Source organism: Bidens hawaiensis, unplaced genomic scaffold, assembly GCF_021521415.1.
Source record: "Bidens hawaiensis isolate Kalapana, Puna unplaced genomic scaffold, B.hawaiensis_p1.1 tig00012182_1, whole genome shotgun sequence".
In the NCBI taxonomy this organism is placed as follows: domain Eukaryota; kingdom Viridiplantae; phylum Streptophyta; class Magnoliopsida; order Asterales; family Asteraceae; genus Bidens; species Bidens hawaiensis.
In genome coordinates, this window is record NW_027491980.1 from 133,247 (window position 1) to 204,656 (window position 71,410).

Below are 71,410 nucleotides of genomic sequence, written 5' to 3' on the forward strand. Positions count from 1 at the left end.
AAGATCAACTCAGTCGTCTACTCTATCGTGTACCGGGCAAGCATCCCGATTTTGGAGGTGTTAAGAGAAAGTGAGAAGATTTCGAGTTGAACTGGAACAAACGAAGCATATTTTTTGAACATGAGTATTGGTCCTCTTTCCGGCTGAAGCACAACTTAGATGTAATACAAATCGAAAAAAATGTGTGCGATAGTTTACTGGGTACTCTTCTATTGAACGATAAAACCAAAGACACGGCAAATGCACGAGTCGACTTGAAAAATCTATATATTCGAAGAACACAATGGTTGGAACGAAAGGGTAACAAGTTTTATAGGCCCCACCCAAAATACTCATTAAAGGTCGGTGATCGAAAGCTTTTCTATCAATTTATAAAAGATGTTAAACTGCCGGATGGGTTTGGATCTAATATCAGCAAGAGAGTCACAGATAACAACTCTAACATTACTGGCTTGAAATCTCATGATTGTCATATTCTCACGCAACGCTTGTTACCGATTGGTGTTCGAGGGTTTTTGACCAAAGATATTTATACGCCTATAGTAGACCTTTGCACATTCTTTAAGTAGCTTTGTTCAAGAACACTATTGGTAGATGATATGAAGAAAGCAAAGAAAGCCATTCTTTTGATATTGTGCAAGTTAGAGTTGATATATCCTTCGGCGTTTTTTGACATTATGGTTCATTTAGTTTTGCATTTACTAGATGAAGCACTTCGTGAAGGTCCAGTCTGTATGAGATGGATGTATCCGTTTGAAAGGTATATGAAAAAACTAAAACATTATGTCAAAAACAAGGCAAGGCCAGAAGGTTCTATAGCTGAAGGTTATGTTGCTAAAGAGGCTCTATCATTTTGTTCGATGTATCTTCGAGATGTTCAAACTCGGTTCAATCGCCTTGACAGACACGAAGATGCCGTTGTCAAAAAAACTAAGTTGTGGGTGTTTGAGTCTAAATGTCGCCCGGCTAGCGCAAAGAAGATCAAATATCTTACTATCAACGAGAAGCTCAATTTCGAATGGTTTGTCCTCGATAGCTGTCAAAAAGTTAGAGACTATATGAAGTAAGTGCTCATCTCTTTAACTTTTTATAATATGTTAAGTATTTTCTCTTTCCTTATTGGGTCTATATTTTTGTCGTTGACTTAGTGAATTCAAATATGAACATCCCCAAGATGGCGTTAAAACAAAATTTCGAAGTGGTTTCTCGAGAAGGTAATCCATATAATCTATTAGGTATTTCCCTTTTCATTTAGTTATGCATTTACCTGATGAAGTAATGAATTATTCTATATTTGTTAGTTATATTCGATGAAAGAACAATATTCTCCTGAATTCCACCCAGAGTTGTATGCTCTTTCAATGGGTGCGGAAATAAATGCCTTTACTTACAGTGCTTGCATAGTCAACGGTGTTCGGTTTATGGTGCGTGGTCGTGACGTTGAACGAACAACGCAAAACTCCGGGGTTCTAGAAGAAGGAGTGAACCATGAGAAATACTATGGCCAAGTAGAAGAGATCATTGAGTTGTGTTATGGAAATGGGTATTCAACTGTCCTATTTCGGTGCAAGTGGTTTGATACTCGAAGGGGTGTTAGACATGATAATAATATCACCAGTATCAACACAGAGCACGAATGGGACAAAGAAGATCAACTCATATTTCCTTCGCAAGTCAAACAAGTGTTTTACATTCAAGAACCTTGTCGAGGAAACCAAAATAATAACCACCGATGGGTTGTCGAGAATGTTAATCATCGAAAAATTTGGGATCTACCTACATTAAACGATGACCGCGTTGAAAATGCTCAAAATGTTGACAATGACTTAGTAGAAGATCTTGACATTGTTCATAACAATTCTTCATCTAATTGTTTACTTTCCATTGACTTGACTCAATACTTGTTAAACACGTCTTCTCATGTCACTGTGGGTGAGAAGTCAAGTGAAGTTAATCCGCCAACGGTTACCGCTAATACATTTTCTGATGACGAGAGTGATAATGACGAGGATGATTTTGAGTACGACACGGAGGGATCGGAGGCAGACACTGAAGAATCCGAGGGAGAGTTTGATTAAAATAATAGTTGTAATTTGTATTTGTATGTGGTTATAAGAAAACTTTGTATTTTTATGTAGCAAAAGAAAACTTGAATCGTATTATATATTTGTATTGCATATCTTATAACTTTTCAGATCATGGCGGACATCATGCCTCGAGGACATGGCGGCGATGGTGCCGAGGATCCACCACCTCCAGGTGGTTTTCGGCGAGGTGTTCACGAGGAGGATGGTAAGGGTTACTATAATTTATTTATTTACTATATTTTATTCATTTATTATAAATACATATATTGTTATATTTATACATGTTGTGACTAATAAATTTTAGTTGTATTTGTAGCTTTATCTCCTCGACGTAAGGGATGAGGTCCTGCCAAAAATAAGAAATTGGCAGCTGCATACAAGAAAAATAGGGGGCCTTTGTCTCTCATATTTGACTTGACATGAGTGCTACATTCATTCCGATTGGTGAGGTTGCCGACATGTTTATTCGCGAAGTGGGAATATACATGGGGAGGAACATCGCCTTTGACAAGGAAAGTTAGGCGAATGTGTCTGAAGCGGAGAAAAATGCTTTGTTCGAGCATCTTGGTGTAAGTGATTTGTTAATTTGAATATTCTTCATTTAATTATTTGTCTTTTACTTAATTAACTAATTTCTTTTAATTGCTTCTAGCGATACTTCAATTTACAAGAGATAGAGCAAGATCCACAAAAAAATCTGTTAAAAGGTGGCATTGACTTTGTGATCTCAAAGCGATATAGAGATCGAAAAAGCAAAGCAAAAGGCCATTATAAGGCTGTGGGTGGAAAGGCTAATATAGACTTAACAAAGAGCAACCCCCCCCCCCCCAGAGATGAGCAAAGAAAACTGGAAGAAATCTGTCGACCTTTTCCAGACCGTGTCACATGAAAACCGGTCGTCGGTCAGCACAGCAAACCGACAAAAGCAGCAATACACAAACGGGGGGGGGGGGGGTCCTATAGTAGCTATGGCTACAAAAATGTAATGATTTATATTTTTACACACACATACAAAAATTATATATATATATATTGTCTACATATTAATATTTAATGTTATACAGCGCCTGAACAAGCTCCAAGTTTTTAAGAAAGCTCATTGTCGACGTGATGGCACTTTTGATAGTGAGGTGGCGGAGCGTCAATACCTATGTATTTATTAAAGTATATTTTTCACATATATTTATTAAAGTATATTTTTCAAATATATTAATCAACTTTTGTGTTGTTGTAAAATATAGAATGAATTAAGGAGAGAGATCGAGGAGCAAACTGAGCCTAATAGTGAAGGCGAATTTGAAGAAACTGATGAGCCGATTTCAAATGTGGTTGGAATATTTGAAAAGGTGTTGGGTCGTCGACGCGCGTGTACGAGAGGTATCAGGCCTAAACCTTCTATAGCTGCATCTTCGAGTGTCGCGGATCAATGTGATAAGGAGCCGACACCACAGTCATTCTTTACACCGGTATATATATATATATATATATATATATTATCTTGGTAATTTGGTTTAGGTAATTTTGACCCATACATGTTAGTAATTAATTATTCTTTTTACTTATAGGCTCAACTAGATCGAATTTTTAGCGACCCGGAGTTTCTAGCTCGTATATCACAACATAATGCTTCGGCCTCATCGAACAAGGTATCAAGGAATCATGATGATCTATTCGACCAAGACGAGATGGATGAGGAAGAGTGAGTGTATTTTGGACGATGTTTTATCTAGACGATTGTTATGTTTAATACGGTTGTTTTCGTGTTTTATTTTAATAGACGATGTTTTATGTTTATGATATAAATGCGTATGAAATTTTTTGGATTTGTGTTGTTTTGAAAATCTAGAAATTATCATGAAATGCAGGAAAACGGGTCAGGAAAGGAACCGAAAATAGAGCAGAACTGGACAGCATGCCTGCTGCTATTAGCGGCGACATGTGACTATTAGCGGCGACATATGTCGCCGCTAAAACCCTGTATATTAGCGGCGAAATATACTATTAGCGGCGACTTGTGACTATTAGCGACACATTATCAGCGGCGACATGTCGCCGCTAAACTATTAGCGGCGATTTTGGTAACTATTAGCGGCGACATGTGTCGCCGCTAATACGCAGTTTTCTTGTAGTGATATATACACTATTAATCATAATACTCACTGATTGTGTCACGACATAAATCAACTGCGGATGCATAACAGAGGTAAAAGCCGGCAACGACAAAGCATGGTAGTACACGTCATGTAATCAGTTCAGGAATAAAGCCTATGAAATGTCAGGACAGCAGCAACAGCAAGCGACGCCACAACATGCAGTTACATAATTTTGAACAACCCCAAAGATACAGGCATGTACACAACAACTCCACTAGGAAGTTAGCATATTGTCTGGATTTAGATAATGCAAAATGCTACCCTAAGACTATCACTATTGGTTTTGTAATTAAACAACCAGCTTAAGCTTAACCTGGACAACTTTACATTTACATTTCCCGCAAGCATGTATGTTTCAAAAAACAAAATAGCTATGCCCCGGCGCAACGTGTCGGGTAAATATCTTATATCTAGTTTAAAGTATGTTACAAAAATATAAACATAGCATATGAGAAGGAGAATGTCAAACAACTTACCTTTAAAATAAAAAGAAATTAGAAAACAAATTATTACATGCATTAATTACCAAAATTGTCCTTGCCTCGGTTGTGTATTAACTAACACGAATTGCCCGAAAGCCAAACACGAATTGCCTCCCACACTTCATTGGTCCTGGTGTACTTAGTGACTTACAATAGGATATCATTCAAGCAAAATATAATAAATATATGAAAGAATTGTAGTTTGTGTCCCTATGGTTTGGGGCACGGAAGTAGCTTGCATAAAACGAGCTTAGTATTTTGTAAAAAATGTTTGGTAAACAAGCTTAGTTTCAAACGTGGTAGAACACTAGATCAAGTCCATTAGAAGGTTAAGTAAACAAATTGAACTTAGGATCTAGCTTGATTAGGTGAATTCGCAAGAACGAAGGCCATTGAACTCGCAAAATCATTTTAGAACTCGCATTTAGCTTGAACCCGTAAATTAGATGAACCCGCAACAAAGGCTGAACTCACAACAGACTAGAAATCATAAAAGGATCATCAAATGCGTGAACCAGATTCTACGTGAACCGTGGGTTTTGTGTGAACCGGATAGAAATTGCGAGAACCCTCTAAAAAGAGTGAGTCGGGTTTTGCGATTAGATCAGGATTGGGTGAACGGCCTGCTATGTGAACTAGTCCTTTATTAATTAAAATTTAAAAGTATAACGTTTTTAACAAGTAATACTTAATTGTATGATAGCTTTGTATTTTACTTAGTTGTATGTGAATGTATGTGTCGATGTGTGGAAGGTCTTCAGATTTTGTTCGTTTCGTGAAAAGGAGTGTGCCAGTATTGGGAAAGACTATTGACTCTTCTGCGTACTGTATGCACGAAAGAGCAAGAGTTGTTGTATGGAAGGTCTACAACTCTTGTATGTATCGTGAAAGAGTTAAGAATCGGTATACGAAATGTCTATGGACTTTTTACGTATTGTGGAAGAGCAAGAGTCTGTATGTAAAAGGTCGACGGGCATGACACATGTCGTGAAAGAGAATGTGTTAAGAATGTTAAGTAAGTTAGGTATGTATGTATATCTTTTTATATGAATGCTAACGAACAGGTAAGAATAACTTACTTGCCTATTTTAAACTAGTACTCACTCAGCGTAGCTGACTTTTAGTACGAACGCATGTAATTGATGTTTGCTAAGAGCTTGAAGACATGAACGACCATATGTGAAGTGGTTGGCATCATAGTGAAAAATGTTTATGTTATGTTACGATTTTGAAAGACAAGTTTATGTTTTAAATTACCAACATGTTTGATCGATTATTTCCGCATCAATGTTATAAACTCTCAGGTTTAGGTTGTGTTCATGACTAAGTCTAACTATTGTGAGGCGCCCGGAGTAGTGGCCTTACAAGTATAACACTTAGTTTTTATAGAATAAGTATGTGGTCATATTGAAATGCTTGTTCTTACGAGAGATGTAGAATGGATGGTGCAAACATAGGAAAGGTTTGTGAACCTTATATGTGTTTATACTATAAAATTGTACCTACGTAAGGTGTGGAATAGATGACATAAGCATAAGAAATGACTGTGAACCTTATACATGCTTACGTTGAATGTTACTACGTGAGATATGTTAATGTTGGTGGCAACGATCATCACTTAACAATGCTTAATGGTCTTACGAGACAAATGAAATGTTTACGTGAACTGTTAAGTCGTAATGTGAATGTTAATAAGTAATAGTAAACGTGTAACGATGACTTAATGAAATTACAAACTAAAATCACTCGATATAGTTGACTTTTAGTATGCATGTAGGTAAATGATGATGGCGGATATCCACGAAGAGATCTAGCATCCCAATAAATTTGTATTGGTCCGTCGGTTGACTATTAGTATGCATGTAAACTATAGCGACGGACCAATAGAAATATGATATATCTATTGGTCCGTCGCTATAGTTTACATGCATACTAAGGTTTCTCAAACTTTCTTGATAATTAAATAATTTAAAAGTAAATAATTATTAGTTGTTTAATGGTTTTAAATAGTATATATATATATGGTATATTCTTTAATTTATATACTTTAATATTCGAACAACTTTAAGTGATATATATGGTATATATTTGTATTGCTATGATTTCATTCAATTCTTTCAGTTTTAAATAAGTAGATATGTATTTTAAGTCAAATTAATAAGAAAACAATTTTCACATTTAAAACCGTTTGATAATTAATTATATAGATTATATTAATTTGTCAGTGATGTAAAAGAAAGATAATACAAGAAAAAGTAAGAAAAAAAATCCAGACTATTAAATATCAACGTAAAGTGTGAGCCCGATCCTATTTATAGAATATCCATAATTTATAGAATATTCAACACATTTTTGGTTACTCCATTATCAACGATTGCGTTCACACTTTGGCTTTCTCTTTAATACTAGCATATATATACGTGTAGAGCCATTGTTTGTCTGCATAGAAAACACACGGTATCATCAGTATCACCATAACTTTAAACTTCTACTCCTTTAAAGCAAAGAAAAATGAAGGTTTTACTTGCAGTTTTTGTGTTTTACCATCTGATAGTTATCGCTACTTGTAAGTCATTTGAGAATTTTGTGTTTCTTACATTGACATGCGTATGAATATGTTATGTACATTAAGAACTATAAAACTGATTTTTTAATATATGCTTGCTTTAATTTTGAATCGGATATATGCATCTACGAATAAAAACGAATAATCAAAATAACTTTCGATGTATGTACGTATGCATGTATACACACGTGTTTGTGTTTATATTTTGGTATAGAAAAGCAAGAAACAATAATAATTATATTTATATCATTTTAATTTACTTTTGTATTTTTTTATTGAAAAATGAAGATTCATTTCCTTCTTTTGTTATCGTATAACTGGTATTTTGTGTGCATAATCCTATATATATAATCTAACTTGTGTGTATACATGTATTGGTGTAGTTGCAAAAGAAGAGATTGTGGTGCATTATGGTGAAACATGCAGTGTTCTCAAATGGCCAGGGTCTTGTCAAGATAGCAAATGTGAATCCGCCTGCATGATAAGTGGATATGAGACTGGAAGATGTCAAATGGATCCATACCCCCTACACGAAGCTGGGTGTTATTGTTTAAAGCCTTGTTAATTTTGTACGCAAGTAAATGCAACGATGTCTTCATTTTCGGTTCATGTGTAATGTCGCGATAAAAAAAATCGAAGAATCAAATTTTATTTATACTATTACTGGTATTGATATTATTTAATTGCATGCCTAGTATTGTTATAACTCCACAAAAATGATACGACAATCATTCAAACGTATATGCAACCAGTAAGGTAACCCCGTGTTGCAGTGCTGGTAAATATTTGAGGAGATTCACGCAAAGTCTTAGCTATTAGGTTTTAAATATAAAGACATATTGAATAACTATAAGATTGTGTAAATCATAACCTATCCAAATTTAGCATTTTTAAAGTAACTTTGTTAACAAATGATGATTTTTAATATTGTATTTGTTTTGGGGGTCAAGTTTTGTTTTTTAGACATCTAATTAGTAGGACTACATGGTGAAAACGTCACTACATTATTTAATATGAATCTCGTTAATAAATTGTCTTTTGAAGAGGCTTTCGGCAGCTAAAGCTTAATTTCACTTGTAGCCATTTATCAGACAGCCAACTAACCCACCCAAGATCTCTCATTCTCTGTTGTGCAATAACATTCTTTCCCGATGTCTTTGCTATATAGGAGTTGAGGTTGAGGATCGGAATGAGTGAATACTAACAAGGTGCATGTCAGGTGATCGAAGTTGGTGGGATGCGAGTCGGTGGCTATGGTTTTTTCGGGTGCCACAAGCGTTTTGGGGCGTGCATCACGCAATAGACTTCCATGCTTTGATTTTGTTTGCTTCTTATTATTAGACTTGTAGCCTTCATAGTACCTTTTATGTGATTAAGCATCTAAACAGTTGTCAGGTGGACATGTCGTAGTCCCCGTTGCAAACAAACATCTGCCCAACTTTCTATTTGTGGTATTTGATTTTAATATTGTTTTTTTGTTATGTTTATTGTTACAACGTTAATCGTCGTTTAAAAATATTGGCTTATTTATTTCGTTATTCGTTAGGGCCTACGGGCCTTTTTATTTCGGCTTGGCCGGGCTATTTAAATCTCCGGAGACGTTCCTGACCGTAGGTGACACTACAATTAAGCAGCTAAGATGGACTACCTAGTATACTATTAAAGCAATAGGCTTTTTGGACAAATAACATATTTCTATTGGTCCGTTGCTATAGTTTACATGCATACAATGGCTTCTCAAGCTTTCTTGGTAATTAAATAATTTAAAAGTAAATAATTATTAGTTGTTTAATGGTTTTAAATAGTATATATAGTATATTCTTTAATTTCTATACTTTATTATTCGAACAACTTTAAGTGATATATATGGTATACTCTTCAATTGCTCTGATTTCATTCAATCATTTCAGTTTTAAGTAGGCATGCATTTTAAGTCAAATTAATATGAAATCAATTTTCACATTTAAAACCGTTTGATAATTAATTATATAGATTATATTAATTTGTTAGTGATGTAAAAGAAAGATAATACAAGAAAAAGTACGAAAAGAAAATTCCAGACTATTAAATGTCAATGTAAAGTGTTAGCCCGATCCTGTTTATAAAATATCCATAATTTATAGAATATTCAACACATTTTTGGTTACTCCATTAACAACGATTGCGTTCACACTTTGGCTTTCTCTTTAATACTAGCATATATATACGTGTAGAGCCCTTGTCTGTCTGCATAGAAAACACACGGTATCATCAGTATCACCATAACTTTAAACTTCTACTCCTTTAAAGCAAAGAAAAATGAAGTTTTTTGATGTGTGTCTGATAACCCTATAATAATGACCCTCACAACAAAGCTTTAATATTAAAATGAAAATCCTAAACCACACACAACCGGCAAGTATACCCCGATCACAAGTTCTTGAAAGAAATAAGTGTAAGCCAGGACCGGGCCATGGATTGGGTGAAACAAAACGTGGAACCGTTTGTACCCGGGACCCGCATTCGTGGGATTGCGGTTGGAAACGAGGTGTTAGGTGGTGCTGATCAAGAACTCTGGGAGGTTTTACTACCAGCTGTGAAAAATATTCATACTGCGCTTGACTTGCTTCACCTAGCCGACGATATTGAGGTTTCAAGCCCGCATTCGGCTGGTGTGTTTGCTAGTTCGTTCCCTCCTTCCGCAGGGGCGTTTAAGGAAAGCCTAACTCCCTACATGAAACCACTTCTCGAGTTTTTCTCACGAATAAAATTGCCATTTTATATAAACACATACCCGTTTCTTGCATACATTAGCGACCCCGAACACATTGATATCAATTACGCAACCTTTAAAAAGAATCCCGGGATATACGATGAGAAAACTAAGCTACATTATTATAACATGTTCGAGGCCCAAATCGACACAGCCTATGCAGCTTTAGAAAAGGCTGGATTCGATAAAATGGAGGTTATTGTATCTGAAACGGGCTGGGCTTCAAAAGGCGACCCGAATGAAGTGGGGGCCACGCTCAGTAACGCGAGAACGTATAATCTGAACTTGCGTAAACGACTACTTAAAAAGAAGGGCACCCCTTACAGACCTAAGAAGGTGGTCAAGGCATACGTGTTCGTGGATGTTTAACGAGAACCTAAAGCCCGGCCCGACGTCAGAGAGAAACTTCGGGCTTTTCAAAGCAGATGGTAGCATCGCTTATGATATCGGGTTCACTGGACTTGTACCCTCTGCAGCAACATCTTTATTCTCTATCAAGAGTTGCAGTAAACTCATAATATTTCTGTTGAATTTATTTATATTCTATAGCCTAAAACATTAAACACTATCTTGGTGTTAAGTTTGTAGTGTGCGACTGCGCGCGCGTGTGTGTATACACGCACTGCGCACACGTTGAGAAGCGCATTTGTATATTTGTACTTGACTCAGGAACTTATTCTTTGAAATTGAGAAATATTCGCATACAAAATAGTAGACTGCTTTGAATATAAATCCTCTGTTATCATTATCAGTATTTAAAAGAGTAAACTGCGGTTTTCGTCCATGTGTTTTGTCCAAATCCACGGTTTTAGTCCAATAATTTTAAATTTGCGATTTTCGTCCCTGTGGTTTCATTTGGACAAATCACATAGATGAAAACCGCATTACTCAATTAAAAAACATCAGCTTAAAAAAAACATGTTAAATGTAGACAAAAGTGTATTCTAGTGCACACAATCTCATAAATTGTTTTATACAAAAAGTCAAATTACCTGCTTTTGACCTCAACACTGTTTACCTATTAGTCAACAGTGGCACTTCTTAACAGCTATATTGTTGAATACATTATACACTATCTAACTAACTACCCAAATCAATCACTAGGCATGGTTATATAACTGATAAACAAAGCCAATTATGATCAAGGTTGAAAGAGTTTGTCACCACATTTGCATTTCCATGAAAGAAGATAATAACAACCGTCTTCACCGTGAGACGATTGATATTTATAATCAGCCATCTTACGATGTGGAGGGATAACCAATGTGGCTTTACATGGTGAACACTTCATGCACTTGTTTACACACCCTGGTGGTCTTGATCCCAGTAATTTATGCTTTTGTTGCACAACAGACACCCCTTCATTAACTGACAATTAGTATAAATTATGCATCAGAATCAAAATCCCATTTTGGGATATATATATGGGGTTTGGATTAGATGCAAATTAAATTAACGTGCTAACTGTGCGAATCAAGTAGTGGAATTATATATACATCATAGTGTAATTACACTATGATGTAATTACATAATTACACTACGTGTGTATATAATTACATTACTTGATTCGCACAGTTAGCACGCTAATTTAATTTGTACTTGACTTTCCCCTAAATATATATATGAAGCTGGTTTGCCTGTGTTACCTGAAATGGAAGGTGAGAGTGTGAGAGAAATGAGAAAGATGAGTGTGATAAACATCCTCAGGCAAGATAAGTAGGTTGTTGCAGGTGCCATGAGTAGTTAAATAACTTGAAGATTTTAAATTATGATGTGGAAGATGATGATGAATGATGATGGTGATGCTGATGGAGACTTGTCAGTAATTAATGAATTTTATTTTTCACATTACATGTGTTAAGGAAACAAGAAACTAACAATGGGAGTGGAATATTATATGGAAGGTGACAAGAACAAAGAAAAAGTTAAGTGAGGCCAAAATGTGTTTGAAATATAAGGGACATGTGTTTTATGCCAATGAAACTTAATGTTGTTCTGTAGTTTTTTAATAATTTTATTAAGAGGCTACATTTGAATCAATCGGTATTAAGGCCATACAAAGTTAGTGGTATAGGGGGTGCAATGGGGGCGGCTTGGGCTTCGAACACCACCGAGGGGCGGTAAGGGGGTGGGGCGGCATCCAGATGATGGATAGCATGGGAAGGTGCGGCCGGGCCATGGGATGCTTCTCTCTCTCTCTCTCTCTCTCTCTCTCTCTCTCATATATACATACATATATATGCATATATATAATGAGGTGGTAAGGGGCTTTAACTATAATGAAGCTTTATGGATGAGAGTTTTAAAGCCCCGTGTCCTACGTGGAGGGGCGATAAAGCCCCTCCACAACACATAGTGTCAAAGTGTATTTGGTTCACCTGAAAGACATCTCTGAATCGGCCAGCAATTTGTTACCTATTGAGTTTAAAATGTTGTTGAATAAAATTTTATATCTTTGTCCCTTCACATGTATTCATAACCCTCAGTCGGCCACCCACGCACCATCTCCTCGACCCCCACCACATTGGCATACTCACCACTAACTTGCACTTACTGGCTCGGAGTGTTTTAACCATTCATGTCTCTTACTGGTTTAGCGCTTACTAGGGTAAAGATTTCTAAACAAACCATAATTAACTAAAAAGTCTTTTAACTTGAACTATAATCCCCTCTTTTTTTATTCCTGCTTTTGGGAAAAAGTTGCACTGACTAAATTGATTTTAAATCACCAACTCCTAGTGATATGGGACATACACTATTCATTTAAGAATTGATCTAATTTCTAGTTATATTCTTAAATGTTGCACTTAATATTCTCTAGCACTTTTTCTTTAGCAAAATATATTTAATGTCAATGGTCCCAAAACATGGGAAAATCTGGCAGATGAGATACTTCCTTCAGTAATATTTGTCCAAAAGATTCACCATTTGCCCTCCAATCAATATATAAACTTCTATCTCATGTAAGCTTTAATTGGTACCAAACATGTGAAATAAACTGCATGACATAGTGGGTGCTAGTCCATTGAATGTCACAAATCTTAATGAAAGAGAGTCAGATTATTGCATGGATTAAGAGCATTACATGGCGCCGGAGGCGTGTTTCCAAGCCCCTGTGCGTGTAACCGGCATTTAAGCAGGCGTAACCTACGCCGCACGCTTAACCAACGCCTAAACACGGGTAACCGGTGCTAAAAACAAAAGGAAAACTGAAATGTACATCAGATTTAAAAAACAGTTTTAAACCAACTAGCTTTGACCCGAAACCCAATCTGACTGCACCCCTTTCGACCCGAACCGCACCAATTTAACCACTTTTTGAATCGACCTTTTCCGACCCAAACCCACCCGTTTTGACCTGTGACCCGAACCCGTCTGATCTGACTCATTTGCCAGTCATACCAAAAACTCATGATTACATGCAAATAAGGAAAATTCCCAAAATGTTCCTTTTGATGTGAGATAATCTAAAAGGGTCCCCTAAATGTTGAAATTCCCGTAATGCCCCCATCCAAACACATCTTCACGTTCTCTTTAGTCAGCTTCCCAACACGGTTGAACACGGATCACCACAGCCAGCTGGAACAAAATACCCAATCCAAGCGCATCAAGACGTAGTTGATGCGCAAACACGTCAGTTTCAAAATATTTCTCAAATACGTTGTCAAGACGTACTTGGAGTGGACAATTCTAGAATTTTGTGCTTGTGGGTAAAATTCTCAGAATCTCGGATCTCTGTTTGTGAATTTTCCAAAATAATAATATCAGTCATTTATCAAACACTTGGTGTGCACGAAAACCAAAACTAACACTTTGTCCAATTTGTCTCTTTGTGTTCCTAATTAGAACAAATCATTCAGATCACAACAACAATCCAACAGCATTCATCCAAATTTAACGGTAAATCAGCAATCCTACTGTGATTTGGCATGACCGTCTTGGATCTTCACGTACCACTTTTCGCATATACGAGTCGTATAGGCCTTGAGTCGTGTCAGTTTGTGTCGAAAGATGTTGTTTTGTTTCTAGTGTCTCGTATAGCTCTACACGGGCTGTGTAGGCCTATACAGCCCCTCTACAGGTTGTATTTGCCTATATTGGCCGTATAGACACTTTCTTAAAATTAATTAAAAGTTTCTATACCAGGCTCTATACAAGTTGTTGAAGACCAATACTGTTTTGTGTCTTTTCCATACACTTGTCAGTCATGCATAGCCTATAGACTCATATCGGTGATGTGTAAATATCGCATGCCTTTGCTTTATGTGCAGTAACCGTAGCGTCTCAATTTGGCATATGAAAGTGGGGTCTTGTTGCAACACACACACACGTCTTCTTCTTCTTCCACTGTTTAGACCTCCATATCTCCATGCGCAAATGTAACGTCACGGATTCCGTAAAAGAATAAGTACATAAAAATAACGGAAAATCGGCATACGGCAACAGTCTTTCGACAAGTTCGTGTATAATTTCATAAATGAGAGGGTAGGGAACCACATGTGGGTACGAATTGCCTATTAAATCAATTCTTTTACGGGTAGTCCGGTCTGAACCGGTACTTTGCTTGTACTTGATCTCGGTAGTTGGTATCATTGGGTTTTTGTTTTTTAACGGAGAAACGATAAAAATGTCTATTTGAACGGTTAATGTCAACAAAATGTTTATTTGACTAGCCAATTCTCAAAATGTCAGCCTTGGAGTCGTCGACCTGGTCGCTTTTTAATCATTACTCGCAAGATTTTTAACCAACTAGCATATGCCACATGTACAAAAGAATCTCGTTGGACGCCTATATGAATCTCGTCGAATGCCAAAACAATCTCGTTTGGCGCCTAAATAATCCCGTTTGCTCCAAGGATTTATTTTTTAAAAAGCTAGTGATCCGACTTTTTTTTTTAATGATGTGTGGCAATATCTGGTTGGTAAAAAGTTACATCAAGTATTGATTGAAAAGTAACCGGGTTGATAAGTTTTAAGGTAGACATTTTGCCTAACTTTACCTGTCAAATGGACATTATGGTTATCATCCATTTACAATGGTACCAGTACCGATTGGTACTGAATCAAAAAATCATTAAGGCATTCAATATATAGTTTCATTTGTTTTCGGTATCAGTTTTTTTTATAAATGGGAGGGAAGGGAATCACATTTGGGTCCGAATTGCCAATTAAAGCATTTTCACCCTGAATACTGGTAACGTACCAACTAAACACAATTGGTACTGGTGCTCATTTTTCATGTTTTAGGTTTCAGTATTTTTTGTTAATTTTCAATGGTACCATTAACGTCGGTATCGAACCAAAAAAAATCTGTGTGGTATTTGGTATATAGTTTCACGCATTTTCGATATCAGTATTTTCAGGTACGGTACCACCATACCGGCCGAACACAATCATTTCTCATGTTTTCGGTTTCAGTGGTTTTGTGCATGTGCCTCCCCACGTCCTCTTTCACTAATTCAAATTGTCATTTAATTAAGTTCAATTATTATGTTTATTAGTAGACCGTGGGGTCACATAGTGGCTTACAGGATAATTTGTTAGTTAGTTTATACCTATAAAAAGGCTAGGCTATCTGGCTATGTAATGTTCGTATTACGCATGGAAGTGAAATTATGAATTAGTCTAAATCTTGATCTACATTCTTTCTGGCTTCCGTCTTAATTTCTTTGGCCAACGATTAAACCGTTCGAACCATCACAAAGCGGTACAGTATTCGGCGTACGGTTATACTCTTTTTCGGTATCGTTATTTTTCGGTAGGGTACCAATCATTGGCGAAGCTTACTTAAGGCCGGGGCCGGTTTTTTCGCGCAGTAGTGTAAATTTACCTGTTTTCGGCCGAAAATTTGAGTCTGGCCCCCCATCGCTTGTGAATTTTTTTATACATTTTGAGTCCGGCCCACCCGGTGTCTTAGTCCAAGCTTCGCCACTCCGCTGGTACCAATCTCATCCTTAGGAATTGTAGTCCATTGGCCATGGTGAGGGCTGAATCAAGTACACCTGCTGCATTTGAATTCTGAGTGAGTGACAGAATCAGAAGCAGAGATCTGCTTTATACTTGTTGATAAATGTTGGTAGGGACCACATGGGATTTAATTGTTTGTTCTATGTTATGTTGTTGAAAATCTTGTAGAATCAAGAGGAAGATGAAGTTAATGGTGTGGTGGGGTGTACCACACCCATCAAAAGCTTCCTAACCAAACCCCTTTTTCTGAAATTTCAGATTGAATAAAGTTATCATCAAATTATGGGTCATGCAGGTTTTGTGATTTATTTATACCAACCAGACGTGCTATACAAATTTGGTACTTATGGGACATAATATAATATTAAGGGTAAATTCCTGAAGTATGTCAAATGAGGAGAAAAGGAGTCTCAAAATAGGCCAAAAATTTGATCAAATTCCAAAAGTAGTCCTTCAAAAACCATCTGCGTCGACGCATTTGGATTCCCGCCGATGGTTTTCGTCGACCAATGCTACAATGACACGTGTAAAGGAGCTTACGCATTCCGATGGTTTTCCAATGAAATCCGTCTGGACCGGTAATTTTGGAATGAAAACCATCTCCGCGAAAACCATCTCCAAAAATCATAGAAATCTGTGTTGTTTTGAAATTCATCTGAGCTGATGAATTTCAAGTGAATTTCGTCTTCGGAGACGTTTATCAAAAAAGCATGCATCACCATCATCATGATCTCCACTTTCCGGCCACCACCGCCGCCACCAACAACTACTACTGCTACTACTATTTATTATTATATTTTTAATTTTTATAACTTAAAGTATAAATATGTAAATTAGAATGAAATTTCATGATTAGATACATTGTGTTTATGTCAACCCATGAAAAAACGAGTCGTGGTGAGGTTAGTTACATGACTTTTAGGTTCGGGTTCAATCCATTATCATATAAACAAGACTCATTTAACACTTCTATGACTACTAAATTTAAAGATTGAAGATGTTTATACTAGGATATAATATATATATATATATATACCCACAATTTGTCTGCTGTTGATTCAACACACTTCCATTATAGTGTCCGAGTAGATACTGTTATTGTCTCTCGAACCATAATAATATTATTTGATCTGTTCAATGAATCATTTGTTTCTCTTGCCATGGAAATCTCTTCAATTTTTTTTCTACACACGTCTTTTTTTCAGAGGTCTACAACCATTTTGTGGCATAGGGGTTACATCCAGTATGAAAGTTAATAGTATACCACTTTTGCGAATAGCTAATAATGTTGCGTCTCTTCCGAGACCGGGACCTTTAATCATGACTTCTGCTCGTTGCATACCTTGATCTACTTCAGAACGAATAGCATTTGCCGCTACGGTTTGAGCAGCAAAGGGAAAGGAGTTAATCGGAGCCTCAACGAGACTGGCAATCTAATTGCAAATACGGAAAGTCGGTTTTGGTCAAAGGAGAAATATCATGTATAATATTATGTAATACTAGTGTGACGTCCTCTTACAATGACTTCCTCAATATAAATGAACATGAAGGGCAAAATCAATGCACACATTCAAATGCAACTTTCATATTTCTCAATGAGCCTCTATCTCTCAAAGAACAAACGAAAAAAATACCCCCTCTTGTTCCAATAAAACGATATATTAAGGATTATCTAGTAAAATATAAATATTAATACATTTTTTTACTTTTAAGTTGCAACAAATAAAAAACGTGTCCTGAGCAATTGCAATAACTCGATTCATTGATATTCCTGGTATAGTAATAGATGCTATCACACATACAATCATACACAATTCGATGGAATTGTTGATCTTAAAGGGGGTCTTCATTTAGCAATGTATGAATTAAGTTGAATTCAGAGCATTTGTTCGATCCTTACGACTTGAGGACCTTACTTTTTTCTCATAAAATTAAGATTTAAGTCATTAGATAATGGTACTAAGATTGACAAGATTTACCATGTCCCAATGTCACATAAAAATATATTGTGACAAGAGTTCTACTTCGCTTATTCACGACCATCACATCTTTACCATAAATTGGACTTGTTGAAGCCGAATTCAAACTTAACGATAGAACTCATATACATATTGTGTTCTGAGTGTTTTAGTTTTGAGGTGTGTAGGCGACAACAATAAATGTTTCATCAGTAATCATCATGAATATTCAAACAATTGGCATTAGCAACAGGTTTTAGCGGTGAAAACTGAATTAGTACCGGCCATCCAAACTGGTAACAATGGCCATTCAATTGGGTACATGTCTAAAACTCGATACGACCTATTAATCAAAAAAATGCTCGTATCTTATTCTGTCGCAAAAGACAACTAGTCCCACACCAAAACTATATCGGTCACCGTAATCAAGCATTTTTTAGCTTAGAATACTCATTTCAGATCATCAAACCAAATCTTGCTATATTTGCATTTTCATTACTTCCTACAAAGCCAGCCACTTCTGAACATTTAAGTTCAAATGAACTATTTGCATGAATGAATGAATTTAAACCGACAGAATAAGATACGAGCAACGTCCATAGTTCTATTCAACAACATTTTAATCGATTTCAGTTCTATAAACTTCCTAAATATCCAACTCTAGATATAAACTTTATACAAGATTATAAAAAGAGCAAACTAAGGCTTTGGGGACGTAAACATAAAATATTTGCAAGAGTACCATTATAACGATTAACAAAAGGTTACCTTATGATGGGTACCCTAAATTTCACAAGACTCTGAACGACCAAATACAGCATAACGATTATCCGCAATGTTTTCGTACACGAAATCCCTTATGAACCTGCATAAAGAGAAAGAAATAAATTGGTTCATTAATTGTTTTTATAGTAGAAAGAAGCCATAAAATATCAGTAAGAGTAAGTCCTCACAAAGGTACAAACCGAAGAAAGAAGGCTAGTTGAGGAAAAGGCAAGTCTATGTACTCCATGATCTTCAACACAGCTTCTGACTTGATATATGACCTGAAATGTTAAACGCATCGATTGGGTTGTGTATTATCTCTCAAATAAATAAAGAAGCACGAGTCAAACGGGCTGAAAGTCGCATAATGTCTATTTCTTAAACCTTTTAAATTGTTTATTCAGTGATTTGGATTATTATTATTATTATTATTATTATTATTATTATTATAATATAAGTTTACCTATTCTTCTCTACAAGCACGACACTTGAAATATCATCAGGAGCTCTTCCGGACCTTCTTAGTAGATTCTTGCCAGCATCACTTTGTAGGGCTTCAAACCTTATTCTCCTGAGATTGAAAGCATATTAGCATATCAGATCTGCTTATTAGTTATAGTTTAACCGAATATGGTCAAAATAACATATTCATTCTACTAGAACTAGGCCTAACTGTTTACCCCATTTAGTACAGTGATAGTCTATTCAAGTTATGATAAGCCCAAAACTAGTCATTATAATTAAATACTTGGCTAATAACTATAATCGCCCTAACTGAAATAATTATAATGACAAATTTGGAGATTATCAGATTACCAAATATTTATGAATTCAGTTATAAAGAACAATAATATGTGTTAAGAATTTTACTCGGATGTTTTAAACAAAAATTTACGACAGCTTACAAATGCACCACTGGCATAAACATGCTGCGCCTCAAAAAGTAAATTTAGTAAAAATGATGGTAGCATTCTTTCTGCAAAGCAATAGTTTATCAGCAAGACCAGAGTGAATGCATACAATAAATATTCATCATATGATATATAGATCTAAAGTCCATCACACAGCATACATAATCTAATGTGTTATTCACGAATAAACACTGATTGTGAAACAATATAGTACATTAATGAACACCGATATGTAATATGCTTAAGTCAGTATCATATACTGTACAATAGCATGTCGTAAAGCCTTAAATTAACCAGCATTGCACTGATAGTTTCCATGGACATCTTTCGGCATGAGATCTATCTTAATACTTAAAAGTGCTCATTTTAAACCAATAGATCAATTTCAAAACTCTTACTGATTTATTTTTTTGTAAGTTACCCATTACTGGAATCCATGACCATTTTATCACAAAGTATTGTCACTTACTAGTATCCAGTCACTCCAAGTCAGATATAACAAAATTAAGAAAATAAGTTAAAACAAACGAAAAGAGACAAATACAGTATAAACTATAAAGAGACCACCCAATGAAGCATAAAAGAATGTAAAGAGAAACCTTTGTCGATCATTATCGCGCACGAACTTCACACCTCCATTACATAAGTTGCACACACCTGTCAAAATACAACAAATTGTTTTACTTAGATATATCCTTATAGCCGATTGCGTCAATCAGTTATATCTAGACCTGTAAACGAGCTGAAGGTTCGGTAAACTGTTCATGAACGGTTCAGCGGGAAGTTCATTTATGTTCGTTTATTTAATAAACGAACAAACATGAACACGTGTTTCACTCGTTCATTTATGTTCGTGAACGTTCGTATGTATTAGTTATTTAGTTGATTCATGTTCTTTTATGTTTGTTCAAATATGTTCGTGTATGTTTCTTTTCATTTAAGTGTGTTCCTTTATGTTTGTTTATCTTTGTTCAATTATGTTCATTTATGTTCGTGAACATAATGGGGTCACGACAGAAAAGAGGGGGGGGGGGGATAAGGAGTTTTGGTGGTGGAATGAGGTTGTACAAGATAAGATACGGGACAAACAACAAAGTTTTAGGGAGATAATGAGGTGCATAAATGAGGAGGATCGAGCGGGATTGAGAGAGGCTTACAAAGGGCTAAACGAGAGGTGAAGAAGGTAGTGTCAGAGGCAAAGAACACGGCCTTTAAATGGATGTATGAACGTCTAGAAACAAAGGAAGGGGAACATCATATGTTTAAGATTGCCAAAGCCAGGGAGCGTAGAAGGCAAGATCTAGGGGCAGTGAAGTTTATAAAATAAGAGGATGTGCAGGTACTGGTTTAAAGAGCAGGACATCAACTTAAGATGGCAACCCTACTTCCACAACCTTTTCAACAATGGGAGGGCTTACCAAGAAGAAAACGGCAACACAGCCCTGCAACGACAACAACGGAATAATTGCTATTGTCGACGTATTACGCAAGAAGAGGCGAGGAATGCATTTAAGAGGATGGGATGGGCTAAGGCAGTTGGCCCAGACAACATACCATCGAGGTGTGGAAGTGTCTGGGAGAGGAAGGAGTCATTTGCTTAACTACTTTATTCAATATTATCTTCAAGTCCGGTAAGATGCTAGATCAGTGAGGAGCAACATCGTAGTCCCTGTTTATAAGAAAAAAAAGGAGACGCTCAATGTTGTGGGAACTACAAAAGCATCAAGTTACTAAGCCATACTATGAAGCTATGGGAAAGAGTTATAGAGGCTGGAATGAGACGGAAACCCCAGGTTACGGTGAACCAGTATGGTTTCATGTCGGGGAGGTCCACTACAGAGGCAACACACCTCCTAAGAAAACTCATGGAAAAGTATAGGGACAAGAAGCGTGGTCTGCATATGGTGTTCATTGACCTAGAAAAGGCGTACGACAGTGTGCCACGGCGACTGCTTTGGGATAGCCTTGAGGGTAGAGGGTCCCATGGAAATACATAGAGATGATTATGGATATGTATGCCAACACTGCAACGAGGGTTCGGGCGCCCAGGGGGGTACTAACTTGTTCCCCGTGGGGGTAGGCCTTCATCAGGGGTCAGCATGGAGCCCGCTCCTGTTTGCAATAATCTTGGACAAGTTGTCAAAGTCGATTCAGGAGACACTTCCTAATTATTATTTTGATTAGCTTCTTAATAATTGTTTCTATTACTATAAAAAAGTAACTTAAACCACCTTCATCTCCAGAATAGCTAGCTGACAGGCGAAATTGATGCAGAGATACAATCGAATCAATTTATGACTATTTGTAGATAAAATTATAAAAACCTAATTCTCTTTACTGAATACAGGTACAGAGCTAACTCGTAAGTCGTAATCAAAACAGTAGCGGAATAAAATTTTAGTAATTATTATTTATTAATTACCGTCAAATAGCATGATAGGCCTAGTATCTTGTTCGAAGAAGCTTGACGTCACCTCCACCCAATCCACCGGAGAAGATAGGGTTGCCGTAACTGCCGATCGACGGCGACCGGTGGATCTAACCTCTACTTTTGCCGGCAACACGGTAGCAGCAGGAACCAGAAGGAGCGCCATGTGTTACTGTATACTTTAGCGCCTTTCTGTTATTCTTCCGGTTTCATGAAATTTTGAAGAAATGAAATATGTCGTGGCACTAGAGATGCCCACGTGGAGTTTCATAAACCTATTATTATTATTATTACGGGTTATTATATTGACTAGTGTGTCACACGGGTGGAAAACAATTCGTCAAATAAACAAATAAATTTCAATATGTTTGGTGAGACAGAAACATGATTTATAATTGCAGGTGTGATTCAAACTCAAACTTGATATTAAAAGGCATACACTTAAAAAATGACATTACATAAAACACTTGCGCAAAATTTTCTTGTGGAATCATTTGGATTTTTTTGTGTGACAAGGTAAGGTGATATACCACACCTTGTGAGAAGTGCACTCGACTAAGGGTCGACAATTTAGACACATGCACGAATACACAATATGAATCTACATGATCTTAACAGGTTTTGTGTATTAAATAGGTAGACACGAATCGACATGTTAATTTTTGTGTCTAAACAAGTAAAATACTTGTTTATCTGTTAAGTACATATTAGTACCTAATTAAATTTTTTCATAACTAAAGATACAATAATATAGCATGTATTGTACCCTAACTACTTAACCGTAATTCTTTTACACCCACAACCAGTTGTCTCTTAAGGTACTCAAATCGAACCATCTTCTAATTCAAGTGCAATTATACGCATCCGGTTAACTTTAATTAACAGTTTGTTTGTTAGGAGATATAAATAGCTTTTATTGTGTCTTATCGTGTATATCTGATATTAGTAGGTTCGTGTTCGTGTTCGGGAAACAATACTCGATAAGTTTTCGTGTCGTGTACATGTATATATGTTTCATATTCGTGTCTTATCATGTACGAGTATACACGATATGACAACACTATTTATAACTCGACTTTATAAGAATTGCGTTGGTCCATCACAAAGAGTGGGCTGGCATAATCGGGAATAAATGTGCCAATATTAACAACTCAATTGTTAATGAGTTCCTAAGAGTTACAAATAAGTAATTGGTTGCATACCTGATACCTACCAATCAACTTGGATTTTGTAATAAATGTGTAGGCCAATTACAAGATGATCAGGGTGGTTTAGATCTTAGTTTTTAATTAAGTAAGATTTTATAAACAAAACAAGGGTACTCAATTGTTAAAAGAAGTTAACATCAAATAACTAAAAACAAAACTTTGTTTTGTGGATGAAAACTATAACTAATGCAACCATTCTCGCAAACGATTCCTATTGCCTTTGTGCTCTCTTGGATAGTGAGAAACTCAACGGTACAGATTCATGGATTGGTATCACAAACTTCGGGTTGTGCTCAAGACAAGAAGATGTATGTTTTTCATGGATTACCTAAATATTACCAACGTTTTTTTGTCATATTAGTTGTGGATAGAAAGAAAACTTCACAATAAAGTATGTTTAAGTGAAAACAATTCAGAGTAGCTGACCATAAAAAATTTCCACTCAATAAACAAATTTGTTAGCAAAATGGGCAATATTAATTGCTATCCATTGTTGGTCCGGGGGGGGGGGGGCGATCACCCTGGTAGGCCCAATTTCTCTTTAAAAAATATTTATATATATATATATATATATTAATACATATATAATGTACTAATTCTTACAACATAGTCTGGCTAGATTAAGGAAACGAGAATCTTCAAATTGAAGAGTGCGGTGGCCTAAACAAAAAAACAAGTCGCCGTTCTAAAAAAAATGTTTAAACCTAATTACCCAATTAATTTAAGCCCATTTTTAAAATACATAGCACAACCCACCCATTATAGCCCAATAAACTTATTTAAAAATTTAATTGTTTAAACTAACAAAGAAAAAGCTATTTTAACGATTCTAGAAGACGAACATGTTGCCATATGAAAGGCTAATGGTTAAAACCAAAGTACTATATTTGATGTTCAAAATTATATAATAATCTAATTAATGTAATTTATATGAAAACCAAGAAAAAATAATGCCAGGGGGGCCACCGGCATGAAAACTATTTCTAACGGTGACAGCGTGACTAGTGCCATTTTTATGTTAAAAGAGTTTATGTAACGCAAAAGCATGACTGCCAATGAAATTTGACTTTTATTTTATTTTTTAAAATAACGAAGCAAGTATCATTTAGGAGGTTTAACAAGTAAAATACCTTCATGTTCGAATCCCTGTTACTTGTGTATTAAATTATTTATATCGTAGATTGATAATATATTCAAATTGACCAGTTGTAGTATTTGAAGAAAGAATTAAACACTTTAAAATATAGATAAAAGTTGTTAGCATTTGGTATTTATTTTAGTGATAATCTTTTACATAAATACGGAAGTTTGGTTTTAAATAAATTGATAGTAAAGTTACTAAATGAACAAGTGTCGTACCAAAACTTCTTGGGTAAGAGCTTCTCCAAGGGTGGACGGAGTCAGTCCGAGATGGGTTCGGTACCGGCATGAATGCCACCCAGCTCGGGTTGTGGAAGTCGATTATAATATGATCGTTGAACGGTCATTTTTTTAATAAATAATTTTTTTAAACCTATAATTAAACGTGCCGTTTAACACTTTTTACACAAGCAATTCAGCAAATAACTCTATCTATTTACAAATCCTTTACAAAACTCATTCGGTCTATAAATTGTTCTCACAAAATCAAGGGTTCAAAGTATGAAAGAGTCAGTAGTTCTCACAATCCGGAGCTTAATGTTCAAATCCCGCAAAACCAAATGCTCATGCCGAACCAAATGCCTTTCCCTTTCCAATAAGGATCGGATCCGCATCAAATGTTGTCCAAATACCAAAACTTTGCGCAACAATCTCAAATATCAACCCCACTTTCTTCATTCCCGAGCCAATCTTTAGGATTTGTCGAAATTTTTCTTAAACCGATGCTTGACCCGTATAATCGCTCCAAAAACCACAACAATGTCAAAACCCTAACTACACCAACTACCGTCAATGCCAAGAGTCTGAAGATTCGGAGAACGCTGAACAAAGCGACCTATTCAATGAACAATCCTATAAATCACCGGATCCACAAAAATAAAACAAAAGCACGGAGAGAAAGTAGTTAACACCATGGAACGAACAAAAACAGGTGGCTTTAGCTAAGGTGTGAGTCTCGATATCAGAGGACCCAAAAGATGGAAATCAACAAAATCGCTACTCGTTTTGAAAAGCAATCATTGATCACTTCACTTGTCAATTCGGCCACACCAACTCTACCATCATCAACTTAATTCAAAATGGAAATATTTACACAAAAAAATATAAACAAATTCAACAATGTCTACAACGTAAAGTTAAGGGGCCGCAACCCGCAGGAACATTGAAGACGAAAAAGATATAATCAGGGCGTCACTATCCAAGTATAGCCAGAAATCAATATATATATATATATATATATATATATATATATATATATATATATATATGTAAGTATACCTCGTTTAAAAGCGTGAGAAGTTCTTATGGCCCATAACCTCGTATTTAATTTTTAATCTTAATGTGATTTTTAGTTATTATTTTACGTATCTTTTATATTTATTTAATTTAGAGTATAAAGTTTATACGTATAATGATATTTAATACGGATAGGATTTTGAAAAAATATATATTTGTGCTAAACAAAGAAAAATAAAAGTAGGTGATAATGTGAAAATAAAAGGCCGTTTAAAAGTGAACATAACATTACCAAAAAAAAAAGTGAGTGTGTTACGAATGAGTGAAAATTTAATACAGTAGCTTATCAATGCGTATCATACTAAGACCATATGCGTCGGGAGACATAACGAGCACCTACACACAAGCGCTACATGTGTTAATGTCATGTTTACAAGCATAAAGACATCTGCTCATTTGTTCAGCGAGTGTGAGGTCACACTTTCGACTTGGACAGCGATGGCTAAGTGGTTAGAGTTGTCTATTCTGAATTCGCAGATGCCTAAGGATCTCGTGTTTTTGGATGGATTCGTGTAGCTTAAAAAGAAAAGAAAAGAAAAAAAGGACGGTTCTAGAAGAGTAGAGGCTATTATTATGTCTACTTAGTGGGTCCTTTGGAGATACAGAAACAAAAACATGTTTGGTTCCGGTTTTAAGAAACATGATTTGGTTTTTAATGATCTTGTTAATTTTGATTTTTTAACTCTTTTCTTTGGTTTTCAATAGGAGTTTTAACTTTTAAGGTTAGAATTAGTTTGGTTGATTAGTTATAAAACCCGATGACGTTGTTGTAATTTTGGTGGTTGTTCTCTCTCAGCGTCTTGCTAAGAGAAATTCTAACCATATATGAAGCTGTTTCGGAAAATAAAAATGCAAAAAAAAAAAAATAATAATAACTAGCATCATGCTCATGCTCGAGATGGACTTTGTATAACAAATTGATAACTAAACTAATATCTCATAATCAACATTATGAAAAAAACAAGAGTAAACAGCGGTTTTCATTCCTATGGTTTGTCCAAATCTACGGTTTTAGTCCAATAGGTTCAAATTTGTGATTTTCGTCCATGTTGTTTCATTACACTTGCAATTAAACATGAATTCATTAAACCCCTTAAGTCTGGTTGTTAAACCCATCAGCATTCCCCTCACATGAGGGGCAGTTTTGTCCTTTTTTCTTCCCAAATAAACCTCAGTCCTAATTCGCAAGCCCCCTCACGTGAGGGGCTAGGGTGTATTTGGGGGGGGGGGGGGGGGGGGGCGGGGGGGACAAACTGCCCCTCACGTAAAGGGCAAGCTGATGGGTTTAACGACCAAACTTAATGGGATTAGTGAATTCGGGTTTAATTACAAGTGAAATGAAACCATATGGACGAAAATCATAAATTTGAAACTATTGAAATAAAAACTGCAGATTTTGACAAACACAAGAACGAAAAACCGCAGTTCACTCAAAAAAACAAGTTTCGTATATAGTTTTTTTTAATTTATTTAAAGCATGTTGTTATTTTTACCTATGTTCATGTTGAATACATAAAAATAAACAAGATGAGTTGTCCGAATCCCACTTAGTTGTCATCATTCTTCAATATGTACAACATCACAGAACCTTATTATTCCTTTGGCCTTTAAAATCCAGCCTTTGCCTCTTCTCATTTAAACACATATACTAATATACTACCCGCCATCTTAATATATTCTTCACTTGTGTTACATCAAACATTCTGTTTGATCAAAACCCCAAAAAAAACATAAATTTATTAAATAAATCATCACCAAAATTCAAAATGAAGGAAATTGCCGCAAATCCGCTGCTTCTCAAGTCTTTGAATCATATCTCTATTCAATGTCGTTCGGTCCAAGAATCCGTCAATTTCTACCACAGCATTCTTGGTTTTGTTCAAGTTAAGAGACCCGGAAATCTTGAGTTTGATGGTGCTTGGTAATTTTCTCATTTAATTTAATCAAATTGTGTATTCGTATTTTACTATAAACAAATACTACATCAAAATAGAAATAGAAGGCTGATAGGCAACAAGTTGTGCCGCTAGCCTTTTCGGATAGCGAAACTGAATGCTATATTTTTTTAATTACTTGATGGTTTCAGGCTTTTTAGCTATGGAATTGGGATACATTTAATTCAATTCGAAGACCCGGATAAGGTTCCAGAGAAAACCGAAATTAATCCTAAAGATAGTCATATTTCCTTTCAGGTAATCATATTAAAAAGTAGTGTTTACATTGATACAGAATAAAAGTAATGTTTACATCGATACAAAAGACACCTTTTTGGATAACTAAGTCGTTTGAAATTAAAATTCATAGAACGTGGTGTCATAACATTAACATATGTATGTACATAGTACGAAAACATTGAATATGTGGAGAAGAAGTTGAAAGAAATGGCGATAATATACACGAGACAACGGGTGGAGGAAGGTGGAATCTATGTTGATCAGTTGTTTTTTCATGATCCAGATGGGTTCATGATTGAAATATGCAACTGTGATATTCTTCCGGTGATACCGATTGCCGGAGCAATGGTTAGATCATGCAGTATGAAAGTTTGTTCAAGTGTGAAGAACTAGTAGAATTATAACGTTTGATATTTGTGTGTTTGAAGTAGAAGTAATAAAAACAATGTTATATCTTTATTATTTTATCATGTATTATTTGGCATTAATTCTATATGTGAAGTAATAATATTCTTATCATCTTATATTAGTTTAATTCATATTAGCCTAATTATATGTTAGTATTTTAAATGGTGCTTTCTTTCTTAGATATTTGGGGTTTAGGTTTTGCTAATTAAAAATAGATTAAATTAGTAGATGAGTTGTTCTAAAAAAAAATTAAAAAAATTCTTGTTTTAAATTTGTGTATATGAAGATGAACGGCATGAAGTTCATCATGCATTATTCAATTTGAATGTTAGGTGGATCATATTAAACATCATGTGTTCTTCATAACGTTTGCGAACCTAAAACACTTGAAAACATATTGTCACCAATGAATAACTCATACACAAATTTTTCTAAGACCGTCATAATACGCAGTTACAAAAAATAATTAAAAACAAACTTTATTAATTTACATATTCGTTGTGATTGTGGGTGTACAAAATATTTTGATGATGACGGTGATGATTATGAAGATGACGACGAAGAAGATTATGACAATGCAATTTTTTTAATATAATGTAGTTTTAGTGTCAAAGGAAAAAAAATATTTAATAAGAAAACAATGATTGCAAAATGGTTAATAACTTGGTTTAATCATTACACACGTTTGATGGCTTAGATAGTGATGCCCAGTCTACGTGACAGTTTGTTAGTGAAAGCCCATTCACTACACATGACCTTATCGGTGATTCTTTACACACACGCGAGCTCTAGTGGATGCATTGGACCATCATGTTGAGTTAGGGTGTTGGGGATGGTGCATTTGGTTCAGATTATGGTGCGGGTATTGGTGTTGGTGTGGTTGTCGAACTTGGTGCTGGTAGTGTGGTTGAGGGAGCTCGTTTTGGCGGCGGCTACCGATGGTGTGGTTGGGGGCTCATTTTGGGCCAATGTGACATTTGGGAGTGTGTCCGTAGAAGGTCTAATATGGCTTGGAAGTTGGTGTTGGCACGAGACTATTAGACTAATATCGTGCCCAAGCTTCTTGTTGTTTCGCCAAGGCTTCGTACGCCTCTTGACAGGACTTGGTAACGATTTCATCAAATCGGGAACGTGTGATAACGCTATAATAAATTTATATATTTATGTGTGTATTTGTTTGTCATGTGCATGTGCTTCATCAATGTAGCCTTAGGAACCTAGTTGCTTGATGTTTAATCAATGGAGAAGCTTGTGATTGAAGTAATCGTTGGGATGAACGTGATTAATATTGGTTCTGTGGGTTGTCATTGGATTTTTATGACAATTTTATAGTTTATTTTTTCGACAATTTGAAGGTTAGAATTTTGCATTATTTCCACTCTCCAAATCCAAACACATATCCTGTGGGTTTGTTGACTTGTAGTCTTAATTAAAGATATCACTTGTGTTTATTAAAAAAATAAAAGAAATAAGATTGGTTTCAATCAACCAAGATTGGATAGTGGGCCGGCCTACTATATGAAATTAAGAAAAAATGCTGGCAATTTCAAGAATAATAAACTGAAGAGCTAATTGAAAAGTTAATAAGGTGTATAAGGTGTTTGGCAAATCATAAGGCCTTATGAATTTTAACTTATGGAGAAGGCAAAATAAAGGGGTTTTGAAAAGTTAGGAATTTGTAACTTATTAACTTAATGGGTTTGATTTACCTATCACACCCCTCTAACCCTCAAACCCATTACACTCCTTTTAAAAAAGAGTGTCATTTTTAGTCATTTTGGCTTTCCCCAATACATAAGCTAATCCAAACATTTTTTTCAAAACTTCTTTTAAAATATTCATAAGTTAATAAGTCATTTTTCTTTTAAATAAGCAATCCCAAACACACCCTTAATTGACAACCTGCCCCATGAGGCAACTTAGAGCCCTATAGTTAGCCAACCATTTGTTGAATTTCAATGAAAAATTAATGACGCTAGACGCACTCTTCATGGTTTCAATTTTACGGCAAAGTTGTGCCAAATATTATAACCATGCACTTTCCATCCATGTGGTGTCAAAAAATATAAAGTTAAAGTCTGAACCCTTGTTTATTTTTCCTCTTAGTTTATGTCGGACAACTTTCCACTTAATCCGAGGAATTCTCCCCTATATGTGTCGGGTAATTGTCCATTCTTTGTATCTTCTTTTATGGGGTTTTATGACTAATTGAATTAGAGAACAATGAAGGAGCGGGATAGCTCCTTTCCCGTTAGACCAGTTGTTGTAGAGGGGTTTTAAAACCCAAGTTAAGCGCTAAATTACTGTCACGTAGACATTGGGGCTTTACAAACAATACCCTTTAAAGCCCTATTGCCATGTTAAAGCCTCCTTTACCACCCTCTTAAAGCCCCCGTTGTGGTTAGAACTCCCATTTCCTTGTTAATGTCTGATGGCCCCATCTTTTATCTATTAGGACCATTATCGTCTGTTAACATGCTATCAACTCCCTTCTTAACGCCCCACTTTTATCGTCCTGACATGATATGCCGGGCTTTAAACCCATGCCATGCCACTTTGCCGCCACAACCGCGTTCACATTAAAAAAGAAAGTCACGGTATAACCCAAACCCGTAGTTTGAATTGGATCCGGATCCGGATCCGGATCCAAATAAGGAGCGAAATGAAGCTTTCCAACACTTTCTTGAAATCATCCCGCCAATATTTCGTGAAAATCAAAAGCAAACCAAACCAAACCAAAATATCTCATCCACCGTTCAATTCCCGTAGTCAGATCTCGTTGTTCATCAATACCCCCAATTTCTAATCACCACTAATATACACATCACAGGTATTATTATTATTATCAATTTCTTTATTAGCAATATATATCGAAATATATCTTTTTGAGGCTATGATTTTGTTCTTAATGGTCGGAGTGTTATGATTTCAACCACAATTGATAGTTGTATGTTAGATTATCTTTGATTCACTGTATATGCTGACGAACTCAGCAGGTTTATGTTCATGTAGATAAGGTGTTCGATGAAATGCTTATGTGGGTTTTTTTTTTGAATAATTTGTTTATGATTTCTTGATACTCAATTCTTAATGTTCATAATGTTCTTTTTACCAAAACTGATACTTTTACGTTAAATTATCTTTGATTTACTGTGTATATTGACGAATTCGGCCGGTTTATGTTCATGTAGATAAGGTGTTTGCTTAAATGTTTATGTGGGTTTTTTTTGAATTAATTGTTTATGAGACTGTGATTTCTTGATGCTCAATTCTCATCGTTCCGAATGGTATACTTTTACTAAAATTGATACTGGTATGCTAAATTATTTTTGATTTACTGTGTATATTGATGAATTCAGCCGGTTTATGTTCATGTAGATAAGGTGTTCGATGAAATGCTAATGTCGGTATTTTCGGATTATTGGCTTATGATTTCTTGATGCTCAATTCTTAGTGTTCAGAATGTTATACTTTTTACCAAAACTGATACTTGTATGTTAAGTTATCTTTGATTTACTGTGTATATTGATGAAATCGGCCGGTTTATGTTCGTGTAGGTAAGGTGTTTGGCAAATTGCTTATGTGTTTTTTTAACTTGTTACAGTTGTGTAGTTTAGGGACTACTGGAACTGCAAGATGTATGGAAGGAAGGCTAGTCAACTTTTAAAAGAATTCAAGAGCTGCGAACCGGGTCAACTCACAGGCTTTAATGTAAATCCTCTTTTAATATTTATAAAATTAAGTAAAAATCAAAGTTATTGTTTTCTTATGAATGGTGAATTTGTTGGTAGCTAACCAGTGGTGCACAAATCGGTTAACCAGTTTTTTTTATACTGGTTATTAACCGAACATGTTATTGGTCAATGTGGTCAAATTCGGTTTGATCAATAACCGGTCGAGGAAGCACCAACGGCAACACCAAGGGTACTTTGAGCATTAGAGGTTGCCATGTGAATGGTTTTGAAAGTGGAGAATTTTTCAAGCAGTTTTACGTGTTTTGAGAGCTTGAGAAGTCTTCTAATCAGGCATCAAACCAACTCACACACTACCTATTTATACTAGTGCGGGGGTGGCGGTGTAAAATAGTCAAAAACCTATTTACAACGGCTCCTAACGGCTGTATGTTCGTTGATAAACGGTTACAGCTTTTTTCCTTTTTTGGTAACTTTTTTACGGCTATTACCGGTTTTTGACCTCTTAAATAATCATTCCTAACCGGGTTGTTGCTCAAAACTAGAAAGTGGTCTAGAACCGACAGGTTACTGGTATTGGGTTGAAAGCGCTTTTTTTTCCAATCAGGTACAACTCGAAAATGCTTTTTTTTTGTGCACCACTTAAGCTAACCATCAAGGGGGCCAAAAGTTAGAATTATCATACTGTTTTAGAGTCTAAGGTTCAGGATCAACATGCCATTGAAGTGTATAAATCAAATAAAGTTCTTAACTTGAGTTTTCACTGTTTTCATTCTGATATAGAATGATGTATTTGGCCAAGTCATTGAAGAATGTGATGGGCATGGTCTTCATATGCAAGCCTTGTTAAATCGGTAATCCTTTCTTTTACTGTATGATTTGTATCCTTTGTTTTATTTATGCTTTAACAATTTAACACAATGTGTAACAGGAACATGGCCGGATCCAACAACCAGACAATTAAAAGTGCTGATTATTGTGGGGCCCTCGTTCATCACGCTTCACTGGTTCGCAATAAACGGTGTCTCATGGCTTATGTGTAAATCGCTTTTTAACCGTTTACTTCTATATTATAATTCCATCGTCAGTGGAACTTATGTTGTATTATTAATTTATTATCCTTATTCTTATTATTCTTATAGGTATAATCGAGCAGAAGTTATTAAAAATTTGAGATGGGCCATTAAAGATCTCCTGGATGAACTTAAAGAGAAACTTAGCAACGATGAGAAAGAATATTTTGAAAAGCTTTCTGCAACTATAGAGTCTTACGTGAACGAGTTGAACCTTGATTTGGTTGTGGTAAGTTCTTAATATTGTTTTAAAAACATATGCCCTTACATGCGATGGATATCGTGAGCTAATTTGATCTTCAACTTGCATAATATTTGTTTATTTAGGACATGGTCCCACCTAAAGATCCCTACATTAAGGTGAGGGTTCTTGAAGAAATTGGTGACGGTATTATGCTTGGTGAGCAAGTAACTAATCTTGCAATGCATGCGATTCTATTTGTTAAGCGAGCCGATGCAGAGATGTACATTTCTCAGGTCTTTCTCTAAATATTTATTTCAATCTTTATATATTACCATTTTGTTTATGTTTATAGTTTTCAACTGTGTTTATGAATAACAGGGTAAAATGGAAGAGCTCACAAGTTGACCTGGTCTTTTGGTCAACCCAGAATATGGCTCATGAAATACACATATCTGGAATTTCCATTTATTATACGCTTGACGGGTATATCAGCCAAATATTAGTAACGAGACATCTTACATTGGCCCCACATAACTGTACAAGTCTTTCAAGTATGTTGTGTTCTAAATTGGTGACAAGTTAATGTTTAATGTTCTGAAATGAATTATTAAGATAGGGATTGCTACAATTTTCGTATTTTAGGTTTTTGTTGTATTTAGTCATTTGATACAGTACAATAAGCAAGAATTCTTTAATTTCTGCTTCTTTTTCTTATACAATTTTTGCTTTATTTACTATTCAGTATTCATGTGTGACTGATGGAATAGGAGTTTTAGAGGGTATTTTTGGGATTGAGTTTGAAAACAACTTATTGACTAGCCAATAAGTCAAAATAATGTTGACAATCACAAAATTTCTTTTTACTTTAGCTTTTTGATGAGGTTAAAAAACTGTTTTCTAAAAGCCATAAATCCGGGCTTTTTAAAATGGCTTTTTGAAAAAGACTTAACCGTTTTCAAACTCAATCCAAAAACATGCCCTAAATATTCTGAATCTGATAATTAGCTGTAATAAAACAGGCTGTTGAAAACAGTGTGCATGTGCTTAGGTTGTCTAAAGATGTTTTAGTGTTTAGCATATAATGAATGTTGTAAGAAATTGATAGGCAAAATGGCCAAAGATGACATTTTTTGTGAAAAGGGTAGAGACTGTTTGTGAAATGGAAATAAAACAATCAATCAATCAATCAATCAATCATGCCTAGTAAAATCCCACCGACAGCAAAGCTATAAGTAGGGTCTGGGGAGGGTGGGATGTAGGCACACCGTACCTCTATCCAAAGGAATAAAGAGGTGGCTTCCAGAGAGACCATCGGCTCTAAGTACATGTGTATGAAGCAAAATAAAGGAAATCAAAGTTTAACAGTTATATAAAAACTACTACTAATTATAATAATATTAATAATATTAATAATAAGATCACAGTTTAACAGCTATATAAAAGCTAATAATAATTATAATAATAATAATACTATAAGTAAGGGAAATACCATTATGGTATGTAACCTAAACAAGTTAAGTCTAAGCCCTAAGGTATTCAATTCTCTCTAAAAATCCTTAACTTTAATTCTACTTCTCCATGAATTCCTATCCTCAACCATGTCCTCGGAGAGGTTTAGGTCTATTAAATCATGCCTAATCCTCTCATCCCAAGTCAATTTCGGTCGTCCTCTACCCCTCCTCCCCTCTATAGTAATGTTTTCTACGGATCTAACAGGATTCGTCGTCTGTCTTCTCTTTACATGTCCAAACCATCTCAATCTCCACTCTCTTATCTTGTCTGCTATGTTCGCCACCCCTAATCTCTCGCGAAACACAACGTTTCTTATTCGGTCTAGCCTTGTGTGCCCACACATCCAACGTAGCATTCTCATTTCTGCTACCTTCATCAGGGGCAAATAGGTAACTTTTTGTTACCCTTGGATAATTTTGTTCTGCACCAGGACTAATCCACAATGAAAAGATAATCATGAAAAAGTTAAGATCTCCCTCAATATCAATATCTTTTATTTTCTATTAAGCTTTAGAAGATGTTACTTGATTCTTGTGATTCGAATGTGATCGGCAATTCTATTTATTTGAATAATCGTTTGCTTTCGTACCCTGATTCGGGCTTTCTGGCATCGTAATGCCCACCTTCCAGTTTTTGATTATTTTTATTTTCTTGTGATTGTTTCCCGGAATTAGTATTCGGGTTCTTGAACATTTATACATGGATAATTCAATAAATTTTTTGCTTTCGGTACCCAAAAAGATCCTTTCTATAACAGCCAACTGATCTTTTCTTTCTATAAGAAAGCACGCCTGATTCACGTCTCAGACGAGAGAGGCATCATTGCTGAAGGTGTGAGGCTGCATGCGTACATGACACGCTGTATATGTAGTTTTTTTCGTTAGCAACTCCTGATGGATGATCTACCGACTATATGTTGGTTAATCCAAAGCCAACCTTCTAAATTGACTGGCTTTACTAGACGTCGGTTTAACGGTTTGAACCTATTTTGTTTTTTCAAAATTATTAGTCTTGTTAAAGTAATAAAAATGCATCAAGATTATATCAAGGCAGAACTATATTCCACTGTATCATGAGCTCAATGCCCCTTTTGAGCACAAGCCAAAATAAGTTAAGCGAAAATAGCACAAGAAAATGGTACATAAAACAAGTCTCACTTAACGTCGTTATTACATGAGTGCACAATCATACAAGCCAAAAAAATAAAATGGATTTTCTTATATGCATGTATGTGTATCTCAACCATCCAATCTCGATAAATATGGTGATAAGCCATCTGCAAAAAAGCTACTGTAACTTCTTGATCCCGGGAAAGGAGGGCAGAATTGCAATTAGCGCGTCACCATATCCCACAGGATCTGTTTGCAATAATCAAACATGCAAAATATTATTAAACTGTATACGAAGATAAAACATAACCCGTATTGACCAATTCATTAGGATAGTTTGTGCATACCGCCATCCTCACGGAGTATCTTAATAACTTCTCCGGCTATATCAGACTGAAAAACCAAAGACAGAAATTAAACTAGTAACATTTTAATTTAATTAGTTTGCCACTTAAATTTATTTAGAGAAATAGAGAATAATTAATTAATCATTTTTAAAACCTCAATTGGAAGCTCCCCACCAAGCTGCTCAATGTAACAAATAACTTGCCCTTCCTTAACTGTTTGCTTCTGTTAGAACAATGCAAGTATAGGAAGAATATTAATGAACATAACCGGAATTGACTAGGCATGTAAACGAACCGAGTGTTCAGTGAAGGTTTCGTGAACCGTTAGGCGGGAAGTTTGTAAAAGAACAAAACATGAACAAACTATTTTGTTCATTTAGCTAAACAAACGAACATGAACACATGTCTCGTTCGTTCATTTATGTTCGTGAATGTTCGTTTAGTTAAATTCATTTATGTTTGCTCAATTAAACTCATTTATGTTCGTTAGTTTACGTATGTTAGTTTGCCCATTTACGTTCGTTAATATATTCATTTTAGATTTTCGCACATTACAACTTAGTTTAGTTTAAATAACTTTTTTGGTCCAACGCATTGTTCTTGACACTACTTTTAACTGGTTATAGTCAGTTATTGTCGTTCATTTACGTTCATCAACGTTCGTTTATCTTGTTCACGAATGAACATGAACAAGAAAAAAACACCATTCGTTTAATTGTTTGTGTTCGATGGCTTGTTCAGTTAAAGTTAAATGAACGAATACAAACATGCACCGTTCGTGTCTATTCGGTTATTTACAAGCCTAGAATCAACCTGTTCATAAGTAAATTGGTTAAAAACTTAAAATTACCAACTCTATAGGAAAACCAGCTAATCTGAGTTTTCACTTTTTTCATAGATTTATTTTTATTTTCTTGGAAGACCAAATAATACAGCCTCTAGCAAATGTTTTAAAGTGAAACAATTTTATTCTTAAGATTTGTAATAATATATTTAAAAACACACAGAAGTGAGTACCTCTTTGCATGGCGGAGGTAGTTGTTTCCCTTTAACGGTCCGTGATCTTCTAAAGTACCCAACCTGCATTGCACATAGAAAATTAAACGAAATATATAAAAAAATCACTTTTAATCAAATAAATTGTATTAAAATTTAAATATATTGGTTCTGACCATGGGAGACGTAATTATAGTCAACCCTTCATCTGCAGCAGTATCAATAATCGTCTGTACCGGAACAGGTTCAGCTTTAGTAATGGCTAGAGACGGTGATGATGCGGACCCATTTTGTTCAGTTGACTCGACATTTGCAGTGCTGACCGGGGCGGAAACAGGTGGCGGAGAACTTGTATTTTCTACTGCTAAGTTTCTCAATACATGTAACCGAAATCCACCAAGCTGATAATAATATATATATGTCAAAGAAGATATAAGAGTTGGTTTAGAGAGACGACTGAACATATATAAGGGACATTATAGTCATTTTACAGGTACTCACTTTCAATTCAAACTCTGCAATTGAAGTTGTGTCACAAATTTCTGTTAGAAGAGACTCCACCTGTTTTATGATACAAATGTAACAAGTGAAACGTTATACACGATGTGAAAACCTTAATAGCACTTTTTGAAACCAAGATTATAAATTTATAGTTTACCTGTGAAGCAGTTGGAGCGAAATGGCTGGTTGATTCGGATGATCTTTCCACCTCAGAACTGCCTTCTAAATCTGCAATTGCTGTTATATATAATAACTTTAAAAACACGAAATTTGAGTTTTTTCCTGAATACCGTTAATATTCACTGTAATTCATCCTCCATTTACATATTAATATTCACTGTAATTAAACAAATTCAAACTAAGATGAAATTATAGATGATATATTTTTCCTGAATACCGTTACCGTGCTCGTACTGGTACCAAACCGACACATACGGTATGGTATTTAGTACCCACTTTTCTCAAATTCAATACTCGGTATTGGTACCTTATTTTTTCGGTATTTTGTACCGATTGAAAAACGAAGAGTTTTCTTGGGTATTAAGTACCCGTATCCGTACCTTTCTTTCTCATTTCCCTATAGAAACTAATACAGTTTTTGGGGCATTTTCTATGATTTGGTTTTGGCATTATGGTTTCTTGAATGACGAATGAATTTGATACAGTACAATTTTTGGTTTCTTGATTAATGATTACCCTTGGTCACGAATAAATTTTATACCATACCAAAATATTGGTAACTAACCAATACATTCGGTACAGTATTCGCCTATTCGGTACCCAGTTTTAGCGTTGTGCAAGCAACCAAAAAAACCGATCCGAACATGAAAAAACCGAAAAATCCAAACCGAAAAAAACGAACCGAAACAAAAACCGACGGTTTGGTTTTATGTTTTTGTAAAAACCGAACTAACGGTTTGGTTTTGGTTTTGGTTTTGGTTTTGCATGCAACAAAAACCGAAAAAACCAAACCGATTTCCTAAATTTTTATTTTTTATTTTCTTAAGTAACGCACATGACCAAATTCAACGAAAAAATTAACTGGGTTAGTATCAAAAGACATAACGTGAAAGAGATTTGAAACATGAAGTATGATTTCTGCCATTTCTTTTGCTAAAGAACGTCCATTGAAATAACGCTCAAACATAAAGAACTTCTTTTGCTATTCTGTCTTTAATATATACGTAACTCAGATATTTTTGAACAAATGCATAATAGTCTATATTCGTTAACAATTAACAAACTTATTTTATACCTAAATTCAATATTTTTTGCCAACTTTTTTTTTCGGCCTAAAATTTTCAAGCTCAAATGGCAAAAACCGAAAAAACCGAAACCGAACGGTTTCAAAAAATCCAAAAACCGAAGTCTTGGTTTTAACCCAAAACTGGTTTTGGTTAAAACCGGTTCGGTTTGGTCAATAAAAGTCAAAACCGGTTTATGATCGGTTTCGGTTCGGGTTGAAACCGGTTTCTTACCATGTTACGATCGGTTTCGGTTTGGGTTTTGGCTGGTTTTTGCCAGGTTTCGGTTCGATTAACCGGTTTTGGTGGAGAAAAATACAAATCGGTTCTGAACCTAAGGTTTCAATCAGTTCCAAACCGGTTTCTACATAATCGGTTTCAAACCGGTTCGGTTTCGGTTCAGTTTTTGGGTCGGTTCGGTTAACCAGCTTATTTGCCCACCTCTATTTCCATCCCTAACCAAAATATCTTACATTGGGCAGTTTTGGCAGGCAAACAAAGGCACCGATACGAAGCTTTCCCCGAACGCTGCGATACCACCAAACCATCAACCCTTGGAGAATTGGGAAGCCTAATTCCATAACAATTCTTCTGCTGATGTAAATTAGCTAATTCAATTCTAGCATGACCTAACCTCAAATTATACAGTTTCAAACTTGAAGCCCCAAAGCTACCTGGTAACAAATTACCAAAATGTAATGCAAGGCCAATTTTTATAATTTATAATAATATAGCTTTATCAACAACAGAATTAAGCATAGTTACGACTGTAGAACCTTAATAGTATCAAATAAGGTGACTTACAGGCAGCAGCCATGGTGGTGAAAGCTAATTTGTGAATAATAATAATAATAATAATAAATTGAATGACAATGAAAATGAAAATGGAAGATGAAGATGATATGATATTAATATTAATATTAATATTATTATAAAGGTTGGAAGTGGACTGACTGTTTAGTGTAGTGATATTAATATTTTCTTCCGATACGTTCGAGGCCCAATTTTATGGGATTAGGGCTGCAGTTATTCAACGGTAGGTTCAGGTTTTAGGGTTAGGCAAGAAAAGAAAAAATTGGGTTCTAAATTCTAATAGTATACGGTAAATTAAACTACTTTAGTTTAGTTTTGTTTAATAAATAAACTAGTGTTTTTTAAATAGTTAGAAGATTGTATTAAGTATTAACTATTTTGCTGGGCAAAAGCGAACTGAATGCATGTAAAGATATCCGAAACGTTAACGAATTGAGGGAAATAGATGAAATAAGGTTTCGGCCAAACACGAATTTAAAATACAAAATTTGAACAACTTCTGAGATGGAATTGATTTAGGGGTTAGGGTTGCGCTGCTATGAGGACGGTGTGGTACCGTTTAATTGAATTATAATCGAGTTTATATAGGGATTTAGGTACAGGTAGACCACGATTCGTAATTAACGGAATTCGTTGTTAATTCATCATCGTTTACCAGGATTAGAGTGTTGGTAGACGCGTTTTGATTTGGTAAGGTCAATTTCGTGATTACAGCCGATAATTAAGGAACAAGAAAGATGGGGGGGGGGGGTACGGCTCATGATGGGAAGAGAAGGAGAGGAGGGAAAAAGGGGTTTTGATTTATTTGCAACTTGGTCCATAAACTTAGGTAGTGAGTACAAAAGTGGGTAAAAGTTAGTTAGGGGGTATATTATGCACACTTCTAATAGCTTTAATATTTTATTAAATAAATGAAACTAAAATCGAGTGGTGAGAAAAAAAATACAGTGATAAATTAATGGCACAATGATATTCTTTTCTCAACATCGTGTCTTTTTCTAGGTTTTTTTAATGAGGAAGACGGTGGAAAAATTTTCTATTTTTTGCATTTTTTGTTTTTCTATTAAAATTTGAGTTATGGTTTTTTTTTATTAAGTTTTCATTTTTTAGTATTTTTATGTGGCTACAGATCATTCTCATTCTTCTCATTTTTGTTCCTCTTTCTCTTGATATGATAAAAAGGATTAAATTACAATAGAGATGTAGGTAGGTGGCAACTCCCTATAACCCCATTTTGAATGACAAAATCGATCATACTGAAACTTTGATGTCGAAGAGTTACTGTGCATGCATGCTGAACTATTTTTAAGAACGCAACAACTTCGGGGACAACATATCTAAATTTTTAAAGAGCAAAGGGAATGAAAATGTGTGGGTTCTCAGCATAAACTTTCTCATGTTTAGCAACTTTCCTTGATATTGCTTTTAACATGGCCAGCCTGGCTATTGACAAACCTATTGTCCTTGAGCCAGACAAGGTAGACACTTTAGTAAGGTTCGCACGAATGAGAACATGTGGGTAATGCGTTTTCCACATGGACAACATGGCAACACCCCATTTATATATAGAGAGAGAAAAGTTAACGTACAAATTAAATTAGCGTGCTAATTGTAAAATCAAGTAGTGTAATTATATATATATACAAATAGTGTAATATGTAATTGCATCGTAGTGTAATTACACTATGTTGTATATATAATTACTCCACTTAATTCTCACAATTATCACGTTAATTTTATCTGAATTTGGTCCATACTGTATATATATATATGTGTGTGTGTGTGTGTGTGTGTGTGTGTGGTGGTGTTAAGGTGTTCATTTGACAATGAAATGACACCCCTTAGGCTATGTGTAGTGAGGAGCTACAAACTGGGAGCGATTTTTACATGTGGTGTCCAGTCAGCAAATGGATGATTTTTGTTTTAGGGGTATAATAATATTAATATAGTAATATATGTATATATTATACTTAATATAATAATATTAAATCAAAAACACACAGGCGGCAAGTTCTAGTCGCCCCCTCCCCCTGTTGCCCCTCTTATCGTCAGAGGGGCGGTGTTCTCGCCCCCATGTCACCCAATATTATTCAAATTTGTAACCCACTTGTAACATCCCGAAATTTCCAAAATTACATTAATTATATTACTTAATAATAGAGGGAAAGTTTACTCGGGTTATCGGGAAATAAATAAATAGAGTAGAAGTTGGTATGGGTCGGGCTAGTGTTGGGTAATGGATATGGGTTATGGACCTGGGTTATGAAAGAAGGAAGGAGAGTCCATGGGCTTAAGCCCATGATCCCTAAATATAAATACCATTAACCACCATTTAATCCTCATTCTCACATATTCCATACACACACGACCCGAATCAAGATCCGAAGGCGAAAACCCGAGCTTGTTGGTGCTGGAACGTTGTGACGGACCAAAACAACATCGAGGCTTAACCGTGTTCGTAGTTCGACTCGTTCAAGGTACGTTATAGTTAGAAATCGTTCGTGTAGTTTCGGGTTGATTTGAGAAATGATAGATCTGAGTTTGTATGGTAAAAACGAATCCAACAAAGCTAATCTTACTGAAAACGGTTATGATTTGATGGGTTAATCGATTGATAAAAAGAACCTGTAACCTATATGCCTAAATCGCACCCTTTAAACATCGATGTTAGGTCGATTTGATGGTTGGGGTTTGTAGGCGCTGGTCAGACGATCCCGTGGGTACCTAAATCGAGTTATTTGGTTAAGAAACGAAGGTGATTAAGGGATTTAAGAACGAACAGTAGCTGCAGACGACAACTTCGCCTGCAAGCTAAGTTCGCCTGATGAACTTCGCCTGCAAGCTAAGTTCGCCTGATGACAACTTCGCCTAAAGCCAAGTTCGCCTGATGACAACTTCGCCTAAAGCCAAGTTCGCCTGATGACAACTTCGCCTAAAGCCAAGTTCGCCTGATGACAACTTCGCCTAAAGCCAAGTTCGCCTAAGGTTTAACTTCGCCTAAAGCTAAGTTCGCCTAAGGTTTAACTTCGCCTAAAGTCAAGTTCGATTAGAGAATAGATTAAAACGATAAGTAAAAGTAAGCTAATACTAGGCCACCAGATTAGATCAGGCGAGTATTGATACGTGTAACTTATACAGTCAGCCGAGCACAGTTAAAGAAGGGATTTACAACTATCAGAGGAAGAGGAAGAGGCAGAGTTCAGGTGAGTTTCTAGCCCCATTCCTTGTTATGTTTTCGGGGCTGTGTGCATACTCGATGTGTTTGTTAATACATTTATCCTAAGTGATAAGTGTATGCCATATGTGATATATGTGATGGATATGAATGATTGCTTGTCGGTACGCGAACGACCTTCGGATATTGCGCGTACTGTCAGGTTAAAAATAAAGGTACGAATATTATATATCGAAGATGTATGAACTTTACAAATGAATACTTGTCGGGGCGTGAACGATATTCGGATATTGCACGTATCGACAAGGGGTATGGTTGTTAATGAGTGATGTAAAGAACGCCTAGAGTGTTTTTATGCTATAATGTAATTATTGTATATGTGAAGTATGTGTATACAGGTACACGAATGGTATGTGAGTTCTACGTTCGACATGGTAAGTTAGGATGGCAAATCCCTCTAACTTCTGTTGGACATAGACTTGGCAGGTGACGGCGTAGTTAGGGACTGCGAGGCATATACGTGATGTAGATGATAGATGTAAACGTAGATAGGGACGGTGGGCCTTATACGTGTTATAGGAGATAGACGCCAACGTAGATAAGGACTGCGGACCTTATACGTAACGTAGATAAGGACTGCGGACCTTATACGTAATATAGATAGGCGTCAGCACAGGAAATGACTGTGGACCTTATACGTGCTTTAGCATGGGGGAGGACTGCGGACCTCGTACGTGTTATGAATTAGGTTGCAACATAGGGAAGGATCGTGGACCTTGTACGTGTTGTGGATGTATGATGGTATAGGGAAGGATCGCGGACCTTGTACGTACCATGAATGGTGAACATAGGTAAGGACTGCGGACCTTTTACGTGTTCACGATCGTGAGTACAGGTATAGACGGCAGACTATGAACGTACTCTCGGTAGACTGAGGTTAGTGATTGTAGATATGTATGTATGTATGGTAGCAAGTATGTATGTAGAACAGAAGGGTAACTAGTGAAGTATGGATATGTATCTTCGGATATGTATGTATGTGTTGTATTGTATGGCGTACGATTAACTAGAACTCACTCAGCGTAGCTGACTTTTAGTATGCACGCAGGTGAGTAGGATGAGGCAGCTCGCTTGAGGAGACACGTGGCACTGAATAAGAGGCTGGCATCGGAAGACTCAAGACGTTTAAGTTAATGTTCGTTAATTTTGAAAGACAAAATGATGTTTTAAGACAAGGCGTGTTTTATTACGAAATGTTTTATGAAAGTTTTTATATTCCGCGAAAGTTTTAATGAACTCTGATTTGTAAGAACTGTGTTTATGAGTAAATCCGACGCTAAAGTAAGGCTACCGGGTTCGGGGCCTTACAAGTTGGTATCAGAGCAAAGTTCGAGAGATTTAAGCATCCTACATGCTTAGACTCGAACAGAGAATGGGATTTAAGTAAGAAAGGAAAGAATATGCCAATTCAAGAATGCAATGTGTCGCTCAAGCAAGATCAGTAAAGGTAAAGTGTATGATTAAATGATATATGTTAATGAGAAAGAAAAGATATGTGAACGTCAGGGATAGGAATAATTGATTGTTTGATTTGACTAACTGCTTAGGTAGAACCAGCACAAATAGACTCATAAAGGGAAGTGTATAGGACACGGAAAGCAACGTGATCAGCTAGTCACAGCTGGCCACTGTTATTACCTGTTAGCCTTGCTATCCTTGTACTAAATAGTTCCTTGAGTGATGACGTTTGTGTTTTCCTTTAGAATACATTGGCTGGAGCAAGAAGGTTTGTTGGTAAGGGAGGTCACATTGGACGTCCTCTTGGAATACGCGTTGTCCGAGAACCTTCTGAAGAACTAGTTACTACCACGAAAAAGGAGAAAAGTGAAACTTTGCAAGGACCAAGCAGCAATGAAGGGTATCAGCTGGATCCTGTTGTTCAATTTGCCATTTCTTACGTTGTAGCTGCTGCAGAGAAGAAATTTTGTACTGACAAGTCTGCCGAAAACCATGCAAGGGCCACTGAGAAGGCAGGAGAAGACGGTAAGAAGGGTGATGATGATAAGGGAGGAGCGAAAGGAACCAAAAGATCTGTAGATGTCGTGGAGTATGCGGGGAAAAAGATACCAAAGGTTGCGGGGAGGGAAACATGCAAAGTGTGCGGGAAGATGCACCTAGGAGAATGCAAGGCTGGTCCAAATCAGTGCTACCGATGTGGGAAGAAGGGACACATAACTCGTGATTGCACCGACGACCAGAAATGTTATAGGTGTGGTAAGTCGGGTCACTTAGCTAGAGATTGTGGGGGAGCAATAACGGTGGAGGAAAAGAAGGAAAAGAAATGGGCTACCTCTGCTAAGCGGTCTGGCGAGATGGTGACAACAACTGATGAGAGGAAGGCCAAGGTTGGGAACAAGGATGCATGTAGGACATGTGGGCGAGTGCACCAGGGAGAATGCAGGACTGGAACAGACAGGTGCTATCGGTGTGGAAAGAGTGGGCATTACTCCCGAGAATGCCCTGATCGTCCAAAGTGCTTCAAATGCGGAAAAGCTGACCACATGGCTAGGGATTGCAAGGAATCAGGGGCGGGAGGTGCGAAGGGATAAAGACTTGGGGAAACTGCAGAGAGGGACACTTTATGAAGGAATAATTGCTCATGCAATGGTTTTATTAAGTTACTTTTGCTTAAGGACTTGTTTTGTGTTAAGGTTTAAAACTCATGTTTATCAGTGACGTGTAATATGTTGAGTTTGGTTATGAATGATTATTATGCTATGATGAAAGGTTGTTTTAGACAATAGTGTTAAAAGTACTAATCGAAGCCTTGGAAGGATGAGATGAGTCTTGGTACATCGAGGGTCTCATGGACGAGCTACCTTAAACAGCTAAAACACATGACCACCATTCGATGGCTGCAAAGTCGGGAGTAAGAAGGATAACCCAGAAGGCAAAGGCGATTCGATAAAGTGTGTAAATATAAGAAGTTTTCCTTTTATAGGGAATAAGATTGGTTTCGGGGACGAAACCTCTTTAAGGGGGGAAGACTTGTAACATCCCGAAATTTCCAAAATGATATTAATTATATTATTTAATAATAGAGGGAAAGTTTACTCGGGTTATCGGGAAATAAATAAATAGAGTATGAGTTGGTATGGGTCGGGCTAGTGTTGGGTAATGGATATGGGTTATGGACTTGGGTTATGAAAGAAGGAAGGAGAGTCCATGGGCTTAAGCCCATGATCCCTAAATATAAATACCATTAACCACCATTTAATCTTCATTCTCACATATTCCATACACACACGACCCGAATCAAGATCCGAAGGCGAAAACCCGAGCTTGTTGGTGCTGGAACGTTGTGACGGACCAAAACAACATCGAGGCTTAACCGTGTTCGTAGTTCGACTCGTTCAAGGAACGTTATAGTTAGAAATCGTTCGTGTAGTTTCGGGTTGATTTGAGAAATGATAGATCTGAGTTTGTATGGTAAAAACGAATCCAACAAAGCTAATCTTACTGAAAACGGTTATGATTTGATGGGTTAATCGATTGATAAAAAGAACCTGTAACCTATATGCCTAAATCGCACCCTTTAAACATCGATGTTAGGTCGATTTGATGGTTGGGGTTTGTAGGCGCTGGTCAGACGATCCCGTGGGTACCTAAATCGAGTTATTTGGTTAAGAAACGAAGGTGATTAAGGGATTTAAGAACGAACAGTAGCTGCAGACGACAACTTCGTCTGCAAGCTAAGTTCGCCTGATGAACTTCGCCTGCAAGCTAAGTTCGCCTGATGACAACTTCGCCTAAAGCCAAGTTCGCCTGATGAGAACTTCGCCTAAAGCCAAGTTCGCCTGATGACAACTTCGCCTAAAGCCAAGTTCGCCTGATGACAACTTCGCCTAAAGCCATGTTCGCCTGATGACAACTTGGCCTAAAGCCAAGTTCGCCTGATGACAACTTCGCCTAAAGCCAAGTTCGCCTGATGACAACTTCGCATAAAGCCAAGTTCGCCTGATGACAACTTCGCCTAAAGCTAAGTTCGCCTAAGGTTTAACTTCGCCTAAAGCTAAGTTAGCCTAAGGTTTAACTTCGCCTAAAGCTAAGTTCGCCTAAGGTTTAACTTCGCCTAAAGTCAAGTTCGATTAGAGAATAGATTAAAACGATAAGTAAAAGTAAGCTAATACTAGGCCACCAGATTAGATCAGGCGAGTATTGATACGTGTAACTTATACAGTCAGCCGAGCACAGTTAAAGAAGGGATTTACAACTATCAGAGGAAGAGGCAGAGTTCAGGTGAGTTTCTAGCCCCATTCCTTGTTATGTTTTCGGGGCTGTGTGCATACTCGATGTGTTTGTTAATACATTTATCCTAAGTGATAAGTGTATGCCATATGTGATATATGTGATGGATATGAATGATTGCTTGTCGGTACGCGAACGACCTTCAGATATTGCGCGTACTGTCAGGTTAAAAATAAAGGTACGAATATTATATATCGAAGATGTATGAACTTTACAAATGAATACTTGTCGGGGCTGTGAACGATATTCGGATATTGCACGTATCGACAAGGGGTATGGTTGTTAATGAGTGATGTAAAGAACGCCTAGAGTGTTTTTATGCTATAATGTAATTATTGTATATGTGAAGTATGTGTATACAGGTACACGAATGGTATGTGAGTTCTACGTTCGACATGGTAAGTTAGGATGGCAAATCCCTCTAACTTCTGTTGGACATAGACTTGGCAGGTGACGGCGTAGTTAGGGACTGCGAGGCATATACGTGATGTAGATGATAGATGTAAACGTAGATAGGGACGGTGGGCCTTATACGTGTTATAGGAGATAGACGCCAACGTAGATAAGGACTGCGGACCTTATACGTAACGTAGATAAGGACTGCGGACCTTATACGTAATATAGATAGGCGTCAGCACAGGAAATGACTGTGGACCTTATACGTGCTTTAGCATGGGGGAGGACTGCGGACCTCGTACGTGTTATGAATTAGGTTGCAACATAGGGAAGGATCTTGGACCTTGTACGTGTTGTGGATGTATGATGGTATAGGGAAGGATCGCGGACCTTGTACGTACCATGAATGGTGAACATAGGTAAGGACTGCGGACCTTTTACGTGTTCACGATCGTGAGTACAGGTATAGACGGCGGACTATGAACGTACTCTCGGTAGACTGAGGTTAGTGATTGTAGATATGTATGTATGTATGTATGGTAGCAAGTATGTATGTAGAACAGAAGGGTAACTAGTGAAGTATGGATATGTATCTTCGGATATGTATGTATGTGTTGTATTGTATGGCGTACGATTAACTAGAACTCACTCAGCGTAGCTGACTTTTAGTATGCACGCAGGTGAGTAGGATGAGGCAGCTCGCTTGAGGAGACGCGTGGCACTGAATAAGAGGCTGGCATCGGAAGACTCAAGACGTTTAAGTTAATGTTCGTTAATTTTGAAAGACAAAATGATGTTTTAAGACAAGGCGTGTTTTGTTACGAAATGTTTTATGAAAATTTTTATATTCTGCGAAAGTTTTAATGAACTCTGATTTGTAAGAACTGTGTTTATGAGTAAATCCGACGCTAAAGTAAGGCTACCGGGTTCAGGGCCTTACACCACTGTACATTGCGTTACAGATACCGTGAAAATGAAAAACTAAAAAAGACCCTAGTCAAAATAATTTATTCTTTTTGATAACTTATACAAAGACAAATGAGGGTCTCGATCCACACAAATTGAATGGTAAATTGGTCCATCCAATAGAAACAAAAGCAATTTTAATACACCCCAACAAATGTGCAACTATTTTCAATTGGTCTATCGTGCAACTACCGTTAGGTTTGAAGATGTTTAGTTATATGCTTAGCTTCGCATTTAATGAAACGAAAAAGTATGACTTTTATTGAGCTATAGTCGGTGACAAAATAAATAAGTTTATAACATAATTAGTTAAACTCGAGCTCAAGTGCTTGACTTGAGTTTCTAACTAGCAAGTAACGATACTAGTTAAGACCGATAAGTCATCTTAATATTTTATCGATCTAGAACTAATTTTGTAACCGAGTCACCTTTAACCTGAGACAACTCGAACGCACCAAATTGACTTAATTTTTTCTTAACCTTATATGCTTATACTTTTTTTTTATATGAAAGTCTTAAATAACAAATTAATAATAATCTCAAATTATCTTAGTTTAAATAATACGATATTTAACTAGCAATATTCAATAAAATAAGCTAAATTATACGAGCCAGTGAGCTCGAGCTGACCAACTCGAGGTTTTATACAAGAAAGTTATGGTTAGCTTGTGTTCAACCCAGATATACAACGAACCAATGAGCTTGGACAAAATCAAAATATACTAATTTATATATTAACAGTTTCGGGAGAGCTTGTAAGTTGTGCCTATGTTGCATATTTTGTTGACAGTTTCTGGTGTTGTATCATTTGGTATGGTAACTGTACCTTGGCTTCTGCTATTGTTTTGCCGATACGTGTTCGTTGTCTTTTACACGCCATAATCATAAATGGTCTCCACTATAAATCTCATACGGTATCAACTACAAAACCGTGCCTAGCTGAAAAATAAAAACCGAGATGCCTAAATATGTAAGAGAATAAGCTTGACAAAATCTAGAATTTACTATTTGGTTAAATAATACTTCAACTTATTGTATGTTATCTAATTAAAATTCGAAAATAATATCATTACTAACATACTTTACAGAAATATTATAAACATCACTTGAATGTATTCAAGTGCAACACTTAAGTTTAACATAAAAGAAAACACGGGTAGTTGGGTGACTTAAGTCTATAGGTGCGTAGAATATCCGAACCCGGACCTGGTCTGTAAACGGTCCCTATCCGTATCCGACCTGCAAGTATGATGATTTTGGGTTTCTCCTTGGACTTGTATCCGAACCCGAACCAGTTCCACCTTTACCTAGTTAAAACCTTACCCGACCCTACCCGAAACCTGAAAAACACCCCAAAAAACCTAGTCAAATACATGGGTTCTATTGAAAAGATATTTGGGCCCAGGTATTAGAGTTTGAGTTTATGATATCCATAAACATATTTAGGCCCAAGTATTCAAAACACACAATAACACTTGATTCACGATTCATGTTACCCTGCGTACCGTAACCAGTCCACACAATTCTTCACTGAATCACAAAATATCAGGTTCCATTTAATAATAATAATGATAATAATAATAATATAGTATACCTTCATTTAACGCGTTTATTACTGTTTTGAATGCTTTAATTATCGAATATATCACAGTTGTTATGAATCAGGTTTTGTATGAAGATATTTAGATCCGGTTTAACAGGACCTGATGATTTGGTGTATGATTACTGTTTTAATCTCGTTATTATATCGTGAATCTGTAATTGTGATTATGAATGATGTGCTTGACTGTACGGTGGAACCCTAAGTGTATGTTTGAGCTTAATTAGTTTAAATAGTTAACTTAATAAGCTATAATGTCAATTTCACACTTAGATTAAAGCGTTAATTAGTGTTTTGAATGCTTTAATTACTCTAATATATAGCAGTTGTTATGAGGTAGGTTTTGTATGTATATGTTTAGGTACGGTTTGATAGGACCTGGAAATTTTAGTTATGATTAGTGTTTTAATCTTGATGTTACGTCCGGAATCTGTAATTGTGATTAAGAAAGACGTGTATGTGATAGCTGATATCATTGATAATAAATTAGGTGAAATTTGGGCGGTGGGACCCTAGGTGTATGTTAACGGCATTGGATTGTAGTTTGAGTGAATTCAGTTCAAATAGCTAACTTAATAAGCTATATTCTCAATTTCACACGTAGATTAACAATCAGGTTTGATTTCTACCTTCGATAAAAGCGTTAAATCGTCAACTAGTGTTTTGAGTGTTAGTTCTCGAACATATCACAGCTGTTATGAGTTAGGCTTTGTGTGTATGTGTTTAGATACGGTTTGATAGGACCTGGAAGTTTTCGTTATGATTAGTGTTTTAAACTCGATGCTACATCCGGAATCTGTAATTGTGATAGCATATGTGATAGCTGATAAGATTGATAATAAATTAGGTGGAAATTTGGGCGGTGGAACCCTAGGTGTATGTTTATGGCGATGGATTGTAGTTTTGAGTGAAATAGTGAATTCAGTTCAAATAGCTAACTTAATAAGCTATAATCTCTATTTTACACATACATTAACAATCAGGATTGATTTCTACCTTCATTTAAAGAGTTGATTAGTGTTTTGAGTGTTTTAATTCTCGAATATATAGCAATTGTTACGAGTTAGGTTTTGTAGTTAGTAGAACATGGTTATTTCTGTTATGATTAGTGTTTTAATCTTGATGTTACGTCTGGAATCTGTAACATGTTATTTTGAAAGATGTGTCTGACTGTACGGTGGAACCCCAAGTGTTTTGAACTTTTGATTGTTTGAATTATTGAATATATCCCAATTGTTACAAATTAGGTTTTGTATGATGATACTTGGATACAGTTTAGTAGGACGGTCTGGTTATTTCAGTTAGGATTAGTGTTTTAATATCGGTGTTACATTTGGAATCTGTAATTGTGGTTAAGAAAGATGTGATATGACTGAGAATACATTAGGTGGAGTGGAAACTAAGTGTATGTTTACAGTGTTGGATTGTAGTTTGAGCGAATTCTGTTCATAGCTAACTTAATTAGCTACAATCTCAATTTCACACTTATATTAACAATCTGGTGTGATTTCTACCTTCATTAAACCATTGATTAGAGTCTTGAATGTTTGAATTCTCGGTTATATACCTACAGATGGATTTATATCTATTAGGATGCAGATTCTAGAAGATTATATAATTGAATTTGAGTATTATTTGTATTAGGACTGTAATCCGTTCCATATATAGATGGTCAAATGTATCTATATATATTTTAAATTGATAGGCACCGATTCGAGTTCTATTATTCACCTTTTACAAAATATAAAGATACATTTGACCTAATCGATATATGGAACGGATTACAATCATAATACAATTATACAAATAATTTTAAATGATATCAGTTGCATATTGTACTGTTGATACATGTGAATAATTTTAGTTATCTAATGTGTTATTTGTGAATATAGATTTGTTTTCCACAGCTTTTCTTTCAAGAAAGTAATTAGAATTTAATGTGATTTTTAATCATTTGTTCATTCAACATCTTGATGTTAATGATCTTTGTGTATAAACGAATTATATTGGTGATAATGGTGGAATAGTGGAATTTGGGCTATACATTTAATTTTTCTTGAAGTTAAAGAAACAATGAATACCATATAATCTGTAATTCTCGAGACAACGCTTAATTGTTTTCACCATACAGTATTTGAATCTTGATTGTACAATATAATTGACCATTTGTGATTAGTGTTTTACAGTGGCTGATTTGTGAAATTGTGAAGATGCCCAAAGAGAGAAGATCACCGTATTGTAGGTGTGGGGCGTCTCCCTATTCCCGTTACAAAAGTAATAATAAAAGAAGTACACACAAATCACCCCCTCAACCAATTATAAATGAAACCGAATGTGAAGAAGCTAGATGCCCTATATGCATGGAACACCCACACAATGCAGCCCTGTTACTCTGTTCATCTCATCAAAAAGGATGCCGACCGTACATGTGTGACACGAGCTCCCGCCACTCAAACTGTCTTGACCAGTTTCGCAAATCATCCAAGCTCGTTTGCCCATTATGCAGAGGTCAAGTCAATGGATGGACCGTGGTCAACCCTGCTCGCCAGTTCATGAACTCCAAAACAAGAACCTGCTCGCTTGGCACTTGTGATTTTGCTGGAAATTATTCTGAGTTGAGAAAACACGCCAGGCGTGTACACCCGAGTGTTAAGCCGACAGATGTTGACCCTGAACGGGAACTTGAGTGGAGAACGTTGGAAGACGATATTGAGCAACAAGACATGCTCAGTATGCAGTTTGAGTCTGGTGATGATGATGATGATGATGATGATGATGATGATTATGATTATGATGATGCAAATGAATTCATGGATCTTGCCAGCCCGATTTGGGATACTGATTATGCAATCTTTATGCGTAGCGTCGAATCGGATCTTGAAAATGTTTTTACTGTATTTGATTCGGCTTCAGATGATAGTTCCCTTTTGGATGATTGGGACGACATGTATGGCTTTGGATCTTCACATGAATCGCAGTTTATAGAATCTAACATGTCAAGAGACAATGTCCGATCCGCAAGAAGCAGAACCCCGACACGTATAGAATCTAACATGTCAAGAGAGAACGCCCGAACCGCAAGAAGCAGAACCCCGACACGTATAGAATCTAACATGTCAAGAGAGCATGCCCGAACCGCAAGAAGCAGAACAAGAGAGAACGCCCGAACCGCAAGAAGCAGAACCATGACACGTGTTGGACATAGGTCAAACGGTCAACCGAGCTCACGTAACCGTTAGGAACAGGCAACCACATTGGTTGATTTCCATGAGCTTAGTTTTTTTTTCTTTTAATGATATTGTTTGAATACACTTGAGAGTAGTGTGTGGGTGTCTTTAGACTTGCTTATTTATGCTACTTTGATTATTTGCTCTTTTTTTTAAACAATTTCCGTCTTGGTTCATTTGCATTCTATTTTATTGTAGAACTTGAATGGATTCATTTTAAATGTAAGTATGTATATCTATGTTGAGCTCGAATGTTAAATGAGCCGAGCTCGAATCAACGTTTTGTAAAACCTATCAGTTTTGAAGAAAGAAAATTCAAAGACTCGCATACAAAATATTTATAAGAAATTAAAGAAAAGTTTTGCAAAGACTCATCATGTCTTTGATACTCGACTATTGATGATGCTAAGGTATCATACGGTGTCCGCCTCCCCCCATCTCAAACACATAGTGAGTTTGAACATTAAAACGAACTCCTTGAGCCATATAGCATGCGCCTCGTCTAACGTTTTCTTTCTGACTAGACACTACAAAAAAGTGTTGATGTAGTGTGATAACAAACAATGCGTCTTAACTAGTTATTGGTGCATATAAGGCTAGTTTCTTTCTTTCTTTCTTTTTTAAGTTTCACACACAAATATCACTTTTTTACATAAAATTGGCGCATGTGTATACGTTCAGTCATTCGTATTGTTTATAATTTTTTGTTAAGTAAACCATATTTGTATAAAACTAACAGGTTTACACGCGTGTTGCTGCATGTGCGTTGACCGATTAACATATTTAAGGAAATGTCACACATTTATAAAATATCTTCAAATCTTTTTATAATACTTAAAATTAGTTATAACAATAAAAAAATAATTAAATTATGTGTACCATGGTGTGTTATAAAATTTACACAAAAGTTATCTTATTTGCATGGTAAATAACCGAAAATTTTATTTTCTACTATCCCTTGATGTGTTATAAAATTAATAAATGTAATGTTGATTATTAGAAAAAAGGTTATAATTTTTGAATTGAAAAGTAATTTAAATATTAGGATGCGAATTTGAGGGGAAGAAAGTGGGGTATGTATGGTAAGGCTCACAAAAGAAAAAAATAATAAAGAATGAATATGAAAGGATCCAATTAGATGAATTAAAATATGAATATTCATTTTAATTATTTTATGTTTATTATTTTCTTTGATTATTTATTTTATTTGTTTTTAATTTACATTATTTTAAAGTAAGTAGAGAAAGATTTGGTGCATGATCATTGTGTATTTAGAATGACTTCACTTTTTTGACGGTTGCAGTAAGTTACATATATAGTAAAATTACTTTTACCATTCCCTTGTGGTAAAATCTCTAATCTCAACAACTGCCATCATTATCGGACAGAAAACAAAACAAATAATTTACAAATTCTCTCTCTGCATCTTTACTTATATACCAACCATGATTTAACGCGATGAAACAAACAATGACAGTAAAGTATATATGCCCCTGTTAGTAAAAACATGCATGTCGCTGGCCGGAGAGCAAGTCCCTTGGACCCTTCCCTGGTTCTGCAGAACATGTCTTCGCCCGGAAGGCAGGGGCGGATTTACGTTAATAGTAGGGGGTGCACGGGATGGCATTTTTAATTTTTAAAAGTTGTGTTAGGTACTTAGCTGTTGCATCTTCATGTCCCTGGTTCGATTCTCAAACTGGATGGCATTTTTAATTTTTAAAAGTTGTGTTAGGTACTTAGCTGTTGCATCAAACCTTTATCCATATTCTTGGTGTATTCTTTCTCTTGTGTTGTCTACTAAGAGTTTATACCTAAAAAACTGAATAAATATTACACATTACACACTCAATTGTTGTGTTAGGTACTTAGTTGTTGCATCAAACCTTTATCCATATTCTTGGTGTATTCTTTCTCTTGTGTTCAGTGTCTACTAAGAGTTTATACCTAAAAAACTGAATAAATATTACACATTACACACTCAATTGTTGAATCATAAAAGCCAACTATGTCATCAAACGTCACGATTTTGTTTTTTTTTCTAGAGTTTTGGAGATTTATTACATTGCATTAGAGGTGGCAAATGGGTTGGGTTGGGTTGGGTTGAAACGGGTCATAGGTCGGAACGGGTTAGGGTCGAAACGGGTCACTTAAAAGAGGGTTGTTTTGGTTCGGGTCGGAACGGGTTAGGGTCAACAGGTTCGGGTTAGAACGGGTCAAGGGTGGAACGGGTCAAAACGGGTTTGGGTCAAAACTCGTTTAAGTGATTTTTCATTTCGTTTCAGCACGTAACAGCTCGTTTAAGCGATTTTTCATTTCGTTTCATCACGTAACAGCTCGTTTAAGCGATTTTTCAGTTCGTTTCATCGCGTAACAGCTCGTTTAAGCGATTTTTCAGTTCGTTTCAGCGCGTAACAGCTCGTTTAAGCTATTTTTCAGTTCGTTTCAGCGCGTAACAGCTCGTTTAAGCGATTTTTCAGTTCGTTTCAGCGCGTAACAGCTCGTTTAAGCGATTTTTCAGTTCGTTTCAGCGCGTAACAGCTCGTTTAAGCGATTTTTCAGTTCGTTTCAGCGCGTAACAGCTCGTTTAAGCGATTTTTCAGTTCGTTTCAGCGCGTAACAGCTCGTTTAAGCGATTTTTCAGTTCGTTTCAGCGCGTAACAGCTCGTTTAAGCGATTTTTCAGTTCGTTTCAGCGCGTAACAGCTCGTTTAAGCGATTTTTCAGTTCGTTTCAGCGCGTAACAGCTCGTTTAAGCGATTTTTCAGTTCGTTTCAGCGCGTAACAGCTCGTTTAAGCGATTTTTCAGTTCGTTTCAGCGCGTAACAGCTCGTTTAAGAGATTTTTCAGTTCGTTTCAGCACGTAACAGCTCGTTTAAGAGATTTTTCAGTTTGTTTCAGCACGTAACAGCTCGTTTAAGCGATTTTTCAGTTCGTTTTAGCATCTAATAGCTCGTTTAAGCGATTTTTCAGTTCGTTTCAGCACTTAACAGCTTGCTTTAGCAATTTTTCAGTTCCTTTCATCACTTAACAGCTTGTTTCAGCATGTTTTTGTTCCGTTGTTGTCGACTTTTCAGTTTCGGTTAATTTGTCGATTTTTTTTTGAACGAGGACAACGGACGAAACGTTTTAGTTTTTTTTACATTTTTTGTTTTTGTTTTATTTTTTGAGTTATGATTTTGTTTTATTAATTTTTTTAATATTTTTTGATGGTTTCTATTAAGATCAGAATCCCTCAAACAAAATTCAAAAAAAAAAAATAAAAAATCATAACTCAAAATATAAACGAATAACGAAAAAAGTAAAAAAACTAAAATAGTTTCGCCGTTATCCTCGTTCATCAAAAAAAAAAAAAACCGACAAATTAACCGAAACCGAAATGTCGACGAAAACAAATCAAAAACCTTAATTGACCCGTTTAGTGCGAAAACTCGATAGAAACCGAAACCCAACCCATCCAGTGCTAAAACTCGTGTCGGCACGAAAGCTGATCCGAACCGAAACCTAAACCGATATCGTTCCAATCTAAAACCCGTTTCAACCCAAACATGTCACTTTTCCTTAAGACACTAACCCACATCGACCCATGTAGTTAAATTTGTCAACCCATTTTGACCCAAAAATAAGAATGTTGAATTTCAAGTGACCCATTTTGACCCTAATTAAAACCTATGACCCAAATCAACCCATTTGAATTTTAAAATAACCCAAATTGACCCATTTGGAATGGTTTGGGTCAAGGTTGCCACCCCTACATTGCATAGACATTAGGTTAGCCATAGCCGAACTGAACTGACCCGAACCACCGAACCGACCCGATTTTTTTATATCCCGACTATATGAAATTGGAGTATCTAAAAACAGTGCACCCCCTACAATAATTTTCTGGATCCGTCACTGCCGGAAGGGTCGCCGGACCGTCCCCTTGTTCCGTCGATGTTTAGAAAGGTGCAACGGTTGAAGTTGACGGTTGGTTCAAGAAAGGTGCTACATAGGGAGGTTTAAGTTAGGCCACGTGTTTATACCAATTCTAAATGTAAGAGAGAATAATAAAACTTTAAAAAAAAAAAGGAAAATCCAAATGATGAACAGATTTAGTATATATCTCCTACTGGTCACTACATATAAAAGAAAGGTTTCATTGGAGAAGCTTGCCTGGAGCAGGGGCGGATTTAGAATGGGTTCTCCGAGTTCAATGGAACCCATTGATTTTAAATTTTATGTTAAAAGGATATATAAAAAGTAATAGTGGATCTATAAGAATTTTAGATGTGAACTCATATTAAAATGTTTAAGATGGTGTAGTGGTAAACTCATTTAAAACTTTCTCAATCTTTTGAACCTTGTAAGGTCTCAAGTTCAAGTCTTTTAAAAGCTATTTTGATTACATATTTTTTTCTTTTTGGTAAACAATCATTATGCTATTAGTTTTGGTTTTATGTGAAATGTCTCAAGTTCAAGTCTTTCTAAATCCTATTTTGGTAACTTTTTTTTTTCTTTTTGGTAAACCATTAGCGTTTGGTTGTGTGAAATTTAAACACCGAAAAAGGTGAACCCATGGGAAAAAAATCCCGAATCCGTCACTGGCTTGGAGAGTCTTAAGAGCTAGGTGCTTGGTTTATATCTCCATTTCATTATTTCTTAGGAAAATTTTAGCTTAAGTTTGGTTTTAGTTATTAACCAAACGGAAAACCAACAAACAAACCGATTAGATCGTAACAATTAACCGAAAACCGATTAGTTAACATAATAGATTAACTCATGACTTCGGTTTCAGTTTAAGCTAATAACCAAACCAAGCCGAACTCATACGTAAACGAGGTCCTTGATCTTAGGGCTATCCAAACCACTCGTCGCTTGAACTCGCTCACCGTTCGTTCGGAAATTGCTCGGAAAATGCTAGCTCATTTTCGCTCTATTGTAACCGAGCTGCTCTGCTCGGTTCGATTTGCAAACGAGCTAAGCTTCTGCTTGAATATTTTTAATTTATTTTATATATTACTATATATGCATAAATACATAATTTGTTTGTATAATTATCTTGAATATTGAAATATTAGATATTAAATATAATTATTTTTTTATTTATGGAATATATTCAACTACTTTAAATAACTAATAAGTAAAAAAATAATTATATTTGATATTTAATATTTCAATATTCAAGATAAATATAAAAATAAACTATATATTTGTGTATATATAAATATATAATTAATTATTTTTTAATTATTAATCGTTTATATGCATTATTATATTCAATTTTATAAAAAATTTCAAGCAATTACTAGTTTTGTTAAAACTAAAAATTTATTTTCATGTACATTATATTCAACTTTAAGGGTCAAATTATTCTACAAAGGAAGGGAAAGATTTGTAGTTACACAAAAAAAATTCTTTAAAAGAAAAAAAAAATAATTCAAAATTTAATAAAAAACGAAAAAAGTAAAAACGTCTTTCGAGTTCTAAAAAAAATGTTAAGGGAAAAAGATTCTTGTGTCTTTTTGTTTATCATTGTATTTTGTATTTATTTTTGTTATTGATTGTGTCTTTTTTCCTTGAAATCGTGCATTTTCTTGATATTGTGTTATATTACTCAACATTATGTTATATTTTGTTCGGCATTATGTTATATTTTGCGATCTATTATGTTTTTTTTAGTTATAATTGTGTCTTTTCGTCATTTTTTTAATGCAAATGACTGGGAAGGGGGTGGGGGGCAATTTTAGTTTTTAAATTTTTTCATTTTTTATTTATATTTTAAATTATAATTTTTTTAAATTTATTTGTAAGGAGTTTTTTTGTGTAATCACAAATCCTTTTCATACTTCTCATTTTTATCTCCCTTTAAATTTTAACTTTTCCCTCAACTCCAAACTTGTTTTCTTATAAAAAAAATTAAAGGAAGAAAACAAAAGAAAAAAAAAGTAACGCTCACAAACTCGCTCCACACCGCTCAAAAAATTTAGCGCGGTTCTATTTTGAGCCGATCGGCTCGGTTTGATTTGTAAACGAGTCAAACACCTGGCAAGCCCTCCCTCGGTCCAGTTTGGCTCAGGCTTGTGAACAGCTTCCATTTCCTTACCTCCCAGGGTTCAGGACGATATATTCACCAACAGAAACGACGAAAACGGTTATCAGATCACCGGTGAGAGATTTCTTCAATTCCACGGCTAAATCTTAATATTAATATTCCACCACACGCGACTAATCTATCTTCTATTCGGTGCAGAGTTTTCTCCGTATTACGATGGCTAGGGTTTTATCGAACATGCTGCTCAACAGATTTAGGTCAATGGAGTATGCTCGCACAACTGCATCGGTACGATATGATTTAACTTAACTTATTACGGTTTCGTATTTGCTTTGCTTCAAATTAGGGCTTTAAGTTCTTCTAATTTGAAGTTTTCGCCGTTTATTTATGCTCCTATGCAATGATTAAAGTGCAAGTATGGTAGGATATGCCAATTATAGCTGTTGATTACCGATTAGTCGATTACAGTGGAGTTTTCGGAGTAGCTAGGGTTTTGGAACTCAGATTGGTGATATATATATATAGATGATGATAACAGTTGCTAAATGGTAGGCCTGTAAACAAACCGAACGTCTTGTTCGTTTAATTAGACGGACGGACGGACGAACGAACATGAACACATGTTTTGTTCGTTTATTTATGATCGTTCGTTTTTGTTTTGATCGTTTAAATTTTAGTAAATACATAAGTAGTTATGTTTATATTGATATATACGTAAGTAGTTCATTCGGAGTTCATTTTAGGGGGTTAGCAATAAAATAAAATTCCTTTTTAGGCTAAGAAGTTTCAAACTTTCATTTGGAGTTTGTTTGTGTTTGATTACGTTTGTGAACTGTTGGTTTAGGTTTTAAACGAATGGACATGAGCGAACGGACATGCTCGTTTTCTTAATGAGCGAACGTGAACACAAAAAGTTGTTCTGTTATATATTCGTGTTCGATCTTTCTAAATGGATTACTTCTGTTTAGAAATGTTGATGCTTGCTAGCCCCAATATTTTATTTTCTTACGCGAGTTCTTTGTTTCAATCAAATAGGCCTCTGGATCATTCTTGCAGCATGGGATGAGATTTTCAACTAGTGTGCCTAATGATCCTGATACACATGATGATTTCAAGCCCACAAATAAGCTTGAGAATTCTGACATTACTCTAAAGGACATTGTTGAGCAGGTTGGTGGTTGTTCATGAGTATATCGTATCATGAACCTCTTTTTAATTGTATTTCATTTTTGATTTTTTTTTTTGTGAAATTGTTACATGTTTTAGTTGTAATGTGTAGGATGTCAAGGACAATCGTGTGATGATATACATGAAAGGGGATCCAGAGCAACCACGCTGTGGATTTAGCTCATTAGCAGTCAGAGTATTGAGTGAATATCGTAAGTTCTCAAGTCATAAAGTTACTTTCCTTATATTGTTTTTTGTCAAATTAAAAAAAAACTATAATCGGTGACTAGTTAACATTATAGTTCTTAATCTCTAGTTAATTATAGAGGTTAATGCAGCGCCTTTGTTTGGTTATATTACTGAACATTTTTTTACAAACGCATAAGTCATAACATAAATCTTGAAATGAATAACCGCTATAAACCATTTCGTCCACAAGTACCACAACACATCTACATATTTGACCGTATGTTTAGTAAGTGATCAAATAAATAGGTAACATTGTTACAATGACAAACTGTTCTGGAAGCACATATTTAATTGCCAAATTTGCTTCACTTTTGCATATTAGCTAATTCTACTTTATTTTTCATCAAGATGTTGCGTATTTTAATAATTCTGAGTATTGCTGCGTTTTTTGGCACAGGGGTCCCTATATATTCAAGAAACATATTGGAAGATCCCGAGCTTAAGAATGCTGTAAAGGCTTTCAGGTAACAAGCACCTGACATGCAAATTCAGTTCAACTTAAATCAGTTTTTCTATTTCTAGTCCACTTCTTTCAATTTTCATTGATAATTCTAATTTGTTTGTGCGATTTCTGTGCAGCATGTGGCCAACATTTCCTCAGATATTTATAAATGGAGAGTTCATTGGAGGATCAGACATCATTCTCAGTATGCATCAGGTGAGCATCTGCATCTTTGTTCTCTCATATTACGGTTTATATCACATTTTAATTTATAAAATGTGAAACACATACCGCTCAAACATTTTTGGTTTGTGCAGAACGGTGAACTGAAGGAGAAGTTAAAGGCAACAAAATCTTCAGATTAGACAGGTTTCTTGCTGCTCAATGATATTTGGTTTGTTATGTTTTAAGTTGTGATTTTAAAGCACGATTCTTATTACCATCGTGTAAGGCCCCGTCACCGGTAACCCTACTTTCGTGTTGGATTTACTCATAAACACAGTTCTAAATATCAGAGTTAATTAAAAACTTTACGCGGAATATAAAACTTTCATAAAACATTACATATCAATTCATAATCATGTCTTAAAACATTCCTCTTGTCCTTTAAAATCAAAACATAACTTATAAAACATATCAGATCTTCAGATGCCAGGCTTTAGTCTTCTGCCATGTGTCCTCCACTCAAGCCAGCTGTCTCATCCTACTCACCTGCGTGCATACTAAAAGTCAGCTACGCTGAGTGAGTTCTAGATAATCATACAATACCATACAATACCTTATTACATACATACGTACTTAACCTCATAACTTTCTTTCATACACACATAAGTACTCATACCTTCATTATTACTTACATACTTTCTTTCTTACTTACATACTTTCTTTACATTCATAATCATACGTTTTTAAGAGCCTTTCGCCCTATAACCTCACAGATATTATAAGGGTCTGGTCCCTAACCTCACAGATATTATAAGGGTCTGGTCCCTATCCTCACAGATATTGTAAGGGTCTGGTCCCTAACATCACAGATATTATAAGGGTCTGGTCCCTTGTTTTCGAATATTAGTAGGGTTCGATTCCCTCTTCGTTATCATACAACCATACATCATACCTCGAGTATTATTAGGGCTCGGTACCCTTTTCGTAACCATACAACCATACAACCGTCATTTCCTTCTTTTATTAACTTTATTACGTTCATACACATAAACATACATATCATACTTGCCATATTTATAACGATACAACCTGACAGTACGTGCAATATCCGAAGATCGTTCACGAACCATCAAGCAATCATTCATACATATCACATATATCACATATGGCTTTATAACGTTACAACCTGACAGTACGTGCAATATCCGAAGATCGTTCACGAACCGTCAAGCAATCATTCATACATATCACATATATCACATATAGCATACACTTATCACTTAGGATAAATGTATTAACAACACATCAAGTATGCACACAGCCCCGAAAACATAACAATGAATGGGGCTAGAAACTCACCTGGATCCTGTTACGCTCGCCGTTGATCGTAATTCCTTTCTTTAACTGGGCTCGGCTAACTGTATAATATTTACACATATCAATTAACTACTACTACTCGTTTTGTATTTCTATCTATATATGACCCACAACGAACGGGGGTCCGGGGGCAGCGCCCCTGGCAACGGGGTTCTAGGGGCGGCAGCCCCTAGCGGGGTCCAAGGGGCAGAGCCCCTGGCTGGGGTTAAGCTGCCAGGTCAGCTTGGAAAAATTTTATTTTCGATAACTGCCTTAACACATTTTCCATTAGGTTTTTAATTTATTTTCTGAGCGAACTTCACTTTAGGCGAAGTTAAACCTTAGGCGAACTTGGCTTCAGGCGAAGTTAAACCTTAGGCGAACTTGGCTTCAGGCGAAGTTAAACCTCAGGCGAACTTGGCTTTTAGGCGAAGTTAAACCTCAGGCGAACTTGGCTTTTAGGCGAAGTTAAACCTCAGGCGAACTTGGCTTTTAGGCGAAGTTAAACCTCAGGCGAACTTGGCTTTTAGGCGAAGTTAAACCTCAGGCGAACTTGGCTTTTAGGCGAAGTTAAACCTTAGGCGAAGTTACCATTTCAGCGAAGTTGCCATCAGGCGAACTTGGCTTCAGGCGAACTTATCATCAGGCGAACTTGGCTTGCAGGCGAAGTTCATCAGGCGAACTTAGCTTGCAGGCGAAGTTCATCGCTTGAAGGCGAAGTTGCCCAGATGAAGGCGAAGTTGTCGCGCTGCAGATCTGTTTGCCCATAACTCCTTCGTTTCTTAGCCAAATAACTCGATTTTGGTACCCACGGAATCGTATGATCGGCGCCTACAAACCCCAACCATCAAATCGGCCTAAAATCGACGTTTTAGGGGTCCGATTTGGGCAGTTGTGTTTCGGGTCCGATTAACCCGTCAAATCCTAACCATTTTCAGTAATATTAGCTTTGCGGGATTAGTTCTTACCTTTCCAACTCAGATCTACCAGCAAAATCTCGGGTCTCGACTTCGGATCTCGGTCGGTTATGTGTGTGTTTTTGAGTGTGTAAAAGAGAAAGATGGAAATAAAATGATATCTTGGGCTTGGGATGGGTATTTATATCTCTCAAGCCCACGGACCCAAGGCCCATTCTCATTTAACCCATCTTACGTAATCTAAGCCCATGACCCGTTCCTTACTCGACATTAAATAACTAAAACGTGAAATCACTAAACATAACTTTCTTTTATTTAACATTATAAAAATTTTAGGATGTTACACATCGAGTGTTAAAATAAATGTTACTATTGCTAGTTTAATTTATGCGACGTTGAGATATACTTTTGTTGATTCTTGTTGGCAGTCTTCATGTTTCTTTGTTAAAAGCTACGGTTGTACTTTTATATGTTAGGAGTAGCAATCATGTCGAGTTGGCGGGTTAAATGATAAAGTCTCTTTAGCACAACTTATATATTCATGGCATAAACATTATCTAACTAGAAATACATCGCGTAACCAACTAGTTATGTGAGTTTGTGGGGTGTGAACATGGTGGTATAAATGGGTTGTTGCATATATCTCATAAAAAATATGTATTCTAGTTCTAATTTTTATGGGTTAATGGTTGACCTGTCTAGTTAAACCGGCTAAACATTGTTAACATGAAAATGATCTCTTTAGTTATATGGATTATACAAGTAAAGCTGAACAAGACATGTTAGACATAAAGCTTGAAACCTGCTTAATTCAACGACAGGCACACCCTATATATAACTTTTTTAGACCGACTGACTTACACCCTCTAAACCTACTTTTAAATCTACGCCTTGTTCATTATGAGACTAGAACCTAGAATCACATGGAAAAGAAGTCCTTTTAGGCACCTTGATACTACTAGGTTACAAGCCTTTGGTTAGGGGCATTACCTATTATCCATATATAACTTTTTTAGACCAGTTAACTTATAGATGATCAAATCGGGTTGGTCAAAGGAACCGGAACCGGTTCAGAACCGGTTCCATTAGTCAACATCACTGTTTAAACCGGTTCCATGGTCGAACCGGTTAGGGAACCGAACCGGTTCCCCAACCCTCGGACCCGGAACCGGTGGAACCGGTTCTGACCGGTTCCTAAACCGGTTCTTACACTGTAACCGGTTCCAACCGGTTACAGTGTAAAATATTATTTTTTTTTTCGTTTTTCGTTTCCGCTGCTTGTGTAGGTGATGATTTGTGTTCTTCTGATTTCTGAAGAGGCTCATGCTACTTTTGTTGTTCACCCACAGAGCAATAATGGTAAACAACATATTGAACTTAATGCTATGAGTGTCAGCGTGTTTGAATTGATTAGTCTGTATCGTGTATCGTGTAATGGTGAACTTAAATCTGTATCGTGTTACATTTGTTGAGTTTGCTATGTATTATAGTCTTTTGGCTTACGCAAGTCAAATGCTGAATTATAATCAAGAGCGGTGTTATACGATTCGTATTTGTATAACATGTTAAATAAAAAAAACAATTAACATAAAATTCATTTTATTTACTTTAAGAAGTTCAAAAAAAAGGTTACATGTTTTAAAATATTCAAAAACAAACTAACAAAACATTAAACTTATAAATATAAAGTTGTGACATATTATTTCTAGAAAAGCCTTCTTGTTCGTCGTAATTATTGAGTGGCGACTTATTCATCAGAATTACTTGTAGAAACGCCTTCTTGTTCGTCGTGCACTCGAACATCAAGTGGTGTTTCGTCTTCCAGAGTGGTTACGTGTTGAACACGATCGATTGAGTCCAAGTGATCCTTCAAGCAAATGCACATCTCCACCGACTCCGAATTCAGTCTTGTTCTTCTCACCGATATTACCCTGCCACTAAGAGAAAAAGCAGATTCCGAAGCTACCGTAGAAGCTTGGGCGGTTAGTAAATCACGGGCCATGGTGGCAAGAATCGGAAACTCGGTTTCCTTTACCTTCCACCAAGCCAAAACATCAAAAGTGCCATATTCCTCTTCGGATAACCGGTAGAGAAATCATATGCACTATACCTTCCTAGTTCGCTTGAAGGGGTGTTACCCCTTTGTTTTTTAGCCGTTACGTTGCGAACGGTGTTCATAAGGCTAATCATGGGGTCTCGTACTCTAGTAGCACTTGAACTTGATGAAGACCCCCCCGGCATAGGCATGTGTATGTTTGACCCATATTTATTTATATAAAAGTCATACATAAATTTAAAATTCAAGTTAAAATCATTTTGTGCCTCTGTTGAAAAGTTTGGGTCAACTTCATGCATATCTAAGGCTGAAAAAATTTCGTCTATCACACATTCAACCCCCGTAACATTTAACATTGGGTTTAAAGCGGCGGCGCAAGTAAAAATCGGTGGCAATTCAAGAAAGTATTTTTTTAATTTAAACTTCATTGGTAATATGATGTTTGAAAACATTGGACTTTTATTTTCAAATTCTTTAAGATTGTTAACGATTAAAAATAACTCCGAAAGAACCAAGGGACTTGTCGGATAATACGTTCCCGATAGTTTCGTAGTTGATGTTTTAAAAACTTCAAGAAAAGTCGATAAGTCATTGATAATTTCCCATTTCTCATTTGAAAAGGGGATTGCCAAATCATTCTCGGCAAGACTAGAATGAAACATTTGTAAAGTTTCTCTTTGTTTCAAAGTACTTTGAAACATTATGCAAGTGGAATTCCATCGATGAGGTACATCCCAATTAGCTCCCAAAGCTTTTCTTCCCGTATCTTTACAAAATTTTCTATAATCCATTTGTCTTTTTTTACTTTTCTTAAAAACTTCATGTAGCATTACTCTAAAATCGTTTATAACCGATGTAACCTCATCCGAAGCAAGTCCGTCTTGCACGATTAAATTAATGATATGTGCAACACACCTTGAGTGAAAAAATACACCATTGCAAATCGGCGTATATTTTAATTTTAATTTATCAACCGCCGATGTATTATTCGACGCGTTATCAAATGCAATTGAAAATATTTTATTTTCTAGTTTATAAGTTTTTATAACATGATCTAAAATTTCAAACAAATTATCTCCCGTATGTGGATACTCAAAGAGTTCGAAAGCAATGGTGCGTTTCATCATTTCCCACGATGACGGGTCTACCCAATGAGCGGTGACACAAAGATAAGATTCGGGTAGACCATGTGGAGCCGACCAAACATCAGTAGTTAAGTTTATTCCCGTATTTATATTTTCAAAATATGCAATTAGTACCTCTTTGGCCTTCTTCCACAATTTTAAACAATAACGTTTAAGAGTATGACGACTTACGTGAGTGTATTGTGGTTGAAGCGTATCTCGAATCATGGCGGTTAAGCGAGGGTTGTCGAAGTGGCTAAACGGCAAAGCTTCTTGAATCACAAACTTCGCCATACGATCTTGAACTCGATCAATTTGGTATGTAAATATTCCGCCTTCACTATCCATTTGCGTTTGTTGCGACTCGACGTTCTGTTTCAACGCCCTGCAATACGGTCTTTCGATGTGTTTCTTCAAATTTGAATTCGAAAGTGGGTTTAAATAAATCCCACAAAACTTGCACCGAGCCTTCAATGAATGGTCACTCAATTCAACCAAATCCCAATTGCACCAAATCTCTTGATTACGATTATGAGGTACAATACGAACGAAACTTGGTCCGGCGGTGGAACCTTGACCAACCGATGATTGTGAGGCAGCCATAACAACAAATATGAATATAGAAGAAGAGAAAACAAGAGATTAGAGAACTCAGAACGTTGTAATAGCGTTTTTTTGTATTTTTTTGCATTCGGGTTTGCGTTTTGAGTGTTGTGATGAACCCATTACACCAAATACCTATTTATACTAGTAGTGGGGTGTTTGGGGAGCCAAAAAACGGCCATTTTTGACCCCAACGGTCAAAAAACGGCCATAAAACCGTTTCCCAACGGCTAGAACCGGTTCCGAACCGGTTCCAGAACCGGTTCCGGTTCCTACCCGGTCCACCTCCAAACATGTCAAAACGGTCCCGGATCGTCGGGTTGAAACGGAACCGAACCGGTTCCTACAAAAAACGGGTAGGAACCGGTTCGGTTCCACCGAACCGGTTCCAGGAACCGGTTTTGTTGTCCACCGCTAAGTTAACTCACCCTCTAATCCGACTTTTAAATCTAAACACGTATCATATTTTTATTTGTCAAAAATATCAATCATATCATATGATTATTTGTCCAAATTAACAATCATATAAATAATGTAGATTGATTGTCCTTGGCCTTTTCAAGTTTTCGTTCATAAAAGCCAGTGCCATATGACCTTGCAATGGAAACAGGTTTCAGACGCAACAATTATACGAGTCCAAAAAGAAGCCAAAACTATAAACATCAAAACTGAAAGCACTTAGATTCTGTGCCATTAATTATTCCGAATGCATTCAAGCAATAGTGTGTGCAATTCAAATACACAAACCGCATGCCCCAAATCCCAGGATTCACAAACAAAAAATATCGTCTGCATGCTCATTCACCTAAAAACCAAACAGTAAACAAAACAAAACGCATAACCCTTTGAAGAAGCTGCAGAACGTTGAGATCTCCCAGATTCTTATTCCGCCATATTAAAATTCAGAAAATGCAATCAGTGATGATGATGTTCGTCTTCATCAAGCCCGTCTGGAAGTCCTCCCGGGCCCACTACTTCCAACTGTAAACCACCAAACCGTTTAAGTTTTAAGCCAAATGAACATAAAACTTATATTTGAAGATTAAATAATAATATTTATTTAAAGAATAATAAAAATTTAATCAAAATGACATAATTTAATTAAAGAAATGACTGCCTTTATAAAGTTTAGCTGCACTCACCACAAAATATTGCGAGCATACTGGGCATTCATGCGGTTCACCTTTCTTTAGCCAAAACCAAACAACATCATGCTCATCCTCTATGACAAAAAAAGAACATAATATTTATAACTATTAGATATACACAGTGCATTCTTCAAAATTACCAAAAAAAAGGAGAGAGAGAGATAGAATTGACTCACCGCCTTCACCTCCAGGGCAACCAACAATTCTTTGGTCATAGTAAGATTTGACCACAGCAGGCGCTTCCTACAGACAACAGAGAAACAGACACTGTCACATCTTCAGCAACAGTTCAGATATCAAATCACAGGCAACAAACTAAGCACAAGGTATATACAACCTTACAAAGCTCAACTAATATTTGTGATGCTTTCTCCAAGTAAAATTAAATAAAGCAAAAATCAAAAAGTTAAGTTCATAATGAAAATTCTAAGCAGTTAATGCGGAAAAATATCGGATATCGGTCAAGGACCGATATATGAGATATCGGTCATCGCAGTGAGATATTGGTGGGATATCGGTAATTTTAATATCATGTAAAATTCATATATATAGCAATTTAACACTAATAATTCAGTATAGTCTCCTACCATTAACAGATTAACCTTTTGCAACTTGCAAAACACTAGCAATCATAGCAAGTAACAACTGATTAAGACTTTAAAAAAAAGCATTAAACACTAAAAGTTGATAATTAAGACTTAAAACACTGATATCGGGAATATCGGTGATATATCGGTCAATATCGCTGATATTATCGGGCACCGATATTCTAACCAATATTTTGACTGATATTTCACCAAGGGACTGATAACCGATATATCATATCACTGATATATCGGCGATATCCACTGCATATATAGAAATAATGCACAGTTTGTTGTGATGTAGGAAAGTAAAACTGAAGAGTTTAAAGATGATGTGTGCCCTCCAAAGTTCATCGACTTGTACAGTACGTGAAGATTCTTAATGAATGTACCATAATAGATTAGTAGATATAACATACAGGTCTAAATACACATACCGCATGGAAACAGGATTATGATTCTTACTTAAATATCAAAGTAGATAAAGGATACCATTATGTGTGCCAGTAATACAATAAAGTGAAAAGTATTGCACTAAAGTGAAGATATCTCATATAACTCTTCATGATATAAAAAAGTAGTATATCCCAAACAAACAGCTAATTCATACGATTATTTACATGTATCTGCTGCAAAGTAACATTACTTATAGAAGACCTGGCATTAAAATATGTATTTACTGATTTACATAATCCTTATAACTGACATAGTACATTAACACTTTCGCCTGTTGGTTCTCCGTTTGCTTGCAAAAATAATGAGACTCAAAACATTGCAAACTAATACAATCGTCAATCATCCAAGTGCATAAATCAATTAGACCTAACTATATCACTGATAGCTACCTAGCGGTAATGCCCCTATATTAACATGGTTCTGATGTCTCATTCAGAAACATATACACAAATAAATTTCTGCAGTGACTTTGAAGTTAACAACATCTAAACCTGATAATATTATCATTTCAACTATAAAATTATCTTTATACTACTTACCTTGGTACCAAAAGGACCTTCGGGAAAATTGATATCCAGAATATCCCGTCCCTGATTCCACACAACAACAAATCAACATCAATCTCCACAAATTATAAATAAACAAGCATGGTTGTAAAAATCCCGCCTAGGCCCCGAATGTTGACAATTCGTGTCTTAACAGGTTAGAAACGGCGCGCGTAACACAAGCATCAAACATGAATACGACTTGTTTCACTACTTTATATGTCATGACTACAAGACAGTTTTAAGTTTCATGTACCTATAAAAGAAAATAATGGAGTCATCTATCTAGCCTACTAACTTTAATTATTTAAGAAAATTAAAAAAAATCACATACCGCACTTTTTTTATTAACAGGTCTTATCATGTCTTAAACTTATAGTGTTTTAAACAGGTACCCAATTGCCAACCCTAGTCCCAATTAATCCCGACTCGCTAAGTCACCACCCCGCCACCCGACTAGCGATTACAACACCGACTACAAATACCACCGCACAACAAACCAACATCAAACTCCACATATTAATAATAAATAAAAAAGGTTATAAGAATCCCGCCTTGGCACCGATCAATCCCAATTGATCCCAACTAATCACTAGTCCCTACCCCACCGCCAGACTAGCGATTTCTACAACAAAACAAACTACTGACCTGAAGCTCAGCTTCAAGCTCCTCACGCTCATGCCCAGTCGCAATCGGCATCACATCTTCCACCTTCTTCGGCACATTATCTACACAATTAACACCGACCCATTAACCAATTCCACAAAATACGACAAACCCACCTCCCAAATCACGTATTAATTTCAGATCTGATATGAATTTGAAAAAAATTACCAGAATAATCACGAATAATAAAAGTCGTCGCCGTTGGACGGAGAGTCAGCGGCGACGGTGTGGGTGTGGTGATACGGGTGGCGGATCGGAGAGATAGTAGTTTGGATGATGCTCGTTTCCACATGGTTATGGTTATTAGGTGGTAGTCACCGGAACCCTAGGTTTACGACGGCTGAGTTGAATCGGCGATTATAATATGTTTTTGTGTGTGTGAAAATGATGTGGAAAATAATAAGTTTGTGGGGTGATCCGCTGTGAGTGGGTGTATGGAATGGAAATGGAAGGTTTGTTGGAGT

At 36.1% G+C, this 71,410-nt stretch overlaps 7 protein-coding genes across 7 annotated transcripts; 4 read left to right on the top strand and 3 right to left on the bottom strand.

Annotated features, from left to right (window-relative positions):
• Positions 1-18,679: 18,679 nt before the first annotated feature.
• LOC143540204 (DCC family protein At1g52590, chloroplastic) lies at positions 18,680-22,235 on the bottom strand. Its single transcript, XM_077033328.1, has 5 exons — positions 22,064-22,235; positions 20,241-20,298; positions 19,194-19,301; positions 18,919-19,011; positions 18,680-18,830 (listed from the first exon to the last, which is right to left on the bottom strand). The coding sequence occupies exons 1-5, from the start codon at positions 22,233-22,235 to the stop codon at positions 18,749-18,751; spliced, it is 513 nt and encodes a 170-aa protein (XP_076889443.1). The 3' UTR covers positions 18,680-18,748.
• Positions 22,236-27,476: 5,241 nt separating this feature from the next.
• On the top strand, positions 27,477-29,336 carry LOC143540173 (glyoxylase I 4-like). The gene is made up of 4 exons (XM_077033308.1): positions 27,477-27,634; positions 27,800-27,905; positions 28,056-28,248; positions 29,146-29,336. The coding sequence occupies exons 1-4, from the start codon at positions 27,480-27,482 to the stop codon at positions 29,334-29,336; spliced, it is 645 nt and encodes a 214-aa protein (XP_076889423.1). The 5' UTR covers positions 27,477-27,479.
• Positions 29,337-31,911: 2,575 nt separating this feature from the next.
• Positions 31,912-33,904, top strand: LOC143540205 (uncharacterized). Its single transcript, XM_077033329.1, has 6 exons — positions 31,912-32,006; positions 32,771-32,841; positions 32,919-33,026; positions 33,130-33,289; positions 33,388-33,537; positions 33,623-33,904. The coding sequence occupies exons 1-6, from the start codon at positions 31,932-31,934 to the stop codon at positions 33,647-33,649; spliced, it is 591 nt and encodes a 196-aa protein (XP_076889444.1). The 5' UTR covers positions 31,912-31,931; the 3' UTR covers positions 33,650-33,904.
• A 1,949-nt stretch (positions 33,905-35,853) lies between these two features.
• LOC143540206 (uncharacterized) lies at positions 35,854-39,783 on the bottom strand. The gene is made up of 9 exons (XM_077033330.1): positions 39,758-39,783; positions 39,427-39,627; positions 37,867-37,946; positions 37,710-37,769; positions 37,385-37,609; positions 37,230-37,292; positions 36,367-36,435; positions 36,213-36,258; positions 35,854-36,114 (listed from the first exon to the last, which is right to left on the bottom strand). Exons 1-9 carry the CDS (start codon positions 39,768-39,770, stop codon positions 36,044-36,046), a joined length of 828 nt encoding a protein of 275 aa, XP_076889445.1. The 5' UTR covers positions 39,771-39,783; the 3' UTR covers positions 35,854-36,043.
• A 12,624-nt stretch (positions 39,784-52,407) lies between these two features.
• Positions 52,408-53,450, top strand: LOC143540174 (uncharacterized). The gene has a single exon (XM_077033309.1). The coding sequence runs from the start codon at positions 52,422-52,424 to the stop codon at positions 53,448-53,450; it is 1,029 nt and encodes a 342-aa protein (XP_076889424.1). The 5' UTR covers positions 52,408-52,421.
• Positions 53,451-59,669: 6,219 nt separating this feature from the next.
• On the top strand, positions 59,670-61,769 carry LOC143540207 (monothiol glutaredoxin-S15, mitochondrial-like). The gene is made up of 6 exons (XM_077033331.1): positions 59,670-59,756; positions 60,504-60,638; positions 60,748-60,847; positions 61,282-61,348; positions 61,464-61,542; positions 61,644-61,769. The coding sequence occupies exons 1-6, from the start codon at positions 59,685-59,687 to the stop codon at positions 61,689-61,691; spliced, it is 501 nt and encodes a 166-aa protein (XP_076889446.1). The 5' UTR covers positions 59,670-59,684; the 3' UTR covers positions 61,692-61,769.
• A 6,434-nt stretch (positions 61,770-68,203) lies between these two features.
• LOC143540208 (cytochrome c oxidase subunit 5b-1, mitochondrial-like) lies at positions 68,204-71,246 on the bottom strand. Its single transcript, XM_077033332.1, has 6 exons — positions 71,115-71,246; positions 70,929-71,008; positions 70,275-70,325; positions 68,872-68,938; positions 68,690-68,769; positions 68,204-68,528 (listed from the first exon to the last, which is right to left on the bottom strand). Exons 1-6 carry the CDS (start codon positions 71,236-71,238, stop codon positions 68,463-68,465), a joined length of 468 nt encoding a protein of 155 aa, XP_076889447.1. The 5' UTR covers positions 71,239-71,246; the 3' UTR covers positions 68,204-68,462.
• Positions 71,247-71,410: the final 164 nt, after the last annotated feature.

What these genes read in the sequence shown, in the direction of transcription:
- LOC143540204 (XM_077033328.1), bottom strand. Translation starts at nt 22,235, where the DNA reads ATGGCGCTCCTTCTGGTTCCTGCTGCTACCGTGTTGCCGGCAAAAGTA. An exon ending in GCCTATCATGCTATTTGACG is followed by an intron (nt 20,299 to 22,063) that starts GTAATTAATAAA and finishes GTATTTTGACAG; the next exon opens with GTGTGTGCAACTTATGTAAT. An exon ending in GTGCTTGTAGAGAAGAATAG is followed by an intron (nt 19,012 to 19,193) that starts GTAAACTTATAT and finishes TTAACATTTCAG; the next exon opens with GTCATATATCAAGTCAGAAG.
- LOC143540173 (XM_077033308.1), top strand. Translation starts at nt 27,480, where the DNA reads ATGAAGGAAATTGCCGCAAATCCGCTGCTTCTCAAGTCTTTGAATCAT. An exon ending in ATAGTCATATTTCCTTTCAG is followed by an intron (nt 27,906 to 28,055) that starts GTAATCATATTA and finishes GTATGTACATAG; the next exon opens with TACGAAAACATTGAATATGT. An exon ending in AGCAATGGTTAGATCATGCA is followed by an intron (nt 28,249 to 29,145) that starts GTATGAAAGTTT and finishes CATTTGGTTCAG; the next exon opens with ATTATGGTGCGGGTATTGGT.
- LOC143540205 (XM_077033329.1), top strand. Translation starts at nt 31,932, where the DNA reads ATGTATGGAAGGAAGGCTAGTCAACTTTTAAAAGAATTCAAGAGCTGC. An exon ending in GTCAACTCACAGGCTTTAAT is followed by an intron (nt 32,007 to 32,770) that starts GTAAATCCTCTT and finishes ATTCTGATATAG; the next exon opens with AATGATGTATTTGGCCAAGT. An exon ending in TGAACCTTGATTTGGTTGTG is followed by an intron (nt 33,290 to 33,387) that starts GTAAGTTCTTAA and finishes TTGTTTATTTAG; the next exon opens with GACATGGTCCCACCTAAAGA.
- LOC143540206 (XM_077033330.1), bottom strand. An exon ending in GCCTGCCAAAACTGCCCAAT is followed by an intron (nt 37,947 to 39,426) that starts GTAAGATATTTT and finishes TATATATAACAG; the next exon opens with CAATTGCAGATTTAGAAGGC. An exon ending in TTGCAGAGTTTGAATTGAAA is followed by an intron (nt 37,610 to 37,709) that starts GTGAGTACCTGT and finishes TATTATTATCAG; the next exon opens with CTTGGTGGATTTCGGTTACA.
- LOC143540174 (XM_077033309.1), top strand. Translation starts at nt 52,422, where the DNA reads ATGCCCAAAGAGAGAAGATCACCGTATTGTAGGTGTGGGGCGTCTCCC.
- LOC143540207 (XM_077033331.1), top strand. Translation starts at nt 59,685, where the DNA reads ATGGCTAGGGTTTTATCGAACATGCTGCTCAACAGATTTAGGTCAATG. An exon ending in TAAAGGACATTGTTGAGCAG is followed by an intron (nt 60,639 to 60,747) that starts GTTGGTGGTTGT and finishes TGTAATGTGTAG; the next exon opens with GATGTCAAGGACAATCGTGT. An exon ending in TCATTCTCAGTATGCATCAG is followed by an intron (nt 61,543 to 61,643) that starts GTGAGCATCTGC and finishes TGGTTTGTGCAG; the next exon opens with AACGGTGAACTGAAGGAGAA.
- LOC143540208 (XM_077033332.1), bottom strand. Translation starts at nt 71,238, where the DNA reads ATGTGGAAACGAGCATCATCCAAACTACTATCTCTCCGATCCGCCACC. An exon ending in TATTATTCGTGATTATTCTG is followed by an intron (nt 71,009 to 71,114) that starts GTAATTTTTTTC and finishes TTAATTGTGTAG; the next exon opens with ATAATGTGCCGAAGAAGGTG. An exon ending in AAGGTCCTTTTGGTACCAAG is followed by an intron (nt 68,939 to 70,274) that starts GTAAGTAGTATA and finishes TGTTGTCTGTAG; the next exon opens with GAAGCGCCTGCTGTGGTCAA.